The sequence below is a fragment of the Leptodactylus fuscus genome, chromosome 5 (assembly GCF_031893055.1).
Source record: "Leptodactylus fuscus isolate aLepFus1 chromosome 5, aLepFus1.hap2, whole genome shotgun sequence".
NCBI classification, from domain to species: domain Eukaryota; kingdom Metazoa; phylum Chordata; class Amphibia; order Anura; family Leptodactylidae; genus Leptodactylus; species Leptodactylus fuscus.
Window position 1 is genome coordinate 49,008,868 of NC_134269.1, and position 60,948 is coordinate 49,069,815.

General features: G+C 42.3%; 3 protein-coding genes across 4 annotated transcripts; 1 reads left to right on the forward strand and 2 right to left on the reverse strand.

Annotated features, from left to right (window-relative positions):
* Positions 1 to 8,003: 8,003 nt before the first annotated feature.
* FAH (fumarylacetoacetate hydrolase) lies at positions 8,004 to 33,098 on the reverse strand. Its single transcript, XM_075273176.1, has 14 exons — positions 32,643 to 33,098; positions 29,859 to 29,969; positions 27,410 to 27,531; positions 25,626 to 25,675; positions 23,330 to 23,420; positions 22,131 to 22,228; positions 19,639 to 19,691; positions 19,043 to 19,142; positions 14,634 to 14,764; positions 14,357 to 14,432; positions 13,118 to 13,164; positions 11,230 to 11,331; positions 8,899 to 9,016; positions 8,004 to 8,667 (listed from the first exon to the last, which is right to left on the reverse strand). The coding sequence occupies exons 1-14, from the start codon at positions 32,721 to 32,723 to the stop codon at positions 8,597 to 8,599; spliced, it is 1,251 nt and encodes a 416-aa protein (XP_075129277.1). The 5' UTR covers positions 32,724 to 33,098; the 3' UTR covers positions 8,004 to 8,596.
* A 4,126-nt stretch (positions 33,099 to 37,224) lies between these two features.
* On the reverse strand, positions 37,225 to 51,927 carry ZFAND6 (zinc finger AN1-type containing 6). 2 transcript variants are annotated; one of them, XM_075273185.1, is made up of 6 exons: positions 51,644 to 51,927; positions 43,864 to 44,037; positions 43,440 to 43,542; positions 41,792 to 41,874; positions 39,723 to 39,839; positions 37,225 to 38,308 (listed from the first exon to the last, which is right to left on the reverse strand). In XM_075273185.1, the coding sequence occupies exons 2-6, from the start codon at positions 44,024 to 44,026 to the stop codon at positions 38,160 to 38,162; spliced, it is 615 nt and encodes a 204-aa protein (XP_075129286.1). In that variant the 5' UTR covers positions 44,027 to 44,037; positions 51,644 to 51,927; the 3' UTR covers positions 37,225 to 38,159. The 2 variants fall into 2 exon arrangements, with proteins under 2 accessions (XP_075129286.1, XP_075129287.1); XM_075273186.1 differs by lacking the exons at positions 37,225 to 38,308; positions 39,723 to 39,839 and adding an exon at positions 39,883 to 40,065.
* A 104-nt stretch (positions 51,928 to 52,031) lies between these two features.
* Positions 52,032 to 60,289, forward strand: MTHFS (methenyltetrahydrofolate synthetase). Its single transcript, XM_075273187.1, has 3 exons — positions 52,032 to 52,412; positions 57,556 to 57,817; positions 59,910 to 60,289. The coding sequence occupies exons 1-3, from the start codon at positions 52,302 to 52,304 to the stop codon at positions 60,149 to 60,151; spliced, it is 615 nt and encodes a 204-aa protein (XP_075129288.1). The 5' UTR covers positions 52,032 to 52,301; the 3' UTR covers positions 60,152 to 60,289.
* The last annotated feature ends 659 nt before the right edge of the window (positions 60,290 to 60,948 follow it).

The window sequence follows — 60,948 nt, forward strand, 5'->3', positions numbered from 1 at the left end:
TGCATATAATGTCCCGATACTGACCAGACGCCCGCACATTGTTCAGCATTGGGATGTAATGTGCCGTTCCCCTTTGACACTAGAGGTGAAGCAGAGGCAGTAGCGGGGATGGGTAAGTGAATATTAGCCATTACCTGCTGGAGTAACCCAATAGATAGCAACCTGATAAGATATATGACAAAGGCTGTACAATTAATGTAGGCAAAGTTTTTTTAAGTGACAGTGCCTATTTAAGGAATATCTATAGACCATAGAAAGATGGTTTTTTAACTATTGGAATTGTTCACATATTTACACCCGTTTACCTTGATTTCAATTACAATCAATGCATTTGGATGAACTTTACAGTACCTATATTATTGCACAAGTACAACATTTCCTGGCAATTAGCTGAAAATATTATACAGGAATGGCTTTCGGAAAATCAGTTCTCCTGGAAAATATGCATTATGGAAGTTCCAATATGATGTCAGTAGGGGGCCTGTTAACAAACTGTTGACTGTTTTTCCATAGCAATTGGCAGAATTCGGAATACAGCTCTGGACTATAATACATATTTAGAATAACACAAGTCAAGCTGTGCCCAAAGCTAAAAAACAAGAAGCGGTATATAAAATGTATAACTTATACTGTACCTGAGCAAAGGCAAATCCTTCCAACCATTGCCTGAAGTTCTAGTTCCAGTTTTTTTTTATTAATAACTGAAGAGTCGGTAGATTTTGTAGAGAAAAACCTCTGATTTCATTACAGCAGAAAAATCTTTAATCAAAACTCAAAGCTAAATTCAGTCGTCCACAATGACAAAGACATCCAGGCGGACCTCCTTTATACTGGTAATTGGCAATTTGGGAAATGCAGGTAGTGAAAAGATCCGCTCACATAACCGAACTTAACCTGCAATCAAAGGGAAAGGATGAAGGCAGGCGAAAGATGAGGGCGAATCATTAAACATCCCTGCAAAGGGTCTGTCAGTGCAGATTTGTTTACATGAAAGAAGACCACATTATGCTACAAGACCCTCAACATTGCCTTGATTTTCAGTCTGCAACATGTAACTCTTTCCCTGCCAAGAGTTCTTGTTAAATTTGTTTCTCATAAACACAGATGTAGCCCTTTTTAATGTATTGCAGCAGGTCCATATGCAGGAATTTTCAGAGAAGGGGTTGCACCGGTGTATTGTGAGGGGGGCTTGTGTAGTATATAGGGGGGCATGTATAGTGTCCCCTAATTGCTCCCACATAGCATAATGTCCCCAGGTCCTGCATAATATAATTCCCACAATCACCACCACTATAGTGGTAAGTATGATCCTCAGTACTTACCTCTCCTTGGGCTCCCCTCTTCTACTAGTTCAGGTGCCTATGTGATACCAGAGGACACCAGTACTCAGAAGGCAGCTGGTAGTCCTAGGAGTGGTAAGTACTGTGCATCGTATAAGGCCCTATTCACATCTACGTTCGGGTTTCCATTCGGAAAGTCCGCTTAGGAACCATCTGAACAGAAACCTATACACATTAAAAAGCAGTTACATGAGAAACCCGCAGACCCCATAGACTATAATGGGGTCCATGTGGTTTTTGCACAAAAAACATGCAGAGCTTGGACTTTTCTCTACGCATGTTTCGTGCGGAAACCACCCGGACCCCATTATAGTCTATGGGGTCCGTGGGTTTCCCAGGTAACTGCTTTTTAACGCTTATAGGTTTCTGTTCGGGGGGTCCCCAGGTGGACTCCCCAAACAGAAACCCGAACATAGATGTGAACTGGGCCATAGCCATTCACTCCCTGGCCCTGCTATTACCAATGAGCACTTATATCACTACTGATGTCTATTACTACTACTGCTGATAACTACTGTAACTAGCTGGTAAAAGTAGCTGTTATAACTGGGAGACTCCAGAGCTGCATGCCTACCTTTTACTCTAGCAGGCACAATTAGTGCAGGGCTTTTGATATAGGGTTATTCTATTAGTGACAAACATTGGGCAATAATATGTCAAAATAAAGGACAAATTTACATGGAAGTCCAATCAACTATTCACAGCACAGTATATTGGGGCAGAAGCCAGGGGGCTCAGTGCTTTTTGTACTGGTCCATGTATGCTAGTATAGCTAAGGTCCCATGGGAGTGAGTGGGAACTAAGCTGCAATAACATGTCTGGGCCACTACACAGTTTAATCATCTTTCTGCTACTGACTATGAACACTATGCTAAGAAACGGTGGGGGGTGGCAGATGTCAGACCCCACAATCTCATGTTGACCTATCTTAAGAATAAGCCTTTAATCTTAGACAACCTCATTAAGTGTCTCCCTACAGCCGGACATCTAAAGCAGCTAACAGATTTGGTCCACATTATGAATTCTTCATTTGCGGACAAATTAATGCTTAACTCATACATTGTACTTGGTAAATCTCTCCAATGTGTCACTCATAGGATAACCCTATATCAGAAGCCATGCAGTAAATTTACCTGATGGAGTGCCTATTCCTAGTCAACCAGCATTTTGCTCAGATGCATGTGTCCTAGTGCTGTTGTGAGGGTCTAAAAACATAAGTGTTTGGTAAAATTTTTGTAATATATTTACTTAACCCATCTAACTTCCTTTTAATAGAGAACAGGCTGCAAAGTTCCCATTAGCAATGTTCTAATTATTGTCAGGAATTATCCGGCACACCTGTACTCAATGCTTTCATATGCTGCCAAGATTGCAGTTCTAGCTATTATAAATGGAGATATCACTAGTTTCAATGTTCCTGTTTCAAGTTCCTGTCTGCTTATAAGTGATATCTAAGGAATTAGTGATGTCTAATGTTATTTTATAGCTAATAGCTATATAGTTTACAGCCTTGAGATTCTCAGCTTTCATGTATTAGCAGAACCATTTTTCTAGGTTGTATAAAACCAGAGACACAGCCATTTAAATTTACCATTCCCCCAGCTCTACATATTGGCAATACAAATGTGTATGGATTTCCCTGGTAACAGCTCAGTTAGGGGGTTATAGAGAGAATTTTAGAGCCTCTTTTCCATTAAAAAGGAAGTTAGATAGGTTAATTGAGTATATTACAAAATGTTCACCAAACAACCCCTGACAATAGCGAAAAAAATAAAAATAAAATTGGATTGACCATTTAAGTATGATAATACAGCTCTCAGAGTAAAAGGGGTTGTGCTGATTCCCCCCGAATGACCTCCTTCCCTGCACAATATTTCATATACCTTCTGTTCAAATGAAGGACAATTTTTGACAATCTTTTGGGCTTTAAAGGGGTATTCCCACGTCGCATACTCACCACTCTTCGCTGCAGTAAATTCTTCTGTCTTCCGGCTTTGTTTGGTCATTGGTGGGCGGGGTTACATATGCAAAGCCAGCGGCGAGAAGTCATCGCTTCTATGCCGCTGGCTCTGCGTGTGCGCTGCCGATGCACTAGGCATCAGACGTACAGCCTTCACAATGTAATACAGACCCGGCATCCACTGTAATAGAGAGGCGGATGCCGGGGAGTGTAGACGCCGGCACAGGTGAAGCCAGCAGCGGCAGGAGCGATGCTGATATTCTGACCTCCCCCCTCCCCTCCGGAATATCAGCATCGCTCCTGCCACTGCTGGCTTCACCTGTGCCGACGTCTACACTCCCCGGCATCCGCCTCTCTATTACAGCAGATGCCGGGTCTGTATTGGTGCCCCCCCCCCTCCAGGCTCGCTCCCATGCACTTAGCCCCTCCTCCCTCCCCCCTCAGAGCAGCAGATACATCACTTGACTTATGACCAGATAAGTCAGGGCTGTGTCAACAGAGAAATTAATAAAGTAACATAGTGGACAAATAAAGCAGTTTTGCTGAAGCAATGTATTTAGGAAAAGTCTTACATTCACATTAACAAGCAGTATAGATAGGATCCTTGTGATGGGACAACCCCTTTAAGCTCAAAATCTGGGACTACCTCCTTTGACACCCATATAGGCAACTTCTATATTTTTGATTAAATAGATCTTATTTACACGGGGCATTTATAAGCCAAAAAATGGGCAAAAGAAGAAAAGTGTAAGATATATTAGAACTTTAAGTAGTATGGCTTTCAAATATAAAAGCTTGTAAAACTGAAGCAAATAGCACTGTATGAACAGGAGTCAAATGGTGAGAACTTTGTACACAGTTTCAAGCCGCTGGCCTTCAGAAAAACATTTTATTTATCATCTTTTGTCAGTTGCTGTATGTATGTGATGTTCTTTAAAAAATTTAGTTAGCCGAAGGCAGCTGTCCTCTGTGGCTTTTCAACTATGTCGGAGCATCTTGACAGCAACCCAAATAACCTTAGGCATCTGCTGTCCTGATCACAGAAGTACCAACCAAAGGTAAGCAAATGAAAATCTGCTGAAGGCAGCCTGCCATGTACTTACTAAAACCACTGAAGTGATCCGCACCAACCTCAAGCCTATTCATAGTACATGGAACAGCTTACATATTTGTGTAGGTTTTAAAGGGGTTTTCTGGGATGAAAATATTGATGACCTATCCAAAGATAGGTCATCAATATCAGATTGTGGTGGTCTGATACCCAGCACCCAAATCACCCCTCCCCCAATAGCTGTTCTCAGCTTATTGGCTTAAATTCACTTCAGTGTGTACTAGAATATTAAGGGGGAATTCACACGTAGTAAAGTGGAACGCAATCTGGCACGTATTCACGTGTCAGCAATTTGCGCGCTAAAAAAGATCCCATTGATTTCAAAGGGAGGTACGAGCATATACGCTGCGTAATTTTGCACCCGAAATTGAGCGCGCAAACTCCTGACACGCGAATACATGCCAGATTGCGCTCCACTTTACTACGTGTGAATTCCCCCTTAAAGGGGTTGTCTGAGATTAGGACAAGACATCCAGACACATGGCAGGTACCTTTGAACAGTCGTGCTATAAATCTAATATGTTTGTAATTTATCATCAAATATGTGGAGGCTATTGTACCAAGCAATATTAAAGGGGTTGTCCGGGATAAATTGATCTTTCTAAGCGAAGCACACACACCTCGCCTCCACCTATCATCTAAATTACTTAGGTGACCAAAAATCTATATTTACTTAGATCAAATTTTTCAATTTCTGGTGACGTTCCGTTTCGGGAAGGGGGGGGAAATGGAACGTCAACTATACTAATGCACCCTCCAACCCCATGATACTTACCTGTCTTCTAGTCTGGATCTTCTGGACATGGGACGGCACTACAGCTCTATTGCGCAGGCATGGGCGGATGGTATACGTCAAGAAGAGGTGGTGTTAGCTGCCCAGAAGTGGCAATTTCCCATGCCTAGAAGGTCCAGATGGGTAAGTATGTCCAGAAGATGGGTAAGTATGATGGGGTGGGGATTTAAGTTAGTTATGAAGGGCTAGTATTGGGCACGCTAGCTAGGGAAACAGGGAGGAGGAGGAAGCGAGAAGGGAAGGGGGAGGGAGTAAGAGAGGGAGGTGGTGTTAGTCAGCTCCGAGTGAAGCCCAAGACATCATGGTAGTTGTAGGAAAACACAGAATACAAAGATGTCCATGTAAACAAATGCCAGGCGCTCACAGAGAAACCCAGGAATCACTCAAAACACTGATAAAGGTATTTGGGTGTCTTATTAACCTATTAAAAGCACAGACCTTTTTTGAAAAAATATTTTGCCCAAAAACCTCTTTAAAGGGGCTCTATCATTGGAAAAAGTCATTTTTAACTAATCACATCGTTGCATAGCCTTTAGAAAGGCTATATCACACCTACCTTTAGTATGTAAATTGCCTCAGTAGTTTTTGAATGAGACCGTTTTTTTATTCACATGCTAATTAACTTCTCCGTGCACCTCTTCGTGCACTGTCTTCTGTGTATACAGCACAGGCTGCTGCTGACTCCTGCTCCCTGCTGTCATACACAGCAGCGCATACTGTATACACAGCAGGGAGAGGAGAGCAGGCTGACAACTTCCTGTGCACCGAGAACCTAATTAGCATATGAATAAAAACTGACTTGTTCAAGGAATAAGTCACATGAAGTTCACAGATTTTTCCTCTGCAGACTTTCTGTTACCATTATATCTACGGGAAAGCCACCGGCGTTTCCGTAGATATAATTGACATGCTGTGATTTCCAAAACCGCGTCAGTTTTGGAAATTGCAGCGTGTCCATGCTGCGGTATTTCCCGCAAAGTGGGCATGGGATTCACATAACTCTGCGATTTTCCAGCGTTTCCACCGCGGGCAAATCGTGGCATTTCTGGCCTGTGGGCCCTCGGCCTTAGAGTATTGGTAAACCCATATAAAAAAAACTGACCTGAAATGACCCAAAACTATATGGCACACACTACATTAAACTAGAGCTACATACTAGAACACCATAATGAGGTTCCAAGATTAATAAACGTGCCCAACTTTTTTTTCCTGGTGCTATAGTTCATCCTGCACCATACTTTGCTGTATACAGTAGTATATGGTACTACACGTACAGGATATAAAGCCTCCCCCAGTATTGCAGTGCTATTTTACATTGTCAGCCACCTTATGATGTAATGCACATAGTGCGAGTGCGTATTGTGTCGTGGCCAAAATTCATAATCATCCAATAAAGATAATAGCAAGGCTTGAGTGGTATTGGCAGGGCTGCCTGGACAAGATCCACAATTGCAATAAATGCTATTTTTATTCCACCTTTGTCATTTTCATCGGTGCCGATGTAGAAAATAGAAAAATAAATCCAATACAGCATATTTTATTAGAAAAAAAACTAAAAAACCTCAGGGCACGATGTATTGTGGATGTACACAGCTCTGACCTTTTGGAGAATACATATTGTCAACAAGTACAAAGTTTCCTTCTAAAATGTTACTGCAGCGATGGGAAGTATAAGGAGGAATAAATCTCTGTGGCCTTGAATGCCAAGAATTTTCCATATTTAGAATACTGCATCAAGAGGTGGAGCATGGCAAATCCCTGTACATTAAAGGGGCCGCAGGGATTACTAAGGCTTTAATTGAAGGATCTGTAATTAATAGGAGAACGGTATGTACCCATGCCTAAATAATAGCACCAGCAAAATCGTTAACAAAAACGTATCTATGGGTTGCCATCCAGCTTTCCTAAACTCCTGAAAGGCAAACTGTTTGTAAGGTATAACATCCGTCTGCCTTATATTACTGAATCACTCTTTATAATGGCATTAAGGACTTTGGAAAAGCTGGGTAGCAGGCTATGGAGGAGCTGTAATGATAATTTATAATCACCCAGCTTTCCCATACCTCAGAAAGGCAAATCTTCTTGTATAGTAATACATTCCACTGGCTTATATTAATGCATTACTAGGCAGATTTGGCATTCAGGAATTGGAAGAGATGGGTGGTGACTCAGGAGGAGTTGCAAAAACATATTAGTTGTCGCCAATCAGAAGTAATTGAATTTTCTCCTTTCAGACAGTGGAAGGCTGTGTATCATGAATCTTCTCGCTCCAGGGGTAGTAAACGTATGATTCACAGACTGCAAACCATCAAAGGAAATCAGAAAGGAGATCAAAGAAATGTATCTATATCTAGTGTGCTCAGGTTGATCTGTGGGCTCCTTTGCCTTCTGGTCACGGTTGTAGCTATGACCACTGTGACCTCTATAGTTAAGCCAGTGCCTGTACCTGGGACACTTGGGAAGGGACACACTCCGTCCAGCAATAGAATGAATAAAATAGGTCATAAGTGAAAATTTCTGTTAACCTCTTGATCTGTACTGAGGGATAAGTACCGTGAAACATTGCTGTATATACAGACTGTATTAAACACAGATTCTAGTTATATTCTTTACATTAGAAGGCCATGACTGAGATGGGAATACTCCGGGAAACAGTCAAACATGGCTGTGCTGCTACTGTAACTCCTATTTACTTCTATGAGACTTACAGAAACCGCGTAATACCGCCATATGGTATGCCCAACTATGGGTGGCCGGAGACATGGATGTTTCATGACTGAGAAGAGAATGCCCCTTTTTTTTTATTTTTACATGTGCAGATGTGTCCTCTCTGTGACTTGTCCTCTTAACTCGAGGCATCTACAGATGACTGACATGATAAGAACAAAAAAACAACTTACTCCAGCCATCGACTGAGTAATGCTAAAGTTTCTTTTTATTTTTCAGAGCCGGTCACCTTGCACCATCCATATGAGCTAAGAGGAAAAGAAAGGATGGACACGTTGGTATTGTACTGCCCCTTGTTGCAGAATTGAATCCAAGTCAACTTAATAATTCTGCAAGAAATATCGCACGTCTGAACGTGGCCTATTTATTTCTTCATATTAAATATTTGTTCGCTGTACCTTTCATATAGATTGGGATGACATATGTGGCTAAAAGACAGATTCCGGATGATAAGATGTAGACTTCATCTTGTGTTAGTCACTTACAGTATGTGCCATGATAGAGGGATTGTTGGCTACCAGTAGAAAATAATATTTTAATTCCACATTCATAACATATGGTTTGCAGAATGCTACACAATGCTGCCAACATTTTTCTGCCGTCTATGTAAATTTATGGGAATACTGTAAATTTCGATCGTAATGAAACAAGAAAGACAAAATCTTCTAATCTGCTGGTTGAATTGTTCCAGAACATTCCCCAAATCCAACTCGATAACCTTCTCCTTGGCAGTGACCTGTGGTAGGGAAACAGATGATGGTCATGAGAAGATTAATCTTGAGCAGTGGAACACTATAGCCATAGGTCACATAAGTAAGAGAAGTAGAGGCTACCATCAGCATTGTGATCATTCATCTTCTCCCAGCCAGTCATGATGCAGCGTTATCACATATTGTGACCCACTGGAGTCCTGTGCATTTTATATGGTTTTACCAGTGTAACACACATGTCTAATATTGTGCCGTACCTCTTAAGACTACTGTGTCTCCATCTCTTAAAAATGTTCGAGTGTGACCATTTCCAAGATCAATCGGTTTGGACCCTCTCCAGGAAAGTTCCAACATGGAGCCAAAACTTTCAGGATTCTGTAAGAAAAAAAACAATACCATCAAGTGAGTTGTGTCAACTGCTTTAGAAAATCCGAAACTTATTATATGGTGCCTAAAGTGATCTGTCTTACTACCTTATAGCAAGAGTTTGAGGGAACTTATTGCCATGTTTGATGCCCCTAAACTGGTGACATCTCATTCTCTCATGAGATTTGGGGCCCTGAGCCTGGAAATTGTAAGATAAGGCCTCACGTTGCGGAACACACTGCTTCCTTGTTGCAGATTTGCTGCATTTTTTGAGTCAAACCTGGTAAAAATTATAGAAGGAATGAGAAAAATCTAGGAAGTATTTATACTTCTCCCTTCTACTCAATCCACTCTTGATTTTGGCTCAAAAAAACGCAGCAAAATCTGCAACAGAAAAGCTGCTTTTCCATAACGTGGTGGTTTTACTGTTCATCTCATCTGTGGCTCCATTAACAAGTAATATAACTTATTTGCAGGAATCAGATGCTGAAAAATACACATCTATGGTATTGGCGTAATTGTAACTACTTTAGCAATAACATAACACATTACTTAAGCTGTATGTGGAACAAATTACGATAAATAAAAAAAAATCGGCGAAATTCCCAAAACTAATAAGAGTTAAGCCCGATGCACCTCAAAATGGTACCAATGAAAAATACATATCATCCCGCAAAAAAACAAGCCCCATCAATGAAAAAAAAAAAAACATATTATAAAATGGTGATGACACAATAAGAAAATATTTCGCAAAAGTAGTAAAACATATATAAAAAAAACTATATATATTAGGTATTGCCAAAATCGGAATGACCCATAGAATACAGGTAATATTTTATATTTGCCATATAATGAATAGCACAAAATTTAAAACAGAAAACATGGTAAGGGTAGTAAAAGTTAACTAGGTTTTATATTTCCCATGGGTGTCATTAAAAGAGATGACTAATCCAGCAAAAACAAACCCTCATAGTCTTATGTTGATGGAAAAATAAAAAAATAATAGGTCTTAGAAGGCAACTATAAAAAAGCAAAAAAAAAAAAAATAAGACCTTAAATAGGCTAGTGCTAAATGGTTGAATTCCTCTACAGCCCCACAACCACAGGGAAAATGAGGCATTACACAAATTATACTGAGATTACTAGGCTACCAATGTGATGCAAGGAAAGGCTGGACCCTCCATAGTGAAAGACTCTCTCTTTAAAGGGGCTCTAAAATCATGCTGATAGAGCCCCACATATGCGTGAATAGCCTTTAAAAAGGCTATTCAGACACCGTAAATGTTATATTAAATCCTGGTCCCGTTTTTAAATAAAAGCATTAAAACATATATGCAAATCTTACCGAACGTGCGCCATGGGCGAAGATAAACGATGCGACGCCAGCTTCGGGCACGCCTGTCTCTTCTGTCTTCTTGTAGTAACGCCCTCTGGTTCCGTGTCTTCTTCTGGCTTCTTCTCTTCAAATCCCGCGCCTGCGTAGTAGCGCTTCCCTCCGGAGCGCTACTGCGCAGGCTCACTCGCCATTTTACTTAATGGCAGTTCGCGAGTGAGCCTGTGCAGTAGCGCTTCGGAGGGAAGTGCTACTACGCAGGCGCGGGATTTAAAGAGAAGAAGCCGGAAGAAGACACGGAACCAGAGGGCGTTACTACAAGAAGACAGAAGAGGTAGGTGTGCTCGAAGCTGACGTCACATCGTGCATCCCCACCCATGGTGCACGTTCGGTAAGATTTGCATATATGTTTTAATGCTTTTATTTAAAAACGGGACGGGGGTTTAATATAACGTTTACGGTGCCTGAATAGCCTTTTTAAAGGCTATTCACGCATATGTGGGGCTCTATTAGCATAATTTTGCTGATAGAGCCCCTTTAACCCCTCTCCATCATGACTGATAGAAGAGGGTCCTGAACGAGGGAGCCCGCTATATTAGCCTTGCAGCGCTGGAAACCGGGAATCAAATCTAACCAAAGACAACACCTGCATGTTTGTGTAGGATTCCTTCGAATAATAGAAATAGGTTTATAGAAAACCCCTTTGGTGAATCTTTTTATTGTATTTTTGATATAATAAGCTTCCCATTTCCTGGATTAGCAGTGCAGGAGTAATTACAATGAAGTTCCATGTCTGAGAACATTTTATAGCCCTCTACAGTATAGGTCATACCTGGATTTCCCTGCTAAGGTTAATAATGTCTGACTCTATACGATGGCTCAGACTTACCGGACCACTTATAGTTCCAGAAGCCAAAAGATCTCCAGGGCGAACATTGCAGCCTGTCACAGTGTGATGAGCAAGCTGCTGCTTCATAGTCCAATACATGTACTGAAAAACAGAGAATCCACCATGAGAAGACACAGGAGGATACAATAGCCTGGACTCTGTTATTGGACTTGCAGGAAATTTACAGGGAATTTAGCCCTGCTACACTGTTATATATTAGCAAATCCCTGATATATTCATGCATGGTCCCCAAACCAAAACATATCAATATACATGTATCAGTGTAGCTAAAGGCATGTATTCAGTTTTTCCATAGATAAGTACAATAATATGCAAATGATGTGCACAAATAGAATTGGGCGTACAGCTATTAGCAAATTTTACCAAAATTGCATAATTCATTCTACTTTGGTTTTTAATACAAAAGATGATGCTATTGAGAAAGATCACTAAGATAAACAGGTACAATAGAGAAATTTTAAAACACATCCTATACAGCACCTATATTCTGTTCCATATACATGAAGATAGATAGATAGATAGATAGATAGATAGATAGATAGATAGATAGGTATTTGTGTACCAGATGAAGTTAAACTTTACCCTGTTGTTGCATTTATTTCATTATTTTGAGGCATAGTACACATGGGCATTTGGGTTTCTGTAAGACCCCAGAGTATAATAATTGTTCATGGGTGTCCACAATGGGGCATAATATTGTACGCAGGAGCCACTATGGGTCATAATACTGTGCGCAGGGGCCACGCTGGGGCATAATAATGTGTGCAGGGGCCACTATGGGGATAATACTGTGTGCAGGGGCCACTATGGGGAATAATACTGTGTGCAGGGGCCACTATGGGCTATAATACTGTGTGCAGGGGCCACTATGGGGCATAATACTGTGTGCAGGGGCCACTAAGGGACATAATACTGTGTTCAGGGGCCACTATTGGGGATAATACTGTGTGCAGGGGCCACTAAGGGGCATAATACTGTGTGCACGGGCCACGATGGGGCATAATAATGTATGCAGGGGCCACTAAGGGGCATAGTACTGTGTGCACGGGCCACAATAGTTGAGCAGGAATGTGGGGGGAGTCATCGGTCAGTCTGGTTCTATGGGGATCGGGAAGTTTCCCCCTAAAAAAAAATTTCACAGTTTAAAAACTGACAGTATGCCTGTAGAATTGAACTACTGTTTGTAGTATGTAAGCATAGAAAAGAACCTATATAAAGCCGAGACACACAGGTTTGGAAGACTCTGTGACAGTCTCCAGCAGAGACTCCAGCATGGATGTGAACATAGCCTAAGGTGTCTTATCTATGTCATACACATGAGTATACATAAAATATACATACAGACACATGAAATCACATAAAATCAGGACACAATAAAGCAAAGAATTTGCAAAGTGGCCTGGTTTTCATATGGATTCTAAAAGAAAATGGCTCCCAAATAAATACTAGTGCTGTGTAGGGGCCTCCCATAGGAGCAGAAACTTACTTCTGTGGCCACAAACCAATACAGAAATAATCATATTTTTATGGATATGCAAATCACATCATAAAAAGATGATTATCTCCGTATTGCTTCAGCCACAAAGGCATGTTTCGACTGCTACTAAACCCCTCTACAAGGCACTATTATTGGTTTGATAGGCATTTTGGACCTGAGACACTCCCTTTAAATGCAGAACGACACTTTAAAGTGTGAGATTAGATAGAATTATAAAGTAGACATATGGAACTTTATTACCAAATAGTTCCTATATACAGTATGTGGAATGATGTTGATATTTGGGAATTAGACATATGGGGGCAGCAGCAAAGGTGTCATTGCACATAATAGAGTCTGATATAAGCCCAAACTATGAGAATTGCTTACTTTGAAGTTAGATCTGCAAATAGTGGCCGGCTCCTTCATGCCATCTCCTGCACAGGGCGAAAATGAAAACAGAATAAAACAAGAGAAATATTCTTATATTTATTCATATACATTTACATGATTATTCTTCAGAAAGAGAACCGCTATACTCCTTGGCCTGATTTACATCAATTCACTTGCAATACCAGCCACAACCAGTGGACTAGTGCGGCGCTCTTGCTGGAAACAACAGTCAGGTTGGATTCACATGGTGTAGATTTCATTTAGATTTTTTTAGGTTAGAGTGCATGCAACCTTTTAAATAACTTTTCAGTTTGCTTTGCATGTGTGCAGGGGGAGTAACACTAGATCTGACCATTGGATCACTTGTATCCTATATTTTTAGTATTTTTCACTCTGCAAGTTCTATGTCTAAGTACAGTTCTCCGCAACAAGCTGCCATGATGTCCTTATACACTGCACATGGAAAAAACAGGAGATTAAAGCTCCCTCACATTCTCCAACATACCCAGAAACATATGGGAGTACTATAGAGAAGTGATGACCAGTATTGATGTAAACAAAACACTTAGGGTCATATAGAAACTTACTATTAGCTGCAGCAGCCTGTCCCTGCTTCCTTTATTATCAATCGCCCTTCCTCCCACACCTCTCCAAAGACTGCAATGAAGAGCTGAAATCTCATGCTTTACTAAAGTTCAGTGGATTCAGCAGAGATTTCAGAGTGAAAGTCAGTGAATGAGAGCAGAAAAAGAGCCTGATAAGTGGAGAAAGAGCCATTTTTCTCCAATAACACATTACAAAGGTTCATATATTTGCTTGTACTATTGAATTATGTGAAGTTTGTTGGCAAGTTAGTGATCATTTATACAAAATACACAAGAGGAAATATAGTTTAAAGGGGTTGTCTCAGCCTGGATATTGATGATCTATACTTAGGTTCAGGATGATACAGTTGATCTGACAACTGGCACTTTGACAGTCTCTGCCCTTCTCTATAGTCAGATCTCCAGTGCCAATATCTGGTATGATTCTGATATCAGATCTGGGGATTGTTATATGTACCAAGGGCAGGTGGATATTTGTCACATGTATTGAGCGTCATAGTACTCTCTAGATAGCAAGGCGAAGAATGAATATATATACATGTGGACATCTCTGAGTAAACCACCTAAATCTTTCTTCTCTCAACACCCACGTGGATCAATAATGCAGAATCATTAGTAAAATGCAATTTACCTTGAAGGCAGACAGACAGGTTAATATTGAATGTGTAATTACTCTTGTCCTGGAGATATGGCAGGGGCGCTGGATCCTGCAAACACATGACATAGCGAAAATCAATGGATGGTGAGCAATGGGAAACATGGGAGATCCGGACTTATGAAGGACTTGGAAGACTTGTAGCCAATCGTAGAAACTGTTACGTGATAGATAGATAGATAGATAGATAGATAGATAGATAGATAGATAGATAGATAGATAGATACCACTCATACATACATACAATACTCACCTGCACAGGATTTGGTAGCACAAAAGGCATAAGGGCTTCCATAGGGACTACCCAAGGTGATATAGTGGTTGCAAAGTTTTTGCTCAAGAAAGGACCAAGAGGAACATATTCCCATTTCTGGATGTCTCTGGCTAATGATAGGGAGAAAGATAGAAAGCAAATATTATTCAGTGTAATAAGTAAGGTCTGGTTCACATCAGAATTTGGGTTTCCATTTGGGGAGTCCGCTTTGGGACCCCCAAATGGAAACCTATACACATTACAAAGTGGTTACCTTCTGGAAAGACGCGGACCCCATAAACTATAATGGGGTTCATGTGGTTTCTGCTCGGTGCCCACACGACACATGTGGAGAGAAAAGTGCTGCTTGCAGGACTTTTCTCTCCACATGTTTTGTGCGGACACTGAGTGGAAACCACACAAACCCATTTATAGTCTATAGGGTCCACAGGTTTGCCAGGTAACCACTTTTTAATGTGTAAAGGTTTCCATTTCGGGGTCCCAAAGCGGACTCCCCAAACGGAAACCCGAATGCTGATGTGAACCGGACCTAAAGTTTAGGACTGATTTAGATACATTTTTACTACAATGGGTGTAATGGGGTTATGTCAATACAACTATTGATGACCTTTCACTAGGATATGCCATCAATGACCCCACAATGGTTAGTACGAGGAAAGCATTGTGCCACTTGGCTCCTTCTCATAGTCAATGGTCAACCTTGAAGCTTCTGAGAAAGCCAAGTGGTGCCAGAAGCGGATACAGAGGCTCAACACTTTCCTAAGCGTCACTGCCCCAAACATCTGCTTGCCTCATACACCCCTGACTGGATCATCGATCTTACGTGTAGCAGGAGACATTCTGTTAACAGCAAAGTACTAGGAGACTGCTCATAATACAATTTTCTAATACTATAATAAAAAGAGCCTCAAAAGTTTAGCCCTAAAGATCAATAAGTACAATGTTAGTGAAGTTACACAGCACGCCCCATCCATCTGCACTTGTTTTAAAGGTTTAGGATATATATAGAAGTCACATAGCACCACCTATTGGTTATAATAAGGTAATACAAATTCCGTCAGGCTTGACCAACATATCTTTATATACTGTATGTACATAATATAACATTTAAATGATAAAAGTAATCTCTGAATAAATGCTATTCTGTATCAATTCCTCACAGTTTTCTAAATCTCTGCTTGTTGTCATCCATTGTTTACTTCTATTGGATAAAAATCTATCTATGGTCATGAGATGGACACACAGGTACACAGCCAGAGGCGCACCGCTATTGAGGCGGAGTGAGGCGGCCGCCTCAGGCGGCACTATCAGAGGGGTGGGAATTTTACAATTTTTTTTTTCCTAAACTAGCCCAAGACCGGCTGCTCTGAAAGCAAAACTGAGAAAACCTGTCTTGGGCCAGCTTAGACCTCTGTATCTTGGTGCAGGCGGCGAAGCTAAAATGTCATCACGCCTCCTGTACTGAGACGTAGACATGTTATGTGCAGGTGAAGAAGAGGCGGCGGTGGCTTCATCAAGAGATCGCAAGTAGATGAGGATACCTTTGTTTGTTTGTTTTTTTAATATCCCCAGCAGTTAATGGCCAATTTACCTACCTATCCCCGTTCCTGCTCATGTCCGCCCTATAGGACGCAGAAGAGGGGAGCAGAAGCGGCTGGGAGGAGAAGCGGCTGTGAGCGGGAGCGGGCTTGGAACCCAAACAACTTTGACTATTGATGACGTCTGGGACATTACCATAAAGCCTGTTAGGAGTAACACCGGATCCAGGAGAGGTGAGTAACAGATTTTTTTTTTTTATGTTTCTTCACCTTCCCTGAAGCGCTGATTATTATACTCTGGGGTTTGAAAAGACCTCAGAGTATAATAATAGTTCATGGGTGGGCCACTATGGGGCATAAAAGAGGTTGGGTGGACCACTGTGGGGCATAATAGAGGTTGGGTGGAGCACTGTGGGGCATAATAGACGTTGCAGGGGCCACTGTGCTTCCATATGCCATATTATATTATTATACCATTTTTATTTTGCATACTGCCAGTAAGATGAGATACTGCTAGTGAGGGTTATGCCTTTAAGGGGTTGTCCAGCCCCAAACAGATTTTCCATACAGTAATGACCTATCCACAGGAAAGGTCATCAGTATTTGGGGGATCCGACACCCTAACCACAGATCAACTATGACGGTAGCATCCGGGTGATATAGCAGTGGACAGGAACCACATGCAGGCTGCTCCTATTCAAGTAATAGGAGTATGCCCCAGTATTTTGTTTGTATATCGTGCATATCTAAAAGGGTACTCCAACTCTATTGTATTTGGGGACCCCATTTATAAGTGGTGCACCAGAAGCAGGAATTGTGGAGGCTGAATGTTACCCGTCTCTAACCTCCCCTTCATCTCTAAACTTTTGGAACGCCTGGTTTATTCTCGGTTAATTCGTTATCTCTCTGCTTGACCCCTTACAATCTGGTTTCCGTGCTCTGCACTCTACTGAAACAGCTCTCACAAAAGTCTCTAATGATCTACTAAAGGCTAAATCCAATGGTGACTTCTCTCTTCTTATTCTTCTGGACCTCTCTGCAGCTTTTGACACTGTTGACCATCAACTTCTCCTCACTATGCTCCGCTCAGTCGGCCTCAATGACACTGCGCTCTCCTGGTTCTCCTCTTATCTCTCAGACCGCACTTTCAGTGTATCATTCGCGGGCTCTGTTTCCTCCCCTCTTTCCCTTGCTGTTGGGGTTCCTCAGGGCTCGGTCCACGGCCCCCTGCTCTTTTCTCTCTACACAGCCCCCATTGGACAAACCATCGCCAGATTTGGCTTCAGGTACCATCTTTATGCTGATGACACCCAATTATACACATCTTCCCGTGACATCACCCCTGCACTCATACAGAACACCAGTGACTGTCTCTCTGCTGTCTCTAATATCATGTCCTTGCTCTATCTGAAACTAAATCTCTCTAAGACTGAACTACTACTGTTTCCACCATCTAACAGATCTGTGACCGATATATCCATTGCAGTCTCAGGCCTTACTATAACTCCTAGGCAGCATGCCCGCTGCCTCGGGGTCATATTTGACGCAGACCTTTCCTTCATCCCTCATATTGAATCACTCGCACGTTCATGTCACCTCCACCTCAAAAACATCTCCAGAATACACCCTTTCCTTACCAGAGATACACTAAAGACACTTACTGTCTCTCTGATTCATTCTCGCCTTGACTACTGTAACTCCTTACTAATCGGTCTTCCCCTCACTAAACTCTCCCCTCTACAATCTATTCTGAATGCAGCGGCCAGGCTCATCTATCAGGCGAGACGCTACAGCGATGCCTCTGGTCTGTGCCAGTCACTACATTGGCTGCCTATTCATTATAGAATAAAATATAAAGTTATTACTCTCATCCACAAGGCTCTCCATAAAGCCGCACCTCCCTACATTTCTTCCCTCATCTCTGTCTACCGCCCAACCCGTGTTCTCCGCTCACTCAATGATCTAACACTTACATCCTCTATTATCAGAACCTCCCACGCTCGTATACAAGACTTCTCCCGAGTTGCACCACTTCTCTGGAATGCTCTACCCCGGACAATCAGATTAACTCCCAATTTCTACAGTTTCAAACGCAAACTAAAGACGCATCTTTTCAGACAAGCCTATCACAATTCCTAATGCACAAAATTGTCTGAACACTGTATAAGCAATGCTGCCCCTGCTACCTCTTGTGTCACCCCCTCTACCTCATAGATTGTAAGCTCTTTTGAGCAGGGCCCTTAGTCCCATTGTGTGAAATGACGTTCTTTGTTATGTATGTCTGTATCTGAACCCTATAAATTGTACAGTGCTGCGGAATATGTTGGCGCTATATAAATAAAATGTATTATTATTATTATTACTTACTGCATTCTATTTTGTCATCACATCTGGTGCACGATGTGAAGTTTAACATATACAGGATTATATGTGGTACAAAGTGAGAGAGATAAGGGATGATGAAAATTCTATGGTTGTATCCCATTACAATGATATAAAAGCAAGGTAAGGAAACCAAATGCAATGGCATTGAGCAAAGCCCTAACATAACATAGTGCTGCAACAGCATGAGTGCTATGCACGGTAAATGCCCCGTGGAATTCTCTGACATAGTAAGACTGCATAAGACTGTAGGTGTATTGGGAGAAATTATTTTCATAGACACATTCCATGATGACTGATGATACAAGGATCCTTATCTCCATCCCCTAGAGACAAGAGGTGACAGAGGCAAGTTAATTCTCCTCCAAGCAGTAAACATTTGTGCCTGCGCCCGTCATAGTTCTTGTAGACCCCATCACCTCTCTGATGAAGTATCCCAGTAATAAACATGGCTCCTGAGATTCTTACCACTCCAATCATTCATCAGCACCATGCCAAAGATGTGCTCATCAGCTCGCTCAATGGGAATCGGTTTTCCTAATTCATTTCCCGGGCCCACAAAGAAAGCCTAGGAAAGAGAACATGAAATTGCTCCTGAGTAAATAGCTGTATAAAAAATCCAGATTGTACAGAATTCCTGTTATTTCCAGACTGATGTTTCTATGGTAAATGTAAAAGGGATTATTGGTCACACCAGTGCCTATAGAAAAGCCATGTTAAGGAAGATAAAAGGAACCCGTTACATTGTACATGTAGCGCTACCTGCAGGAGGCATGTAATAGGGCAGGAGAAGCTGTGCACATTAGTATATACAGCAGATACCTATACATCAATTGTCCAAGTTTAATGGAACTGTAATAGGACACCTATAGATACCTATTCTATACTGTACCGCCACATGTCTCTGAATTCATAGAAGCAAATAACGGGGTTATATTCCTAACAATTGTGTCAATCTTCAATGGGTGCTAAAAGTGTCATATGATGGTTCATGGACTACTACATACTAAATCGACTGTAACCTTAATGTACATATCACCTATAAAATAAAGAAAAATCCTCACCATTTCTAGCTCAATGTCCAAGAGTTTGCTGGCATCAAAGATCGGTGGTTTGTCTAGAATAAGGAAAAAAGAGAAAATCAGTCTAACACCGTCCCCATAACCCAACAATATGCCTTGAAATTTACTTTTACTTTATTGATAAACTATTTAAGGCTAAGGTCACACATTACGGAAAAGCTGCATTTTTTTGTTGCAGATTTTGCTGCAGTTATTTCTTTTTAGAAGTGGTTTTAGCAGAAGAGAGGTTCCTTTATATTTCTTATTGCTATTGAAATAACTCAAAAACCAAATCAAAATCTGCAACAAAGAACTTTTCCGTAAATTGTTGCCCAGTAAGCTTATAGAGGTTATCCACTTTGGACAATCCCATTTTCTTATAAAAACGGCTGTGAGGAAAAACTGTAGCGCTACCATAGGGAAAATTAAGAAGCGCACAATTCCTATTGAAATCAAAGGACTAGCAGTGCAATGCATTGACATGGCAGGTCTTTCAGTATGAAGTATTCTCTTTGTGGCCTTTCTAGGTTTTACCTAATACACAAGGATCCTGAACATGAGATCCTCTTCCCCTCTATTAACATAGAGTTCCCTAAAACATTATTAGAAATTGGCTTCCCGAAAAATTGAACCCCTATGAAATCCTCACACACCTCTTTATTTTGCAGCTTAAATAGCGTGTGCAAATACATCCCCCGAACAGTCCGTGATCTTCTGATCTGGTGATCAAAAAGGATTCCTTATGGCTCATGGGACCTCTCAGTGTTGCTCACTAGTCACGAGAGGTGACATCATGGCTTCTTCTGCCTCCAAAGATTGATCATTATCTCTCCTTGTAATAGATGGATTAAACCAAAGAGCCATGCCATGTGCAAAAATGTTCTTAACCATGTTTTTTAGTTGCTGAACAAGAATTATTAAGAAACCATTTGCAGTCCTGGTAACACTATGGCACAGTGCACACCACACAAAAGGATTCCAAAACACAGTGAAAAAATGTGGTGTGACAGTGACCAGCTGACTACCTCAGGAAAAACGAAGCATCACTCGGTGCCCATACAAATCAATGGGTGGTCTGTGTAAAGTAGGACAGGACCTTCAGAAAGGTGCTCCACATAGCCACTTACCACTGAGGGCAAGAGATGAGGATCTCAGCAGGAGACCCCTTTATTAACTCATGTTTTCTAGTAGCTTATATGAAAATGTATTCTCTAAGGCTAGGTTCACAGTTGTGCCAGGTGGATGAGTGCCCGTCTGCTAAAACTGCGGTTACCCATGGACCCCATAGACTATAATGGGGTCCATCAGGTTTCCACCATTTTTATGCTGAAATCATCAAAAAGAAAAGTACTTTGCACAGGACTATTCTCTCCACCAATTTTCAGCTGAATCTGTGGTGAAGTCTCTGACACCGATGTGGACCTACCTTTATCCAGACAACTCCAGAGAGGATCTCTGCTTTTTATCTACAGAGATAAATCCCTGTTTCCTTACACCTTCCCTTTGCCTTGTACTTTTCCCTTGTCCTGGATGAAGCATACCGTGTTTCCCCGAAAGTAGGGCACCCCCGAAAGTAAGGCATGCGGGGGTTTCTGTTGAATTGCCTAATATAAGGCACCCCCGAAAATAAGGCATGCCCAAAACTCTTTGCAGCCGACTGGACACTGTGCGATGTGCTCGTTGTGCACAGTAAATCCGGCTGCTGCCTCTGCTGTTGTGTCCCTGCTGCTGTAGGATGAGCTCTCCCAGCTCATCCCAGAGGCAAAGGCAGAAGCCGGCATACAGAAGAGGCAGCAGCTGCTGTGTCAGTGAAGTGAGGATCGCTAAGCCCCGCCCACGAAAGGCCCGCTAAGCCCCGTCCCCTGAAGGCTCGCTAAGTCCCGCCCACTACTGCCGGGATGAACAGCAGCACCAGCGCTACTATGAAGATGGGAAAGGTAAGTATGATACCTTCCTCCCTGCCCTACACTACCTACAACCGGCAGTCATGCTGACGCTCCGCTAAGGAAGTGCCGGCATGACCGCCGGTTGTCATAAGACGTCCCCCGAAAATAAGACAGGTCCTATATTTAGGACGACTAAGAGGAACAATCCTCGAAACGCGTCAGTTGCGTCTTTCGAAACAATGGATATGGAAACACCATAATGGTGTTCATGTTTCATCAACTTGATTGGATTTTATACAGTGTACAATAAATGTTAAGTTTTATTTAAAAGACTTTGGAGTGGAGCTGGATTTTCTTCACGGATTTCCTGTATTTGTGTCCCAAGCCGATGGGTCGTATCCGGGCTTCCTCCGATCTTTAATGTTGAAACTGCATCACCGTGGAAAGATCTTCCAAGCAACTAAAGGTCAAGTAAGTGGGCTGTGTTTCCCCCTTTCCATTTCCCTTATTTTGCTATATTTAGGATGACAATTTAATATAAGACACTGTCTTATTTTCGGGGAAACACGGTACTAACCATGTTCCTATATAGGGTCATGAATAACCTACCATCACTTGGCCTTGTTTGTCCCTTTGGTCGTTTAATTGGAGTACCAGAAACCACAACAGAAGATGCCCGTCCATGATAACCAACCGGAAGATGTAACCTACGGAAACAGAAATAAGTATATTAGTAGAAGACTACCTACTTCAATCTCTGGTAGTCAGCAGTCAGATAAGAGGATCAATGGTTTTCATCTTATATTTTAGTTCTTGTGACCATTCATGATAAGACTTAGTATGTACCGTAGTTGCATTTATTGAATCACTATATATGGGTAGTCATGAATGATTATAATATGTGAACGGCATTGTGTGATACATTTATCTACATAACTCATATAAATCACTCATAGACAGAAGTTTATGATCACTTTTGACCTTAGACATATACTGCTACCCCCATAACCATTACTGTCTGCGCCATTTTCACTTCTGCCAACCAATTCTAACATCCTATGCATTTCTTCCAGATTATCGTGTGTTCATAAATATCAGGTATACAAGACTGCCTAACTCCCTGGTTATGGCGGCACTATGAAATGTGTAGGGGAGCGTGCCAACTCTCACAATGACAGATATTACATAGTAGATGAGGTTGGATGAAAACATTAGTCCATCAAGTCCAAGCTATAACCCTACAATCCCTACAGTGTTGATCCAGGGGAAGGGAAAAAACCCATGAGGCTCATGCCAATTGACCCATTTCAGGGGAAAAAAGTTCCTTCCCGACTCCAATCTGGCAGTCAGTATAAAACCCTGGATCAACATGAGGGCTTGTAGGGTGGTGGATTCTGACATGTCTCACAGGAGAGAAGATGCCACCAGAAGTGTCTAGCAGAGACTTATTCCCCTTTCCCTATTGACAATACATGAATGTTAGACCAAATGTGCATGTTTAGGAAGAATAGCTGTCATCTAAAAAACTCCTAGTTGTATGGCAATTCTATAGGGTCAGACAATAACTTTAAGGACAGTTACCATCCAACCAAATGCTAAGAGCAAGCTAATTTGCATATTCTTAAAGGTCATAGAAATTGATTCCTGCAAGTCTTTGATGATTTATGTCTCTTGTATCGTCACTTTCAGCCCAATATATGTCAGCGTATTAGTAATGTCAATGTCACTAAAGGTGACTGGTAGCACACAATGGTTCCCAGCCCATAATAAAACAATGAACCGGGCACGAAAGGTTAACGTCAGCTCACCAGTTTGGCATCAGAGCGTTCTCCTTCCCTCTGAACATAATCCCCACATTTGTAGCATGATCCCTCGAGGAATAGAAGTCAGTGTAATCCCCTGCAAGGCAAACAGCAAATCTGTGTTAACGCTGCACAAATGAAATAGCTGAGGAAATGAGTCGGCCATTCCTGCCACTTTGAGATAGGGCGGTAAAGCAATAACAAACTGCAGACAAATCTGTAATGTCATTTATTTAACCAAGCAAATGCTTCCCTATAAACATAAGTATTGGGCAAAAGTGACAAGTGCAGCAAATAGGAATGTTTTCCCATTTTCTATTGCTGATGCTGTATTGTATGCTGCGCTGTACTGCACATTACCAGGATTTAATGCTGATGATGGATGGGAGCCAAATGGTAATCGGAGTAATAATGATGTCCTTCAGCTATCTGACTATGCAAATGAAACCTGTTTATAGGCCAGGTTCACACCGGTTTAAAGGAGCCTGCACATTATACAGAACTCATCTTTATTCCTATTCCCTCTTGGAAAAACATATGCAGTCAGGGGTCAGGGGACATTAAAGGGGTTATCCAGCCTTTGAAAATTTATGGCTGAACCTTAAGGGTGCGTTCACACGGAGTAAAATGGAGTGTATTTTGGAGTGTAATTTTACATGTGTAAAAAATGTACTCGCGTATTTTGGAGCATTTTTTTTTACACGTGGCATTTCAGTAGCGTTTACGGAACGTTTTCACGCTACTGAAACGCCACATGTAAAAAAAACGCTCCAAAATACGCACGTAAATTTTTTACACGTGTAAAATTACACTCCAAAATACACTCCATTTTACTCCGTGTGAACGCACCCTCAGTGGGGCGCTGTCAGGACCCCCACCTCGGATCAGCCATTTACCAGAGCACGCAACTTACATGGCAGGCCCTGGCGGACCCCACAAACAGAAACCCAAGCCTAAGGGTGAGTTCACACTGAGTATACGCCAGCTTATTCTGAACATAAAACACGTTCAGAATCAGCGGCGTATAAAGCAGTTCCCATTCATTACTATGGGAGCCGGCATACGAGCGTATACTGGCGTATACTCAGTGTGAACTCACCCTAAGACTGCACAACTGAGCGAGTCAGATATTTTTATGTCTTAAAGGAGTTATCTAATTTCAGACCAACATTAAGAGACAAATGTCATTGCTTGGAAAATGTTTTAACTTTTCATTATACAATATACTTTATGAATCAATTCCTCACAGTTTTCTAAATTTCGGCTTGCTGTCATTCTTTCTGTTAACTTCCGGTGGATAAAAATCAGTCCATGGTCATGTGATTTACAGTCCATGGTCATGTGATGAACACACAGGTGTACAGCTTGTTGTAGTCACAGCACAGTAATCAGAAATCTGCCTGGTAACGAGCTGTGTGTCCATCACATGACCATGGACTGTGTATCACATGACCATGGACTGTGTATCACATGACCATGCACTGTGTATCACATGACCATGCACTGTGTATCACATGACCATGCACTGTGTATCACATGACCTTGGACTATATAACACATGACCATGGTCAGAATTTTATCTATTGGTAGTGAGCAGAATGGATGACAACAAGCCGAGATCTAGAAATCTATGAGGAATTGATACAGAAAGTATATTGGAAAATTGTACAACTTTTTACTATATAAACAATAATATTTGTCTCTCAATATTGGTCTGAAAGTAGACAACCCCTTTAACACTGATATGGATGGTGGTTCTAATAAGGTTTCCATGACAACACTGTAACTGACATAAATCGGAAGGGACACGTTGTTAATTGAAATTTCTCAGTAGTGCAGCCTCAAGGTTCCTCAAGCCACCATACTGTATCATAGAGTTTCAGAAGATTTGTATGAAATAAATGTATATTAAAGGGTCTTTAGTACGCCAAATGTTCATTGCAGTTTTAGGCCTCAACCGTGTGCAGTGTACGGGTCAGTAATAAAGCCACAGATGACAGGTGGATTAGTATCAGTGTGTCATACGTGGTTTCTTCTGACTCGTACACTGAAACGAATGTGCAGATCCGCAGTTACGGACAGGTATAGGACCTGCTCCATATTTTGTAGCTCTTCACTATGGCCTGGATACGTAGCCGCTGAAATTAGAATAGAAATGAATGGGCCCGTACGTTATTTGAAATTGCTGATGACCTGAAATTGTAGATAAAATCTAGGGGTGTGTGCATGAGGGCTTAATATAACATATGACAGGCTTCTTCTGTATATTAGAATTAGTTTAGTATGTGTCAGCTATACATACCGATATTTGCTGGCAGATGGAGCTTCGCAATAGACTGTGGAACAAATGCTCTAAAATAAAGTGATAAGACATTGGTTTCATGAATCTTATTTTAATACCAAAGAAGAATTAAAAACAATATGGAAACTTAAAGGGGTATTCTCATTTTTAGAGTATATCCCCTATGCATAGGATAACTTGGAGACCAGTGGGGGGCCAACAGCTCAAACATTCACTGATCAGGCGAACAGGGGACAATTCCATTAAATTCAATGAAGGTGCTGTAGATAGCCAAAGTACAACGCTCCTACTGAAAAGAATAAAGTAGTGCGCCTGCGGTCTGACCACTGCTCCATTCTGAAAACCCCTATGGAGCCACAGGTAGTCTGCATGTCACTATATGCTTCCTTTGTATGGCCATATATTACACAAGTGTAACACTGCTTCTACAGAATACCTTCATAATACAGCATCCAATGCTGTATCCATGTGAACAAAACCATAGGCCACTTTCACATGCTCAGTATTCGATTGTATTTTGCATCAGTAATTGTAAGTCAAAAACAGAGACATTACATTTTCTTTGTGTAGGTTCCAGCCCTGGTTTTAACCTACAAATACTGATGCAAACAGGGGCGTAACTACCAGGGTGGTAGTGGTAGCAGCTGCCATAGGGCCTGGGACATTATGGGCCTGGCGACAGCCGCTACCGCTGCGTGTTTTTTTTTTCTTTTTTAGGCCGTTACCGGCTGGAGTTACTCCAGACGGTAATGGGTCCTATTTACTTACTGATCCTGGCAGGGGCCTGGACCAGTATGTGACGCTGCGGGACCCACAAACACTATTATTATACTTGGGGTCTTTTCAGACCCCCAAGTATAATGATCGGAGAGGTAAGGGAACATAAAAAACAGTGTTAATAATAAATTTTATTTATATAGCGTTAATATATTCCGCAGCGCTGTACAATTTGTAGGGTTCAAATACAGACAGAAAGATACATTACAAAGAAAGTCATTTCACACAATTCCTCTCCGGGCTCCATACAGGCTTCGGACCTATTTGTGTGATATCCCTAACGTCACATGATCAAGTCCTGCGCCCCATGTCATGTGACGTCCCAGACGTTATTGAAGATAACCGATACCACCGAGGAGTGCAGCAGAGCCCGGGATAGGGAAGTTACAGTGTTTTTTTTTTTTTTTATGTTGGTATCCCCCTCGGTCTCCGATTATTATACTCTGGGGTCTGAAAAGACCCCAGAGTATAATAATTGTTCTTGGGTGTCCACAGTGGGGCATAATACCATGTGCATGGGCCACTATGGGGCATAATAGTGTGTACAGGGGCCACTATGGGGCATAATAATGTGTGCAGGAATGCGGGGAGGGGGGGGGGGTTCGTCGTGGTCTTTGGTGTTGGTCAGGGGCGCCCCACGTCAGAAGTTCGCCACGGAGCCCAGCCATTCCTAGCTACGCCACTGGATGCAAAATACTGTCTGTGTGCAAATATTCTTAGACATACCTGTGGGAACAATGCAGCCACAAAATTGTTAAAAAATAAAAATTCTAGCTCAGCTGTATGTGTAAAGCGATTCACAATAGTAGACTGAAAGCCTGACTGCCTGTAAGACCCATATCGGCAGCAGCACTGAGGCTGAGAGATGTGAGGCTGAGCTGTCACATATATAATTGAGGTGAATGACCCTATACATTGGGTAGTCAGCTCCACTATGATTGACAGGAGAGTCATACACAAATGCAGAGTACAACCGCACAGAGTGAGTGGGTCATGGCTCTACTTACCTGGCACGCAGCTCCTTGTTGTCTCGAAGTGTGGGCTCTGTTGCTGACAGCAGCTGCTGAAGGGTTTGTCGGGCCTCTTTCCATGCTTTGCACCCAAGGGCCATAAAACTATTGAGGGTCGGCTGCAATAAGACAAAATATAGGTTTTTAGAACAGTACAAATAATATTCACTTCCTATTACGGCTCATCCTGTTTTTTTGTAAATTTTGTATTACTTCCAGCACCCAACAACAACTTTATCATAAAATCAAATAGGGTATGGCAAATGTAAAGACGCCCAATCAGTAGGGTTACTGTAAGAACAAGGGAATAATCTGTAAATTCAACAAAACTACAGCCCGTTCACATATAAGTGACAAACTGCTGAAATCAGCAGAGAAGGCACCAGAAATGGGATGATGGGTTCCCTTTAAGAGACAATGGGAGAATTTAACAATTAATGATATTGTGGGATGAAATAAGTGCCGCAAATTGTGATCCACAACTAGCTCGCCACAGTGTGCGAATCTAGGCAGGGCGGGCCAGAGCAAAGGCGCTTTGACCCGATAGATTCATTATAACTCTTGCCAGTTCTTGACTAGGGTAGATATCCATTTTGGTGCAGGAACATTGACCGATTTATGAAGAGGTCAGAACGTTCTCGTAAAACTCGCTTTCCCTTTCGCCCTTTACACTGTTGTATGATACCGCACTACATCACACACATATAAGTAAGGGGGGTACGATAGATAGATAGATAGATAGATAGATAGATAGATAGATAGATAGATAGATAGATAGATAGATAGATAGATACAGAGGCGTAACTACCATAGAGGCAGCGGAGGTGGCTGTCACAGGGCCCGGGCCATTAGGGGGCCCGGTGACAGGGGCCACTATTGGGGATAATACTGTGTGCAGGGGCCACTATTGGGGATAATACTGTGTGCAGGGGCCACTATGGGGATAATACTGTGTGCAGGGGACACTATTGGGGATAATAGTGTGTGCAGGGGACACTATGGGACATAATACTGTGTGCAGGAGCCACTATTGGGGATAATACTGTGTGCAGGGGACACTATGGGACATAATACTGTGTGCAGGGGCCACTATGGGGGATAATACTGTGTGCAGGGGCCACTATGGGGATAATACTGTGTGCAGGGGACACTATTGGGGATAATAGTGTGTGCAGGGGCCACTATGGGGAATAATACTGTATGCAGGGGCCACTATGGGCATAATACTGTGTGCAGGGGACACTATGGGACATAATACTGTGTGCAGGAGCCACTATTGGGGATAATACTGTGTGCAGGGGACACTATGGGACATAATACTGTGTGCAGGGGCCACTATGGGGGATAATACTGTGTGCAGGGGCCACTATGGGGGATAATACTGTATACAGGGGACACTATGGGGATAATACTGTGTGCAGGGGCCACTATTGGGGATAATACTGTGTGCAGGGGCCACTATGGGGGATAATACTGTGTGCAGGGGCCACTATGGGGGATAATACTGTGTGCAGGGGCCACTATGGGGGATAATACTGTGTGCAGGGGACACTATTGGGGATAATACTGTATGCAGGGGCCACTATGGGGGATAATACTGTATTCAGGGGCCACTATGGGACATAATACTGTGTGCAGGGGACACTATTGGGGATAATACTGTATGCAGAGGCCACTAATGGACATAATACTGTGTGCATAGCTTACTAAAGGACATAATAGAGTGCGGAGGAGGGGGTCGGCCGAGGTCTTCGGTGTCGGTTGGGGGGGGGCCCACGCCAAAAGTTCGCCATGGGGCCCCGCCATTCCTAGTTACGCCACTGGATAGATAGATAGATAGATATAGATAGATAGATAGATAGATAGATAGATAGATAGATAGGAAGGAGATAGATAGATAGATAGATAGATAGATAGATAGATAGATAGATAGATAGATAGATAATATAGGAGATAGATAGACGATCGATAGATAGATATTAGAGAAGTAGATAGATAGATAGATAGATAGATAGATAGATAGATAGATAGATTATACAGGAGATAGATAGATTATACAGGAGATAGATAGATAGATAGATAGATAGATAGATAGATAGATAGATAGATAGATAGATAGATAGATAGATAGATAGATAGATAGATAGATAGATAGATAATACAGGAGATAGATAGATTATACAGGAGATAGATAGATAGATAGATAGATAGATAGATAGATAGATAGATAGATAGATAGATAGATAGATAGATAGATAGATAGATAATATAGGAGATAGATAGACGATCGATAGATAGATATTAGAGAAGTAGATAGATAGATAGATAGATAGATAGATAGATAGATAGATAGATAGATAGATTATACAGGAGATAGATAGATAGATAGATAGATAGATAGATAGATAGATAGATAGATAGATAGATAGACTGTTACATACAATACCTCTTGAAATACTTCTTGTTTTCCCGACAAGACAGGGCCATTAAATAAGTGTCTGATGACGCTCAGATCCAGGATTTGGTCCCCAATAGCCACTCCTATCCTATGTCTTGGCTGCCAAAAAAAAAGAATAAAAAAACCTGTTTTCCTTTTCATCTTTATATTAGTTATTATTAATGTCACCATCACAACAGAATAAAAAAAGTATATAAGGAAAATTATTAAACATACATTATTATGTATCAATGTACAGTATGTATACAGTCTATATACAGGGATAGAGGACATAAATAGTTTAGGGAACATGTGTAATAAAAATCACATATCTAAGTCTTGCCGGTAGCCTACAGCACATGTTTTGAGCATCCATATTACTTTCAACCCTGATGATGCTGAACTTAGGAACAATTTCTGTACATGCAAGTAGACAGTACAGGTGCGGCAGTCCTCTAATACAGTATATGGCACTTATATGGCACCTACACATGTTATATGGAAATACTGTAAATTTGTTGCTTTTGCTTACATTATAGGTATTGGAGTGCCCTCTAGTGGTCACAAATGGAAATAAGCAATATAATCAAAATTAAAGCCATTTTATTTTACAGACTCCAGTTGGACAAGTTTTAACTGTGTGGCTGACTTAGACAGTAAAAGCGATCATGTGACATCCGTTTTTTGGGCAGCCATTTTAAAATTCATGAAAGTCTGGATGTAGTCACATGCCTTTTTCTTTTTCCACATTTCCTATATTTGTCTATTTTGACATTGATATGAAGTCAATGGGACAAATTTATTATGTCTAAGTCAGCAGTTACACACAGAGAACGGCAGAACCCCCTTGTTTTTAAAAAGAAACGGTGCAGGACTTTTTCCTCTAAAGATTTGTGACGGACTCCAGCGCAGATGTGAACACAGCCCTAACAATAATGAATATATCTAACTGTGAGCACTGGTTGCACATATCTGCATTGTGTGCACATTAAAAATAGACCAAATCTGTAAGGATTACTGAAAAACGCACGCCGACTGGATGCAAATCATCAGCACTTGCATCAGAGTCATGTGAATAGGGCTTAGGGTCCCATGTAGAGATGAGCGAGTACTGTTCGGATCAGCCGATCCGAACAGCACGCTCCATAGAAATGAATGGATGCACCTGGTACTTCTGCTTTGACGGCGGCCGGCCACTTAACCCCCCGCGTGCCGGCTACGTCCATTCATTTCTATGAGAGCGTGCTGTTCGGATCGGCTGATCCGAACAGTACTCGCTCATCTCTAGTCCCATGTACAGCTGCACCTGAATGTGTAAACACACCCTGATACGTTATGCTAGGTTCACACTAGTCTTGCTTCTCCATTGTTCAGGTCCATCAAGGGACCCAAATAACAAAATAACAGAAAGGCAGACTACTATAAAAAAAAAAAAAAAAAAAAAAAAAAGTGACAAACTGAGAACGGCAGACCCCACTGACTATAATGGGGTTGGTCATTTTTAAAAAGAAACCAGCTGAAAAAAAAAGTTCTCCATGCACAACTATTTGCACCGCTGATTTGCAACAGACTCTAGCAATGTGAACATAGCCCTAACAAGCAATAATCAATAACTATAGTCTGCCCCGTACATCAGACGGATTTCCTGGTCAGGAGACTGAGGCTCGGCTCACATCTGCGTTTGGGCCATTCCGTTCCCCTCTCTGCATGAAAATGTGGAGAGAAAAACTATACAAGCAGCACTTTTTTCTCGGCAAATTTTGCTCGAACAGAAACCACATGGACCCCATTATAGTCTATGGGATCCGTGGGTTTCCTAAGATAACCACTTTTTTATGCGGAATAGGTTTCCGTTTGCGGGGTCCACTAAATGAAACCCGTATGAAGATGTGAACTAGGCCTTTTACTGCTTGTATTGAAGAGATTTATGAAGCTGGGAATCCCTCACTGTCCTGCACTGTATATAGCGAAGACAGTAGAGCTGCGAGAAGGGAATCCCAGCATCCCTTACTATAATGCAAAGACTCCCATCTCCTGAGCAGAAAATATGGCCGATGTATGGGATTTTCTAGTCCTGATTTCCGCATAAACAAGGGACCCAACTTTTATGGTTTTTCTAACTGTAAGGGACTTGGTATAGCACTGGTCCACTATTCTGCACCCATATGAACACAATATGGAAATTTAGGCTCAGGATTATATTCTGATGTTGGCCTTGAAACAAGACATCGCGCTGTGACACTGCATGTAAAGATTGTGAATATGGTCACATTGTGTCACGTGACATAACACGTGTGACAACCGTAACACGACAATCACAAAATATCCAAACCAGCTGCATTCTTTAGCGGCAGATTACAGATCGCTGGCTTATGTCTAATGGGTGTAAATCCTAAACCGTCACATGGCTTCACCTGCATGCACCTTGAGGTCACGCAACCAATGTTACCCTGCAGCCCGAACCTTAGAAACGATTTGAAATTGCAGCGAAAAGGGTCACAGAAATCTACAGTATAGTCCCTGCAGCAACCTGCAAGCTACAGGCATCCCATAAACCTCTACAGCAGGGGTCAGTAACCTGTGGCATGTTAGCTGTTGTTTAACTAGTTGTAGTTTCACGGCTGCTGGAGTAATGAAGGTTCTGATCCTTGCTGTAGTTATTTCTACAATTGCATATAATGCAACTCCCCAATGACAAATACTTGAAACACTGGAACCCACAACATAATATTCCCACAACAGAGCAGGTGAAAGCAGAAAGGAAGGAATAATAATAGTTACAATGATACCAACCTCATCTTCGGTAGAGAAAATCCCATACGGCAAATTCTGGATGGGAAAATTGGAGTCTGGGTCTACAGGGACAAAAGACATGGTGATCAGAGACAGGAGAGGGGCCCCAAATTGTGTGAGATGTTCAGACAACTCCAGATGTATCAGGAGGAGGGAGGCTCAGGCCTGGAGTACTTCCTCCTCCTCACTATCCAATCCTGCCTGCAGAGGCTTCTACACCCACCGGGATGTCACTAATCAAAACCAGGGTCAGGATGACTCAGCCCGTTCCTCAGAGCAAAGTTCAAAGACTATCCCCAAATTTAACAGTCGCTTTCTCTCTTGTAAAGTCTGTCCAGATACAAGACACATAGGCATCAAAGCCGCCCCCCTCCTGTCTCTTTGCACATACTTTAGAAGCTCAGATATGTGGACTTGTGAGTTATGAAATTTAGGATTGTAATTCCATTGTAAATAGATGAGATCTAAGGCCTGATAACTAAAGGCTGTAAGTAATGTAAATGAATCATATGTGTACAAAAAGAGAAAAACATGGCCGCACATCCCAGCCTTATACATTGATCTAGTGCTTCTCAGCAAATTTTACAATACCCAACATGAGGTTCTTAGTATACATATTGATCAATGTGCATAAGCCCACTAGCCACTTCACGGCGACTTCTTTATAGTGGGTCCCTACACTACTGGGCACGGCGCTGCACAGCGACCGCTACAACCGCAATACACCGCAGGGCGAGCGACCCAGTGGCCCGGCAACACCACTGCCACCGAGCCCCCAGGCCACGCCACCCCACGGGCACAGCGCCACAGGAGCAGCAGACACCACGTATGTAAATGAATGGGATCATATACTCATGGTGGATCACAGTGCAATATCATAAATTAGGACTACCACTAATACCCTTTAGGGCAGGGGTCACCCTCCAGTTGTTGTGAAGCTACAACTCCCAGCATACATACTTACTCTGCTTTTGTGAACCTCTCATAGATGTGAATGGAACATAGTGGGAGTTGTAATTTCAGAGCTGCTGGAGGCCATAGGTTGCAGACCCCTACTATAGCCCTGACATTATACAATGGAGAATTTAATAAGATTGCCGTTTCATACGCCAGCCCTAATACAGGCCCCGAGACCCAAGAATGGGCCTTGCACCAAAGATGGACCACATTATCCAGATCCACTAAAAATCTGGCATAGGTGGGATGATAAATCCCCCTCCCCACAGGCTGATATGATCAGCGATGAGTTGCAATAGGGAAAAGAGATGTACAAAGATGAGGTAAATGTGACACATGAATGAAGTAAAATGGCTCTGCAGCCATGGGCTAGTTCTCAAAAATCTATAGCATTCATATACCTTTCTACAAACTCCTCATCATGTATAGGTACTATCATGTTATATTATGCTCTTAGAGGTGGAAGGCCCTTCCACCTCTAAGAGCATAATATAACATGATAGTACCTATACATGATGAGGAGTTTGTAGGGTATACATAGCGGGGGAGGTTTTGCCACTTAATGGGCCCCAGATATTAATGCCGTATCCTTAGGGGCCGCTGGGCACCCATACGTCAGATGAATAAATCAGCAGCAGGGTGGCACCAGTGTTTCCCAGCCCATGTAATATTTATCACGTTCAGCATCACATTCACATGAATGAGGATACGCTGCAATCCCAAGCACGACCCCTATACAATGTACAACACCGTGCTTGGCAAGCAGTGAAGCGGCCACAGTGATCATTGGACCGCCGTCATCTCTTCAACCACCTAGACCTATAGATCATTCACATTGTTGAGCTTTCCCTCCCAACATTCAGGCACCCACAACAATGGGTGCCTGAATGTTTTTCAGTATTTTTCAAAGCGCTTCATCTGAGGTTTCCTCTGCGGTCATTATACCTATACGGAAAGCATTGGCGTCTCTGCTGGTATGAATGACATGCTGGAGTTTTTGAAAATAAAAATTTTCTACTGTGGATTTTTTTTCTGCAATGTGCGGCCGGAATCCTATTCACTTTGCAGGTACTGTAAAAAGCAGCAGATTTTTTTTGTTTTGTTTTTATTGGGTGGGGGGGAATTACTTTTTCGCAACGTGGGGCTTCAGCCTAAAGGGATCTCCAAGGTACATAATCGATGACCTGTCCTAAAGAAAAGTCCAGGAAAACCGCTTTAACATTTAACGAAGGCAGAACCTTGTGCATAAGAGGCACCATGAGAAGCCACATAAAAGTAATGTATACGGGACAATACAGTGATACTCATAGTAGAGGCCAATAGAAACCGGACACAAGAGAAGTGAACATTTATCACAGGTACAAACTTGGTGTAGACTAGAGAGGTGTTCTCAGAGACGTTTCACTAGAAAATGGTTACATGAGAGAACATATAGTACATACATACGTACATACATTCTCACTTTTGTAATGTTCCGAGCCCAACCCCGCTAGGCACAAGAGATGCCACAAGCGTCACACTCAATCAGATTTGGTAAAGCAGAAAAATTCTGCTCCTGACTTCCAGAAACTTCTATAAATTCCACCGTGCTGCCTTTCCCCGAGTTTACATCTACAGCAGATAACCATGCTGCACAAATCTGGGGGCATTGGACCGTTTGTTCCGGCTCCCGGAAGAATGAATGGACATGCTCATTCTTCAGGCGGATTGCGCCTCGCAAATCCACCTGAAGACACACCTAGGCCCATTCCGGATCACACTGTACCGACATCCAGTCGTGGCTACCCCTTATTTTGGTCCGGAACCAGTGGCGGCCTCTGCGTCAAATTCCAGTCCAAAATACTCCGTGTGCACTCAGCCTTAGACTAGCTAGCCATAGACATCTATACCAGGACTGTGGGATTGTAGGCCAAACCATCAACTCCTTTCTAAACCACCCGATCCTTCATGGCTGAATAATTGTATAATAGAATAATTCATTATTTCTTATTCTATGTTGAGTAAGCAGAGCAATAGATAAATGACAGTATCTACTGACTCTTTTCCCTGAAACCTATATATCATCCTGCTTAGCAGCTCCTTCCCCTTAATCTGGTGCCTATAGACTGGACTACATAATTAATCGGACAGATTTGCTATAAAACGGGGCTGGAGAGTCGGCGTTGGTGGTCAGTTTTGGCTTAAGACAGAAAAAGGTTAGACTCCAAATTTAAAATAAAATGATGAATATATTATACAATTATTGACATTCTATAACTGGATATAAAGTTTATTACATATTCACTTTCATAGGAATTTAAGCACGAGTTTTTCTCCTGAATTAGAGGATCTTTCCTACGTCTGTCAGCCATTTATAAGGACTGTGGAAAAATAAGAGTTAGGGTAAGTTCATACTACTGATACGCTGCCTGATTCTGAACGTTAAAACACGTTCAGAATCAGCGCGTATAAAGCATTTCCCATTCATTTCTATGGGAGCCGGCATACGAGCGCTCCCCATTGAAATGAATGGGCTGCTTTTTCACTATGAGCACTCCCATTGAAGTGAATGGGATGTGCCGGCGTGTACGGCTAGCTCTGTTCATGCCGAGCCGTACACGTGAGCACATCCCATTCACTTCAATGGGAGTGCTCGTAGTGAAAAAAGAAGCCCATTCATTTCTATGGGGAGCGCTCGTATGCCGGCTCCCATAGAAATGAATGGGAAATGCTTTATACGCCGCTGATTCTGAACGTGTTTTACGTTCAGAATAAGCTGGCGTATACTCAGTGTGAACTCACCCTAAGGGTCGGTTCACCTCTGCTTGTGTATTCCATCCAGGGAGAGTCCACATAGAGACACCCCCCCCCCCCCCAAATGGAATACCAAACGCAATTGCAAGCGCTGTAAGCACATGGACCCCATAGACTATATTGGGGTCCGTGTGTGGTCCGCCTGAATTATGCGGACAGGAAAGTAGATGGTGATCTACTTTCCTATCCGCATGATTCGTGCGGGCATCAAGCACACAGACCCCAATATAGTCTAAGGGGTCCACGTGCTTACAGCACAGCGCTTGCAATTGCATTTGGTATTCTGTTCGGGGGGGGGGGAACAGAATCCAAACGCAGATGTGAACAGGGCATCAGAGACTTAGCCTACTGACTCCATAGTGCTGCTTTAGGTTTGGGCCCTACATGGTGTAGACCCCACGGTTTGGACACAGCAGAATAAAAAAAAAAAAAAAAAAAACACAGCATGTGAATCCCATTCATATATTACATTTCCATATAGGTATAATCAAAGTAGAAAGTCCACAGAAAACTTGCATTTCCACCACCGTTTTTCCACTGCAGCCTGCTCCATGGGGCCTTAGTTTTAAGAGGCTTTTCGGAGTATTGTCTTGTTTGGTTTTACGGCCTAACACCATTTATCTGAATGGTGCAAAATACAATACCATAAATTTTCACCAGGCAAGAACAGCACTGTTTGCAGAAATTACACAGACCTTAGTTGGAAATCTTCTACATCCCCTTTAAGTACACAGGGACTAAAATAAATAATTAAAAAAAAAAAAAGCATAGGACCTACACCAAGATGGATGTGAGGAGCCTTCTTGGGGGTGAGGTGTGTGAACACAAGACACAAGCTTTTACATTTTATTTAAATCAAACGGACATAAACATAAAACCTTTGGTGAGAGGCCAATATGCGGCCGGCGCTCACGCGTTTGATTATTATATCTACTATAAAAATGAAACAAAAATAGTTTAATTTTATAATGTTTAACGGCCAGAAGCAAACGGAAGGCCTTAGAAATAAATGCTCAGTTTGGCGGCACCAGCCTTTTAAACTTGTCATGGATCCCTTCCCTGTTCGCAACTAGTACTGCCTCCTACAGGCAACATACTGGAAGCCACCAGCATAGACAGGGCTCTGAGCAAACACATGCAGGACCTGCTGGGGAGGAAGAAAAAAATAAACAAAAACCATATTCCAACACTAAAATGGATACGCTTTTGCTTCTAGGATTAAAGATTTCCTTTCTTAAATCACCCACTCAATCACACAATATGATGCAGAAGAAAAAAAAAAAAAAAAATGCTCCTCTGTTGGAAAAGGGCACTTCGCCAGAGCTCAAGCACACGTGATTAAACTGGTCCAATATGATGGTGATCCATTTAGTTCTGGGGTGAATATAACGGGATAAAGAGTCAGGAGTCTGATCATAGAGGTGTGACAAGAAGCCACCTCCAGAGAGTACATCGCTCTCCGTCACATCTTCTCTCCCTCATATACAGTTGTGCACAGTATGGAAAACCCTGGAGACAGTTTAAAGAGTTTGTTTTAAAGTTTTTGTGGTTTATCCTTGTTTCAATTGTAAGGATTCGGGAAAGCTGTAATAAGAAAAGGGGGGGTGAGGAGGGGGAAGGGGAGGGGGTAGTAGTAAGATGATACAGAAGAAGCTGCATCCCTGGATGAAGAGTCAAGATGATAAAGCTGGGTTGTATGACTTTATTAGCCCACACCAGTCCACACCACAATGCTGGTGTCATCCAGGACACAGGCATAAGCTCGCTTCAAATTTTCTGGATCTTCTCCCCCACAACAACGGGGTTTTCTTTCCTGATCTTTTCAGCTGCATCAGCTTTATAGTCATAGGAGCAACTGTGCACGTCGGAGTAGCGATGTGTCCCACAGAATATATTCCCGCATCGGCAGTCAAATCCTGGGGGAAAGGAAAAAAGTGTGTATTAATAGGAGTAGACACTGTCTTTATAACACATCTTACTTAAAACCAACATGACAGCCATCAATAATGGGCATGGACAAAAGGGGTTAAAAAAATTAAGAAAAAAAAATTTTAAGGGGTTTTCCAGGCATAAAATATATATTTTTTTAAATTTCTGTTAGTGCTATTAATGGGTTAATAAATGCACCCATTTACCTTTAGCGTGTTTTGAGTGATTTCTGTATTTCTCTGAGAGCTCCTGGTGTCTCCTGCTTTTGTTTACTCGCTTCAGCTTCCTGCTGTGTAACGTCCTCACTAACCCCTCTCACCTCAGTCCCTCCTCACTACCCCACTCCCATACACCCCCTCCCTATCTTTCTAGCTATGTCACCTTTCCCTACCTACTCAGCCCAACCCCGACCCATATTACATACTTATCCTTCACCCTTCCTTCCTGCGAGATGGCTCCACCTCCTGTACTAATTCAGTCTGTGCGAGATCTTCTCCTCCAGGGATGATCCACCTCTACTACACATGCGCGGATGCACAATAGAGGTGAATTACCAGCAGCAGTGCGCAAGTGCTTGGAGAAGAGGAGAGCATTGTGCACCATGCAGAATCAGTAGAGGGAGATGCCAGAAGAAGCTTGGAGAGTATGTATAACGGAGTGGATTGCGGAGAGGGGGGAGTACTGACGATCCGTTTCCAGAAATGGGGAAATGGATTGTCATCGGATATTCAGAAAATGTCCCTGGGATAGGGGTAACTATATATTTTTGAATAATAATGTTATTTAGAAGGTAGGAGGGCGTTTAGATTAGTGTTGGACTTTCCAGTTATCCCTGACCACCCCTTTAATCTAGTGGTCTGTTCAACCGCTGTGTACAGTCACGGGCCAACCATGCAAGCCATAGAGAAAGCTAAGCAAAATGGTATAGCACTTTGCCTTTACTTTGTTCTAGCTCTCTTATAAAGTCAGTATTTCACCTGAAACTTTACCTTACAGCTAAATATGCCCTTTTCACTAGTTATCAGGCCCTATTCCTCCTCCCCCTTCCTGTAAAACTGCTCACAAACTGTGGTCTCAAAAAAAACAAAAAACGGGGTGCACACAAACATAAGACATCAAATAACAACTCTCCATAGAGGTCTATGGAGCAAGGAATGTGGAGGATGAGCCAAGTGACAGAAGTGAAGCCGCAAAGAGAGACAGCGCTAATTGCATAACGATAAGTTCACATGGAGTAATTTGGAGCGGATTTTGAGGTGGATTCCACCTAAAAATCAGTTTCAAATTCTATCCAGAGTCTGCCTCCCATTGTATTCAATGACACCCGTGTAGACAGATATCATTCTGACGGCCTAACAGCAGAGCCATACCATTCCAATAACATTCATAATATTTACCAACCTGTGAGTCCAACTTTTTTGCGGCACATGTGGCAACGGTTTGTCTTCTTGACTTTGGCCTTTTGTGGGGAGCGCTCTTGTTCCTCAGAAGAGTTCTGTCCACTATCTGAAGCTGCGGCTATAGAAAAGATAGATTATATTTATGCAAAATGACTCCCCGTCACGCCTGTGCCCTGTACAATCCCGCCAAGCAAATAATCACTTACCATTGGTTATGTCTAAGGTCTGTATTCTTTGTTTACGCTTTCTCTTCCCCCTTCTCGAGCCTTCTTGAAACACACTGTGCTGAACTCCCCCCTTTTCTACGCTTGAAAAACTGAAACCCTTCTCTGAGAGTCTGCAATCTGGAATATCCAATAGCAACACCTTCCATAGCTAGTTTTAAGTAAGTCCCCTAGTTTTCTAGCAAAAACTACACCACAATTTTTATACAACATGTCTAATAATCCCCAACCCTGACTGAAAAACCATACCTGCTTGTTTCACAAAATCAAACCACTATCTATGTTACAGATCATTGAACATACGTTCTAAGTAGAACCCCTGACTGCCCTTAGGTTAGCCTATTTTCGGAGGAGCCCACTGTTCCTGTGTTTGGATTTAACATGTTGGCCCACACTGTTGCCAGGGGGTCCTGGCTTTGAATCTGACCAGGGACAACATCTGCATGGAGTTGTATGTCCTCTCTGTGTTTGCTTAGGTTTCCTTTGGGTACTCTTGGTTTCCTCCCACACACCAAACATATACTGGTAGGCAAATAAGTTTCCCGTGAAACAACTGACCCTTGTGGGCGCTGGGGGTGAGCATCTATATGGCATCCACTAACTACCCTACTACACAACTCTCCCTGCACTTTGAGTCCCTTGTGTGAGAAAAGCGCATTACAAATGTTTGTCATTGACATAAACATCACTGATAAAATCATTCCATACATCAAAATGAAAGGCGGTTTTTGTTATCCTCAGGATAGGTCATCAATAGAAGATCCAACACCTGGAACCCTGGCTGATCAGCTGTTTGAAGGGGTCCTGGTGCTTCCTGTAAAGGGCTCCTGACATTCACATTGCACTGTAACTACAGTGTGTAGCCATTCGCTTCTATGAGATGCAATGTAAACAAAGCGATCACAGTATTTGCAGATGCGCCACAGCCCCTGAGCAGTGCGACTTCCAAGTGCTGGACCCCACTGATTTTAATTTATTTTTTTTTTATTGATGACCTATCCTAATAACCTGATCTGAGGTGGTTATCTGAGACTTTAATATTAGTAACCAGAGAAGAGCGAACACTATTCGAAACAGCCGTTTCGAATAGAACACTCCCATAGAAATGAATGGATGTAGTCGGCGGGGGGCGTGCCGGCTTCTTCCATTAATTTCTATGGGAGCGTGCTATTCGAAACGGCTGTTTCGAATAGTGTTCGCTCTTCTCTATTAATAACCTCTCCTTACTAGAAAATTCTCTTAGAAACAGGCAGAGATACATATATTGTGTAGTACCTACAAATGGCACCAACTCTTCCAGTCAAGCGAATAAGAGAGAGATATAGCACCATTTACAGCTGCTATACAGAATACAGAGCTGGGTCTGCTCTTGTTTTACATTGCCACTGCACTCACTACTGACCTGTTATTAAACAGGGTTGTCCAGGACTGATATTGCACGCCTCTTCCTCTTCTCAAAACAATGACATCATGTATATTGCCACATAGCCATAGTGAATGGAGCTAACGGCAATACCCAGCACAGCCATAACACAATGTATAGCGCTGTGCTTACTAGGTAGTGAAGAGGTAATAGCAATCAGTATATTCCCAGACAACCCCTTTCCTACAGATAGCTCATGAACATTAAAGTCCCAGAAAACCCATTGGATTGCATTATCAGTATAATACTGCAGCTTTATCTAAATGTACATTTTCAAAGGTATGAGTACATACACAAATTATTTAGGGCAAGGTTAAGCAATTCTGTTGTTGCACACGTATGCCACACACAAGACCCCTGGCATTCATGTGCGCCCACAAAGGTCACTAAACAGTTGGCACAGCAGAAGAATAGAGGACTAACCTTGTGCCTCTTTTGATTCAGCAGTTCTGTCATCTGTGGTTTCATCTTGCAAAGAAGAAGCTGACTCTGGTTGAGGAAGAGAACTGGCAGACAGAAAGGCATGATGAGACGAAATAAACACATGCGACTCAATGACTATCTAAACAGATGGAGGATCCAAACAGAGCCACAATGCACAACACTCTCATACTGGGTAAAACGGACGCTTTGCTCTTTAACAACTCCTTTTACTGGACTGAGATCTTATAAACTCAAAACTTTTAACCAAAAGCCTGAGACATCAAATGTGGAACAAAATCTCAGCTCATCCACTGCAGATAAAGTTAAATGTTGGTGTTATTTCCCTAGATACAAAGCAATGCCCAGAGGTCAGTCACACAACAGTCATAAAAAGTTGGGTATTTGATACACTCTTACTTTACTGCATTTGTACGGCTGCTTGCTTGACTACAGATGGGATATTATTCACAGACAGCAAGCAGCTTCCCTGACTGTGCTCATGGATTGTTTTCTCCCTATGTTTCAGCTTCTTGGTGCATATATTTACCCTGTATTTGAGGTTCAGTGTTCCTTAGTCTCCTATATTATGCTCACTTTGGCTTTTCTCAGCGGTTTCCTTGTTATTGTACAGTTACTCATGGCACAATTAAAGGTAAACTAACAAGTATTAGTAATAATTATTAGGGGAGGGGACAGACCGCTCTTTATTGTACACACAGCCTCAGAGACAAATGTAAAATGGGCTGCAGTCATGATGTGATTATTAACAGCAGAGGAACTGATAGGACAACTATAGAACAGACTGTCCAGCAAAACCTTGCACATATTTCACCTCAGATACTCTTTAAGTGGTATCGGTTTGCATGGAAAATGTACACACTTTCTTTTATATTGCAGTTATTGGGCCCAAAATGACCCTATCTGACCTGACGCTTCATAGTGTCAGGATTCTCCAATACGTTACTATATAAGCCTCAATCTGCCTTCCAAAAAAATTATTTAGAGTCCAAACTTCTGGTACATCCTGTAAATTAGCTGCCAAAGAGGAAGTCAAGTGGCAAAGCAGAAATCCACAGGATAAGGAGTTTTCCCACACACAGCACACCACTATATAGAAGGAGGACAAAAATTTTTTTTTTTTTTTTAAAAATGGACAGTTACTCTCACTTCACTGCCAATTAACTTGAGATTTGGGTGTCCCAAATGTGGTGAAATGTTCCTTTTACGTTGCTTTCAGTTCTGCTGGTTTACGTCCATCACAAAGCACTACATTATGTTCACATAGAGGAATTTGAAGAGAAATGTGAAGTGATCATTCACCTCAACCCGACCCTGTGGAATCCATGGCAAACACAAGAAGCTGAGGCACGGCTGGAGCTACAGGAGGGGGACAGCAGTAGTACCTGTCCCCCTTCGTTTGAGAAACTACACTCTTTAGAAGAAGTGTGAGCAGAAAAGTGGGGACATCTGAATGGATCAGACACTGGTGTTACATCACACCACAAGTACCTGTCTAACCAGCCAAGATGGCTACAGTATATAATACACATCCACATCTGCCCAAGCAGTGATCACAACTCTCTGTACAACCACCACATCCAAGATGCCTCATCCTGGAGATCCAGGGAATGTCGTCCTATCGTCTTACCTAGCTTGTGTCTGTGAAGGAACAGCCTCTGCGGGTTCATCCTCTGTTGAATTGACTACATGCTGTGGAGTGGAAGCCTCCACCCCACTACCGACTGACACCACTGAAGAAACAAAAAATAAGACTACTGGTTAGTCCAATATAGTATACAAGTAGGTTGACCTACTGTTTTTTATGTAGATTGTGAGCCCCACATAGAGCTCACAATGTACATGTTTCCCTATCAGTATGTCTTTTCTGGAATATGCAATGGAAATCCATGCAAACACGGGGAGAACATACAAACTCCTGGCAGGTTTTATGCCCTTGGTGGGATTTGAACACCAGGACTCCAGCGCTGCAAGGCTGCAGTGCTAACCACTGAGCCACCGTGTGGCCCCTTGGTTGACCTACTGTTGTACAAGATTAGTTCATACAATCTCACCTGGTGGACTATTTCTGCCATTGCTACTGCTGTTCTGTCTTTGTAGATATTCTTTGTAGCAGACGGAGCAAAGCCCATTGGTACGTGGATTACCATAGAAGCCGCAGCCATTAGAACATAGTAGAGGAGCCTGGTTATGGTTTGTTTCTTGCGCCATGTTCATTCACCATGCAGCTGAAACCAAAGTAAATATTGGCGAGTATTAGTATAGTGGAAACAGGTCTAAGTCATTTGTGGCAAGAAGAACTTGCCAGACAGTGCAATGTACATCATATGCCCAGTATTGGGTTCTGAAAGGGGGCCAGAAAATGGCTACTCACTTCCCTACAAACTGATGTAATAAAAGTGGATTTCCCCATGAGTGGCATGGGTACAGTATGAGAGTTGCCTGTGCGAGGAACCACACATGTCTGGTATAGGATCCTTCACGGTACATTTCTCTGAATAAGGGGGTATATTCTATTACACCAACATTTAAGGAAAAACATTTTTTAAAAAGACGGATCACATATCCAAATATTATACATTGTTCTATGCTTCTCAGAAAATCTATAAACATGAACATTATGTTCTTCATATCCATTTTTGATCAAGGTGTATAAGCCAACTAGCCACTTTAAGGTGACTTCTGTATAGTGCACCCCTACTCTACTAGATGCGGCACTGCATGCAACCACCACCCCACCCCTGCAATATAGTGTCCACAGGGGCGCGACTCCGCTGTCAGGAGCAGGTTTTACTACGACATATGGAATTCATGGGGGAATGGGGGCTTAGATTCCATTCAGGACTCCTCATATGAACCAGCAAGGACAGTCACCATTCTGGTGGACTCAAGCCAACCACATATTACAAGCACATGTATCCGCAACACATTCTGTGAAAAGGGTTGTCTCTAATGGGAAACTTAGACATCAGAGACAAAACAAAAAACTCAAAAACTATCCAATATGGAAAACAAAAAAAATCAAAACCACAGCAAAAGGGCATGTTAGGTGCACAATATTTCTTCATAAAGTAGTAGCTTAGGAAATGCCATAAAAGCAGCAGGAATTTCTGCTATAACACATTATGCCATGGAGTCACAGACCAACAAAGAAAAAAATATGTCTGTACATTGGGCGGATTTCCCAGCTCAAACTCAATCTGTAGACCTGGAGTCCCTGGCGCCCCCTTCTGTCTGCGGCTCTACCATCCAGTACTTTATATAGTATATATGTATAGGACAGGCAAGGACTCCTAGCTTCAGAGATCACCATCATCCAGGAATCCAGGCAATGCAGCGACTGGAGTTTCCGGTCCAGATTCTTATGTGTACATGGAGATGGGTTAATGATTAGAGGAGAGATTAGAGTAACCCTACCCACTATTATAACTACTAGGTTACCATACTGAACTCCTTGTAGAAATAGGACAGTCACAAGATATGCCATCACCTCATGACCCAAGATGGCATCGCTTTATAAGATGACTGTGGATTGTTACAGTTTCATGTTTTTCTTATATTGTCTTTATCTGTCTTCAAGAAGAAAGCCCTAGCAACTGGAAGCAATTGACAGCTCGGTGTGCGCCTCTCAGCAGCTGCCAAATGCCTAAAATACCGCCTGGTCTGACAGGAGCCAGCGTCAGAGGTGTCACAGGCAGCTGCTGTCTTCTCCTTTAGTCACAGGCAGCAGATTTTGTTGCAGAAACGACTGCGACTGAAAATCTGATCCATTCATCTAAATGGGGTGGTTTTGGCAGGAAACACAAGGATTTCAGCTAGGTGCATTAAAGGGGTGACGAGTAAAAACAAACAGTATAACCGTACCTGTCGATTTGGCCCGGGATGCAGTGAGGAGTATTCGTGCAAGTTCCCGGTCTTTGTATACCTGTGTACGAGCGCGACAACCAATCCTTCAGGTTCTGTCCAAATGGGGCATCAGCACTCAACCAATGATTGGCTGAAGCGATGCGGTCCAGGTCAAAGGTTAGGAAGACTGGGGACCTGAACAGATACTACCACTGGATTCTCAGCTAAATGGACAGGTAAGTACTGGATATACTATTTGTTATTTTAGAAGACGCTATGCATAAAATATTATTAACTGAAACACCCCTTTAAGATAAATGGAATTGATTTTCATGTACGGATGTCGTCATGTGCCGGCCATGCTTCCGAGGCCCCTTTCATTCAATGATGCCACAAAATCAGCCAAAAAAACATGATGTGAACTGTCAGCCTGCACATGTGACCAGGTAATTCACAGTCACGTGTACGGACCCATAGAAATGAATGGGTCAGTGTGCTATCTGGGAAAAACATGAATAGCACACTGACCATTCAATGTTGTTGTCTGCACGGAGGCCAAGATAGGAATACCTGCTCCAATATCCAAACCCCTAGGCCAGGATTTATGGGAACATAAAGTGCTGCTCTATGCTAGGACTCCAGGACTCTCGGAGAATGGGAGCTACATAAGGAGCCCCGTGCATTTAGCTACGCTGTTTCCCTAACTGTGGAGGCTGAGTCAGGACCAATTTTGGGTGGAGTTGGAATAAAATGATAGACTGACTTCAAAAGTAAATGATTATTTTTAACTAATATATTTTTTTTGGTTTATAAGACATGTCTGACTATAAGACTCGCTCCAGATTTGGGTAAGAATTTCATATTGAGATAACCTTCCCTAGTGGTAATGGAGTAGAGGGGTCAATGTCACTAACTGATATGTCAGGAAAGATAAAAAAGGGGTTTGAGGCTAAAATTTAAAAGTGTTGAGTGGGCCCAAATGGAACAGCATTGTCCACTACATATCACTGGTATAGGAGCAGGGCCGCACGTGCTCCTCGTCCACTAGCAGCTTCCAGCTGCCGGATTAATGTATTAATGCTAAAGGTCAGCAGTCAGGAGGTGAGTATCTCCCAGTCACTGTCATTGTGCAGGCCGGTACAGACCCCATTCGGGCACTATCCCCTTACCTGCCTTCATTGGTGTGGGACAGGGAAGGGTGGGGAGCAAGCTGGACAGATTTCTATTCAGTAAAAGGGCTTTATCAACACTTATTTTATTATGCTTACTTGTATAGCGCCAGCATATTCCGCAGCGATTTACACTTCTTCCAATCATTGAGGAAACACTAGAACTATAAGATGCAGGCACTTTTTGGCAAAGTATCTCTTTGTTATGATGTATGCCTTATAGTGCAGTACATTATACAAATATTAATATTGTACAGTTAGATACATAGTACGTGTCTTACATAGTTTGTTATTTACTTTCACAGGAATCAATCACTCTCTTTTTAATGAATTAGGGGACTTTTACTACTTCTGACTAACCATGACTGGCAGCCACAGATGAACAAGCTGGACTGGCAATGAAGGAATTACCCTGTGGTTTGGCCTGTAACTCCACAGCCCTGTTGTAGAAACAGCACAGCTCTTCCATTCTTCTTTATGACAACAGTGTGTAGCAGCACTGCTAAGGTTAAGTTCACACCTGCGCCTGGTCTCCGCTCAGGGATTCCATGCCCCATTACGCTTTAAAAATGCATTTTTCGATTGGAAAATCAGCAGACCCTAATATAATCTATTAGGTTCACGGGTTTCAGTGGGTAACTTTTTTTTTTTTTTTTTAAGTGAATTAGGTTTACATTTGTGGGGTACCCAAAAGAAGGCGTGAATTTAGTGTAAGCTGATTCTGTATGTTCTACCCGAAGGCTCAGGATTTACTTAGGAGCAATTATTACCATCTCAGGGAGTAATCCTAAAAGGGATTGTGCAGGACTCAAAACATGTCTGCTACTTCTTCCCAGAAAGTAAGGGGGCGTTCACACTACCGTCAGTGTCCAACAGGTAGTGTCCGCTCCTAGTGTCCATTCAAAATCTGGCACGGACATTAGGAGCGGACACTAGTTGTGTCCGTGACACTTGTCATTCATTTAAATGGTGATGGGGTGCGTTCTTTTGCACTACGTGCCCTTTCTTCACTGTCCGCATGTAAAGATGTCCGACTTTTCAAGTGGACAGAAAAACCCGACATGTAGGATTTTTCTGTCCGCTTGAAAAGTCGGACATCTTTACATGCGGACTGTGAAGAAAGGGCACGTAGTGCAAAAGAACGCACCCCATCACCATTTAAATGAATGACAAGTGTCACGGACACAACTAGTGTCCGCTCCTAATGTCCGTGCCAGATTTTGAACGGACACTAGGAGCGGACACTACCTGTCGGACACCGACGGTAGTGTGAACGCCCCCTAACATCTTGCCCATTGGTGACATGGCAATGCCACATCTCCATCCTATAAAAATGAATGGCCCCGAGCGGCAGCACAGCAATGTGACCACTGAACATGATCACTTTCAGGGAACTGATATTCTACTGATAGTCTGGTAAATTCTTACTGTTACAGTGGTAAGTAAAAATCTGAATTTTAGGGGGCAACGCAGTGGCTCAGTGGTTAGCACTGTAGTCTTGCAGTGCTGGAGTCCTGGGTTCAAATCCTGCCAGGAATAAAATCTGCAAGGAGTTTGTATGTTCTCCCTGTGTTTGCGTGGATTTCCTCCCATTCTACAAAGACATACTGAGAGAGAAAAATGTACAGAATTATAAAAACACCCCCCAAAAAGCATAATAAAGTGTTATGGTGCATAGACAAAGCGTGTGTGAGGAAAGTGTGATACAGTAAATAGCAGCAGATATCACATTCCTGTCTACCTGACTAAGCAGTCTAAGCAGGGATACACTCCCCAGATATCTAAGCGACACGTCATGGTGTATTATAATAATTGTTATTGCAATGCACATGATGTCAACATAGCTAAGATGTTTTCATTGATTAATATTTCAGAAACATTACCATTTCATCAAGGCCCTTGGATATTGGCTCAGATCACTTGTATAGTCGCTATCCAGAAAACATGAGAAAATATTGCAGTATGTTGTATCAAGCACAGTATTACAGAGGCATTCTCCAATGCTAGGGTACAACACCGTGCCTTACACTGGACTGTCCAAACAAGGGCCTCAAGCCGGGCTATAACGTAGTAAAACATTTGGTTGCTCAAGAGGAAGTAAACTTTGTACATGCACCATAACACTGTACTATGGTTGTTGTATATTAAAGTGTTATTTGAGTCTACTACTCTCCTGAGCCCTGCTGGCTGCCTCATTGGGCGGTGGGAGTATGTAATACTATTCTCTTTGATTGACTACTCAGGCCATCCGCAGCGTTATGACGTCATTGTTCAGCTGGCCTAGACATGTATAGATTGTCCACATCATCGGGGCTATTCTGCATATCGGCCAGGCAGCTAAGGTGCACGTTCCAGCATCTGTGATCCCAAGACCTTGGTTGTCCTAGGACAAGCGCTGCAGTCCAGCAGTGGTAGTAACAATAGTGACATCTATAAACAATACAAAGGAGAGATCGCCACTATCCTGAAAATGGGGACCTCTGAAAAATAATGGTAGGCTGTACTACCAGTCTGATCATACAGGGTTTGCCAGATGGGAATACCCCGATCGCACCTCCTCAAACCTGCTGCAACATCCAAGCTGTCATTCTTTTCCCTTAGGTCTTAATCCACACAAACATACGCGAGAGGACACAGGCTACAAGTACGAGATCCTGCAATAAGGACTGTTTCCATGGGCACAGCAGCATCACAGGGATTAAAAGGAAAAACAATAGGATCTGAAGGAGGCACCTGGGAAGCAACTTTGTGGGGAAGGGGCTCAGACAAAACATGTTTAGACAGGGAAAAGCAAGGGCGAACACATCATGAAGCAATACATGTGTTTGGATGTGTTTATGTACTTTTACTTCTAATATAAAAGTAAGTAAAACCAAAGAAGGCCATTATCATTAGAAGCACGGCCAGGACATGTGGTTATGGCACAAGACGTCAGCGGGTTACACAACACTGGAAAACACCAAGAAACCTCCTGTTTGCTGATATTCACCACCAGCCCTATTCCAATATAGAGTGAAACGTCAGATCACAACTTGCAGGAGAGCCTACGGCTAAGAAACTAACCAAACTTATCCTCGTTGTGTCCCCAATGCTTCCTACTAACACAACATTATCCAATATACCATTAAAAATGCAATTCCTGGTCATGCTCCGATTTGTTCCAGCAGACAGGACAATGACACTACCAATGCCCTACTTTAGTGCTTCTCAATACCGCCATTAGCTGCACAAAACCGGTTACTAATATATACTTTACTGTATTGTTTCCAGTTATGGTTACTAAATAATGTGCCAAACGGCAGCGCAGAAGAATACGGAAAAAGGTCGTGTCACATGACCTGCCCCAAACAACTAAAATAGCTGTAGACCTTTAGGACACAGAAAAGAAACCCAAATGTAATACTGAGTACAGCTGTAAATTTTGCAGAAAATAAAAACTATAAAAATAAAGTAAAAAGTATACTAAGAATTGTATGTGGTCCCCAGAAACATTCCGTTTTAGTATGGAAACACATGGCGTGTAGCATCACTTTGGTCACATGTCACCCATTAAGCATGTCTTTCTTGGGTCCTCGTATGGCTGTGTACACAGCTGTGTATGTGCTCAGAGTCGCTGACATTGATTTCTGACGGTCACAATCCACCGAAACGACAAAACTCACAGAAAAAATATATGTTACAGTAAATGTAGAGAGAAATAATATATAGTATACAGTAAATGTAGAGAGAAACAATGAGAGCTGTCAGAACTTCAGGAGCTAATATGATAAGGAATATATACCATAGCACAAGCAAATATACTGATTGCTAGGGGCAACGTCCAAAGCTTCCCTTTACACTTTTTCTACATCTCTCCACTATTTCAAGCTAGTTTACATAGGCAACAAAAGTCTAAATAGTGTGATGGGATGTAACTAACAAAGATTGTACCATTTTTTTCCAGGTACAAATATAAAAAAACCCCAGAAATATTAATAAATTATAACATATATATATATATATATATATATATATATATATATATATATATATATAGGTTACGGTGTTGACTTTACAGCACTTCAAGTGAACCCGTCACACTGACAATGCTGGAGGAGACTGACGTATGGTTATATCATGCGAAAGGTTCCTGTATAACATGTCATTTATTCATTCTTGATCGAGGAGTCCAGTGGGCGGTCCTATTTTATGACTAACAGCTTTCTCTGGATGGACAAACAGGGAAGGCTATGTAACACTGAGCAGGACCGCCCACTGGACTCCTAAACAGGAAATGCTCATAGATTTAATGAATAAACAACAGGCTATATAATATATGAATATTTTCCTTAAACGTACATTAACCTGTCCAGCAACTCCTCCTGTATAACACGTTACGTGATAAGACTGAATGTCCTAGTGATGTCACAAGCAGGCAATTATATAACCACCTTACCTCTAGTTGGGCGCCATCGCCTGGCACCGTACCACCTGGACATTACTAGGACTGGTTGCCACAGTGCTTACACAAGGACCCCAGGCAGGATTTCATTGCCATGTATATTATTTAGTACAATTGCACAAAATTCTAGAGATGGAAAAATCTCTCAGACTGTAAAATAAAATGTCCCCAGTGCTGAGCATCACCTGGCCATGTCACATCGGATACAAGGGCTACAGAGGCACCACCGAGGGAAGCTTTACCAGGGGATCCAGCTGTGTGTAGCCCAGCACAATAGGGAGATAGGGGACGTCCATTGACAATACATGGCCATAACACACCAGGAGGACAATAACGGGCACAATCCTGGGGTCAGACAGCAGCCGTGTAGCCACTTACCTCACACACAGGCAGGGGTCAGGGTATGGGGGGAGACCCCTGGGTAAACAGTCCCCGGACGAAGCTTGATCAATGTGACCGGAGGCGAACTCACTCGAGGCCTAGAGCAGACAGCGAGCGACCCCCGCGTCCTTGGCTTCCCACCACCGTACCTCCAGCCGCCGGCTCTGCGGTGTTTGTTGCCGGTCTCGGACCCGTTACGTAACCCAAACAACAAGACTGGGGTACGGTGAGAAGAAGCGCTACCGGTGTCAGTCACTTCCTTCTTTCACGCTTCCGGTTTCCCTTCCACTTCCGGTGATGGTAGTTCTCTGGCTCCTCCCCCTCTGGGTGGTTCTCGTCTATGATTGGCCCGTGATTTACGACGTTGTCCTGAGTGTATGACGTCACGAAGTTGTAACGTAGTGCGGTCCGGCTCATCAGCTGTTTGTGCAGCTACAGCTCCCGGCATGCCTTGCTCGTGGCTGATGTGCTGGGAATTGTAGTTTGCTACGGGCCATTATGTACTATTCGCTATCGCTACCCTCCCCCATAGGAGCTGACCATGACCCGCAGTACGTAGGGTCACTGCCCTGTCAGGCACTCTGACAGCCGGGGGAGGGGCTCAGTATTCACTCAAACGTGTTATTTTTCCATTTCTTCCCCCATTCATGCCAAGATGGCGTCGATACAAGCTGCTAAGAGGGCGCTCAGGGCTCAGCTAAAGCAAAGGATAGCAGCCTTAAGCGACCTAGAGAAGCTGCAGCAGTCCCAGGCAGTGACTCGGAAGGTGTGTGACCGTAACACATATAGGGGACAGGGACTGGAAAGTTCTGTGTTATTTTGTATCTTATAGAAAGGTAATTGTGGTCTCAATAAAGTTTAGTGAAAATAGAGGGAGCAACCAATAGGATTACAGCTCTTATTTCTCAAGCACTTTGGAAAATGCAAACTGTAACCTGATTGGTTGAGACAGTACACCACCTTTATAGGGAGTCTGTCTGCAGCCCCCAGCCTTGCAGATAGGTTAGGGTCACCAAAATGAACCGGTGTACAATGTTACCCCACTTGAATTGCTGCCTCTGTTTCCAATATGCAAATTAGTTATTTGGAGCAATGAGGGAGGGGCCACTTACATCTTTAGAGCAATGGTAATACCCTCATAGCGCCAAAAAGCTAATTTGACAAAAATAGCAATATCTCAGCAGTGGAAGCATTGATATACAAGGGAAAACACTGATTCAGGTGACCCCATCTAATCTTCCAAGGTGTGGAATGCTTAAAAAATAAGCACTTACTTAAAGGGTTATTCCCATCTCAGCATTTATAGCTGTATCCATAGGAGAATGGGGCCCAGTTTGTTTGTTATAGTGAATAGAGCTGGGCTGCAAGGGTACACGTCACTGCATTCACTCCAGGGGAAGGGAGTAACAATGGGTATCGCAACTAAAGGGGCTTTCCCACAAAAAAAGTAATCCCCTATGATAACTTGCAGATCAGTAGGGATCCAGCTGCTCAGAACCCAACTGACCAGGAGAATGGGGAAGTTTTGTCTCCTGTTCCGAATGAAGTGGTCGGACAACATGTTCACCACCCCATTGAGTTCAATGGGAGCGACAGAGTACAGAACACTATTTGGCTATCTCTGGCACTCCCATAGAGCTGAATGGAGTGGTTCATGCGCTGACTGACCACCGCTTCATTCAGTCCCCCATTCTCCAGATTAGTGGGGTCTGAGCGGTTGGTAGAGAATAACTTGTTTTGTGGGAAAACCCACAGAAAATCTATTGGCGATGATAGAAAGGTATCAGAACTAGGGTGGGCCAGAGATATAAAGGGGTGTTGTTTGGGGGCAGTGACTCCATACAGAATGTGATTTGCCACTTATATCTGCTATATTGTTGTCAAGGTGAATATCCAGTCAGTCACTTTACATATGATGTCAGAAATAAGCAGCGATAGCCCTAACATCCTATGTTTAAAGGGAGTCTGTTAGCAGGAAAAACGGTCTCAGACTAATGATAGTACCCTGTAGGGCGTCTTCTACATTTTTCAACGCTGCCCCTTTGATTCTGCATTGCGGCTCAATTTTCATGAAACCCAGTTTTTTATGTTTATGTAAATTATCTGAAAAGGGCTTTAGGTGCGTTTTTTTTCACACAGCATGCCATGATGCAGCTCCCCCCTGACCCGGCGGTCACGTGATCCACCAGGGTCAGAGTCTGTTAGCGCTGCAGAGGACAGCTCTAGACAGTCATGGGCAGGAGACTATCTCCCTCCTGTAACTGGGGCTATACGTATCCACCCCAGTTACAGTAGAAATCGGCCTCTTCCACCAAGAAATAAAAAAAATTATTAGGTGTCCCCAAAGTTCTGTAATGACCCTATGGAGGGAAAGGTAGGGATAAAATTAAAGTAAAATAATAATAATAAAAAGTACGCCAATAAAATGCCATTATTACACAATACAAAATAAAAATTACTGTGATGGAGAGGAAAAATTATTTTATTTTATAAACAGTTTTTTTGTTGCACTTTGTGCTATTAAATGAAAAAATGAAAAGTGAAAAACAGATTTTATAAAAAAAAATTTAAATATGCAAAATAAAAACAGCATAAAAATAAAGCTCTATGTGTCACAAAAAACAAACAAACACAAAAATTAGTTGAATAACCAAAATGATAAAAATGTTATAGCCCTTAATACCGCACATATAAAAAAACACGAAAATGTGTCTGGTCCTGGACCAGAAATTGATCCGGTACTGAAGTGGTTAAATAGTTATCCAGTCTCTAATATGGAGATTCTATCCCCATAGATTTCAATGGACCAGTGCTGCAGTGCCTAAACCTGCATCACGCTTTGTATGGCAAGTGAGTAGCGGCACTGCCCTGTTACAGCTAATCTGAGGGGACACGTGTGTCGGAACTCGACAGATCTAATATTCATTGCCTATCCTAAGGATAAGCCATAAATATTAGAACCTAGATAATCCCTTTAAAGGGGCTCTATCATTGGGAATAGTCATTTTTAACTAATCGTATACTTGCATAGCCTTTAGAAAGGCTATTCCACACTTACCTTTTGTATGTAGATTGTCTCAGTGGTTTCCGAATAAGTCCGTTTTTATTCATATGCTAATGAGCTTCCAGCCAGCTCAGGAAGTTCCCAGCAGCCTCCTCTCTTCTATTATCTCCAGTGTGTTTGTGCAAACAGGGAGCGAGTCATCAGCAGCAGCAGCCTGTGCTGTATACAATCATAGGAAACAATAGCAAAGGGGTGCACGATGCATTGTGCACCAGTCTAATTAGCAAATGAATAAAAACGGACTTATTCAGAAAGCACTGAGGCAATTTACATACTAAAGGTAGGTGTGAAATAGCCTTTCTAAAGGTTATGTAAGGATGCGATTAGTTAAAAATGACTTTTCCCAATGATAGAGCCCCTTTAATGTCTATCTCAAAGATTGTCAATGCAGCTATCAGTATAACTTTCAGACTACTACTCCCCCACAATGGCATTGTACCCAGTCTTTGATGCTCACTACAACGTGCTGACACCTATCATTTGATGTCACCCTTATATATATGACTAGAGTGGGTGACTCCACTGTCCGCGTCTCACATCCTGCCAATGATACCAGTAAGGTTAGAGTTCTACTATCTTCACTAAGGAAGTAGCTTATATTCACTCTTCTCCCATTCCATGGCACACAAACCACACAAGTTAACATCAAAGCAGAAGTTCATGCCAAATGGCAATTAATTATTCAGGATTTATTTGGCACTGTTTCTATATGGAGTTTAGTAAATGCACAACTTGCTCTGTCGGGCGCTGCATCCTCATCACAGAAGTCAGTGGAGCTTGGAGATGTTTAATGTGCATCTTAATTTTACAGGCTTATATATAAAATGAAGAAAAATGATCAATCACAAAAATTTACATCTGAATCACACTGCTTTCACATCTCCATCATTTCTCTGCTTTTCTGTCCTGCTATAGAAGGAATAATGTCCCTCATTAGGGAGAGACTGGTACAGGGACATATTAGACCATGAATTCTGGGCAATGATACACAAATAAGTCGTAACCTCGTGAAAAAGAGGAATTTGCCCATTGCGCCAACTATTGGAGGGTAGTTTCCTATAAATTGATACCTGGTCTTCAAAGAACCATAAGGGCATAGTCTGGGAATAATAACCCGGCCAGTATAATTCCGACACAAGGGAGAGGTTCCCATCCGCAGACAGATGTTTCAAGGTTTTTGCCTTTCTTCAGTGCAGAGTAGACCAGGTATTAATCTATAGGAATCTACCTTCCGATAGGTGGTGCTAGGAGCAAAGTCCTCTTTTTCACCTATGAGATCTTATTTGTATATTCCATGTGGATAGAGAAAAAAAATTGGATAGGTCAACATTATTAGATCCGCAAGAGACCGATGCCTGGAACCTAATTGATGTCTATGGGTCAGCGCTGCAGTACCTACACCCATTAGGCCCCGATCACACGGGGAGCGGATTGGCAGATCTTGGTCCTGAGAGTGACACGGGCTTCTGACACTTGCGGCTTCCCCCTCTGGTGTAGGCTCAAATAAAAGGGCTAATCCAAAGGGTGCTGCTGTGAGGCTGATGCCGGAGGTTGAATCAGCCGCGGAGTCCACCTGAAGAAAAGGCAGTTTGCTTCTTTTTTCCGTGAGCGTCATGTAAAAGTAAACTAGCATTGTACATAGACCTCCATTGTGAGGGGGTGGATTATGACGTGGATTCAGCGCCATAATCAGCCCCCTCTTTGCCCATGTGAACGAGCCATTACTACAGTTTGTACAGCAAGTGAGCAGCTTGGCTCCCAGAATGTAAACTATACCTGGAGCGCACTGTCTCTGTATATCTGATGCCCAGGTCCGACACCCTGGACTCCCGCAGATCTAATACTGATGGCCTATTCTGAGGATCAATAGTAGAAACCAGGTAACCCGGTTTATCAAGTTTTTTCTATGGTGTCTATCATTTTGTCTGGAGAAAATAATGCTGCATGCTGTGCTAGATTGTTTGCTTTTGGATAGAATTTGTGACAGGCTTGTAACAGAACATCCAACACAGTGTAATACTGCCCTTATCTCTCTGTAATAGACCTTTGAAACATGGAGAAAGCATGGAGATTTCTGTTATTGAAAAACTGACACAAGGTTGTATGCAAAATGCCATTAATGTGAAAGGACCTTCGCACCTTTACACATATATAGTAAATGACATTAGTTACTTGTTCTGTTATCAGATTTTAAGGCTCATTGTTTGATCCCTTGGGATCCAACCCATGTGATCCCAGCAGATTATCAACATGAAGAAACTTCAGCTCTGCATCCTTTTTGTTCTTGTGATCATTAGTAGTTGGACAAACAACAAATTAGACATTGGAAATCTCCTTTAAATGCGCTGTCACACAATCAGCATTTATTACTTATCCACAAACTAGGTGATAAGCGACTAAATATTGCACATGTGCAACCAAAAACTCTTCTCTCTTCACACAATGAATGGGGTGATTCTTCTCACAGCCTGCACAGACATGTCTACAAACTGTTGCTGTGTTGAAAAGACTGGTAAAGATTGCTACCATTGCTCTGTGCTTTATTTATTTTCTATTTAGAATGAAAAGTATGATATAAGACTGAATATATTAGGTTATATACATTTTAGGCTGGGTTCACACCAGCGCCTGAAGTCTGGGATTCCCTTTCCGCTTGAAAAATGCCATTTTTCGCCCTTTTTCGGGCAGAAACCAAGCAGAGACCTGGCGGACTCTATTATAGTCTATGGGGTCAGCAGGTTTCCGCAGGTAACTGCTTTTTTAAGCGGATTACGAACACAAATTTGAGCCTAGCCTTGATGTTAAGTTTGTATGCACGTTTTCTCACAATGAAGTATTCTTGCAGTTACTCTCTCACCACCGGTACCAGACAGCTCAGCGCGTTGCTGTATTTCTGAGTATGTCCGATGAGATTCAGACTGGAGACATCATACGTGATATATTCCATCAAGGCAAGTTGTGCTTTATTCCACGGTACCAGCCCCGCAGTACAAATATGGATATGGTGAGGCTCGTTTCTTTGGAGGAAATCAACCTGTTACCAGTAACCACATGGAATATACGCCAGCCTGGAGACGAGGACCACAGAGAGGAGGCATTGGCCACTGGTGAGAAAGTTTCCATATGTTTTAGACCTCCAGTTATAAGAACTTTTCATAAATGAATAGTACAGGTGAATGTAGGAAACTTTGTTATACATATATATCTCATTACAGGAATATGTTTTCTTCTCAGGCTGAGTTACTTTCTTCATGTTAGTCTATGAAGAGGGAAGGGGAGGAAGAGGCTGCTGGAAAAACTCACAGATGACTTCTGCTATCACACTCTTTTACTCTGTGAGTGAAGGAGAACACTTTTGATACTGCTATGGCTTCCAGATAAGACCTTCTAACTCCACAGAATGAAGCAGTAAATAGATTAACCAGAGGGCAGCAGCCTCCTCCCCCCCCCTTCCATAGATTTCTGTGTGTAAACCTAGATACAGAGATGGATCTATATGTATACAACAGTGAAGATTAGGAGCAGAATAACAGCTTCATAAGTGGTGAAGGAAACAGATCTCCTTAATAAGATATATTACAAAGCTTCTGGCAATGCTGGCCTGTTTTCACTCTATGTCTGTACTGTCCATTTGCCTTGTGTATTGAGAAAGCTCCTAGAACATACATGATCGATGCCACAGAGATCCAGTATACTGGATGTCTCTTTATAGAATATTGCGGTCTGCTACGCAATTTCATACAGGTAAAAAATGGTACCAAACAGTAATGAAACAACACACTTTGGGCATCCATGAATATAATATGAGCTTATAGATTCAATTGATATAGACACTGGGAGCTTTAATGTTGAGTATGGTGAATGTACACTGCCAACTCAATGTAAGAAAAACCCAATGCTGTAGAAAGTGGAGCGTGTTCCCTGATCGTGAGCGGGGGACTTGTTCATTTTACATAGGTTACATATAGAAAAAGCAACAATAATTTTACACTGCATCTCTAGGTTATCGAAGGCATACAAACCTCCTTATATAAGTCTGTCTCTCTTTAGGGTGGTTTCACATACAGCATTTTTGGGAAAAACGTCCTTGCAATTTTTTGAGCCAAAGCCAGAACTGGATGAAGCATGAAAAAGTATAAGTCTTTCCTTTCTCCCAGGTGTGCGTGATACCACCCAAAACTGACACAAGATCTCTATTTTTGTTTTCCAAATATCACAATCTTTAAGATAGGTCATCAATATGTGATCAGTCTGAAGCCTGAGACTTGAGACCCCACCAATCAGGTGGTTGAAAAAGCTACAATATTTGGGTGAGCACTGTGGCCCCGTAACAGTACACCAAGCACATCGCCATCCAGAGTGTACTATGCTTGGTATTGTAGCTCAGCCTCATTCATTTGAATGGGACTGAGCTGCTGCTGTACTATAAATTTCTAGTAGGAATAACCAAAGAAGAGCTGCTATAGGAATTTGTGGTATTATGGGGAATTCAGGAGTTGTCAGGAGACCAAACATCCTCTCAAGACAACTCTCAAAAGTATTATTTAAGGGGAGCAAAATATCCTAAAACGCCTGTAACGTTGACTCCAGCGAGACATGTCAATCCTTCAGTTAGGGGGCAGCAGCAACACATGGAAACAAGTGCTCCAGCAGAGGCAGCCACGCCCCAAGTGCACCAACAGCTAATTTGCATATGGATTAAAAGTTGCTATCTTGTGTGGTAACACAGCACTTTATATGTCCACTGCGCCACTGCCTGTCCCTACAGTATCATATAAGTGCTTTAGGATCGATTTTGCTGGTGGTAAACTCCCAATAAACCAGTCTATGGCTCTCCAGCTGCTACACAACATTCCCATGCTGAGAGTTGTAGTTTTGCAACAGCTGGAAGCCCATAGATTTTAGATTACTGGTGTATACAAATAATTACTACAATGTATCTTAATTACCCCTAATTATTACTGAGGCCCCAGCAGCACTCTGCAGTGTACACTGATACGGTATCATTTTGTGTTGCCCTTTGGCTACTATAGCTTCATTGTTACGCTGGGTAAGCCGGCTGATGCTTTTTATATGATTCCTTTCTGTAATGTTGTATCAATGGTAAGCCATATCGGGTAATAGATAGTTAAAGTGTACCCCCAATATTAAGCTTTTACCATGTTCTTCACCTACTTATATACAATCACATCATTACAGGCGGATTGGATCTCGTGCTTGTACCAGGACTTGGATTTGACAAGGAAGGTCACCGTTTGGGGAGGGGTAAAGGATATTATGATACTTTCTTAGAACGCTATAGCCGTCATCTTTCTGCCAAACCTTACACCATCGCATTGGCTTTTCAAGAGCAAATTTGTGACTCCATCCCCGTAACGGAAAACGATTTTGAGATAGATGAAATCATCTGTGCCGGAGACCTGGAGGCACTTAACAAATGACTTAATGTTCTCTGCAGAAAGTTGATCATTTTCCAATCTTGACAGCTTCTTGCCCTTAAATCTTTCCTTCCACTTCATTTAAAGATTGTTCAATTTTACCTGTTATCAGAATAAAGCTACGCTCCATATTCTCAAAAACCTCACTGTCTCATTATTTCTTATAGAGATGAAAGAAAAAAGTTTGTGAATTCCTTTTCTTTGCAACAGAAAAAAAAGTGAAGGGAAAAATTTTCAGTTTACTTACCAGCAGAATTCTACAATGGTGACTGGCCTTGTGGTCTGTAGCCGAGGCCCAAGTCATATGAAGTCCACTGAGGTTTGGGGGAAATTCATCATATCCTGGGGCAAGTGGTGATAAAATCCGTTTAAGGGATTTGTCTGGGCAGTACAGTTTTAAAGGGGTTGTCCCATGAAAAGCATCCTATCTATACTGCTAGTTTATGTGGATTTAAGACTTTTCCTAAATGCATTGCTTTATCAAAACTGCTTTGTTTGGCTGCTATCTTAATTTATTCACTTCATTGTTGACACTGCGTTTCTATGGCCACTGGGCTTATCTGCTCATTTCCAAAGTGACTTAGCTGCCTGCTCTCAGGGGGGGGAGGGAGGGGCTGACAAGCAAGCTCCTCAGAAAGGAGAGGGGGGAGGTGAGCGCTCCGGGATTACTGTGCTGTCTATCTTCAGCTCTTCCACTTATCAGCCGATTTAATTGAATTTGGCTGATAAGGGCTGAGATAAGGAGTCCTCTGTATGTAGTGCAAGCTGACTCAAATCCAGCTCTGCTACATCAGTTTTCA

What these genes read in the sequence shown, in the direction of transcription:
- FAH (XM_075273176.1), bottom strand. Translation starts at nt 32,723, where the DNA reads ATGTCTTTTGTCCCTGTAGACCCAGACTCCAATTTTCCCATCCAGAAT. An exon ending in AACAAGAAGTATTTCAAGAG is followed by an intron (nt 27,532 to 29,858) that starts GTATTGTATGTA and finishes GTCTTATTGCAG; the next exon opens with CCGACCCTCAATAGTTTTAT. An exon ending in AACGCTCTGATGCCAAACTG is followed by an intron (nt 22,229 to 23,329) that starts GTGAGCTGACGT and finishes CTGTTTCCGTAG; the next exon opens with GTTACATCTTCCGGTTGGTT.
- ZFAND6 (XM_075273185.1), bottom strand. Translation starts at nt 44,026, where the DNA reads ATGAACATGGCGCAAGAAACAAACCATAACCAGGCTCCTCTACTATGT. An exon ending in CCTTCACAGACACAAGCTAG is followed by an intron (nt 41,875 to 43,439) that starts GTAAGACGATAG and finishes TCTGTCTGCCAG; the next exon opens with TTCTCTTCCTCAACCAGAGT. An exon ending in TGAATCAAAAGAGGCACAAG is followed by an intron (nt 39,840 to 41,791) that starts GTTAGTCCTCTA and finishes TCTTTTCTATAG; the next exon opens with CCGCAGCTTCAGATAGTGGA.
- MTHFS (XM_075273187.1), top strand. Translation starts at nt 52,302, where the DNA reads ATGGCGTCGATACAAGCTGCTAAGAGGGCGCTCAGGGCTCAGCTAAAG. An exon ending in CCCAGGCAGTGACTCGGAAG is followed by an intron (nt 52,413 to 57,555) that starts GTGTGTGACCGT and finishes GTATTCTTGCAG; the next exon opens with TTACTCTCTCACCACCGGTA. An exon ending in AGAGGAGGCATTGGCCACTG is followed by an intron (nt 57,818 to 59,909) that starts GTGAGAAAGTTT and finishes ACATCATTACAG; the next exon opens with GCGGATTGGATCTCGTGCTT.